Consider the following 72,089-nt stretch of genomic DNA (forward strand, 5'->3'; position numbering starts at 1 on the left):
AGTGCACACAAGAAAAGACTGAATGATTTCAAACTGTAATTATCAATGTATTTCCAGCAGTAACATCTTGACAACGCTTCTGGAGTCACTATTTAGGGTAAGCAGTACTACGTCACTACCTTTCCAAAGTGCCATTCGTAACCTACAGTCAGGCGTGCCAGAAGGCTGTCTAAAACGTTCCGCTGCAGGAGCTGGAAAGATACTGAGCTGAAAAGACGAATATCTTCATTCCGGCATTGATAATTTAGCGTAAGCCCTATCCTGACACATGCAGGTGGAACGTTTGCGAGGTGCCTGGGCTAGCAGTGTATTTAGCCCTAAATTCTTCTAGAATCTTCATATGGAAATGGTGCTCTAAGCCCCCCCTTTTCTAGCTCCGACTTTTGCTGTTGCATTTGGATTAAGAAGAAACGCGCACTGACTGTAATCGACCCTGCAAGTGGAGTAGGAAAGAGTTTGGCATCTGCAATAATTTAATTTGATAAAGGAAAGTTTCATTAACGTAGTGAGAAATGAAAGGGTTGCTCTACCAATCTACAGAATGAAAGTTCTGTCCAAAATAGCAATTTGATTAATACGCCTAAACTCAAAATAATAAACAAAACACATAAACATTTACAATAAGTCAACTTGGACACTCAAATAAATGCTGTGAAGGTGAAGTTGTCTATAAACTAGCTTGTGACATTTATGAGCAATTGGTATGTGGAGCCAATTCCTTGCAACTCAAATCTTCAGAGAAACACAAAGCTAACCCAACATTAATTGCTGCCTCAGTAGTGAGAACTCAGACAATGAACACCCAAGACAGAATCACGTTAGAAAAGACGGGAACAGGCGCGCTCTGCTGAGCTCTGATTATCACATAGCAAAATTCCCTAATCTGCCGGTGCTGCGGACACACGTTACCAAGCTGTCTTCTTAACTGCAAGGACACGATCTGGTGTACCGGAGGCGATGGCTGGTTGCTTCAACGTCCCGTCGTAGTGATGATAATGTCGCGAGTACATCCCAAAACAAATTATCCTAAGACGATTTTGCTACAACACGGAGCAATCCCTTGAGCAAGCAAGTCACAGTTATGATTTTGCAGGAAACGTGGGAATTTGACCGCCAAGACTGCCTGGGAACACTATCATTCCCCTGCCTCCCTGGTAGCCCGTCAGAAAGAGTTTTCACTAAGTTCCCGCGAAGTAACGGAATCACTAACTCCAGCCGCTCCTTCAGGCCCCTGTGGGCGTGTCGCCCCCGCTCTTACGACAATGTCGGCGCCTGGACAGCATCCACTCGACTCCCTCACACCTGTCGGCATAACACTTTCCAGATCAGCAGATCCCGCCTGTCACTGGACCACCTGGGTGACGAGAGACGATGCGAGGGGTCCGCGTGTGAAGGAATAGCAACTTTTGACCACATGAAATTAGAGAGGAAAATATTCATATCTTCTGAGTTCTCAAAACTAGCCTTGTAATGACAATACTAGACTATACTTCTCCAAATCGAATTACTCAGAGAAAGATATAAATATGAGAGGGGGCAAGTCACTGTGTGTATCGTAAAGGCATGCCACCTATCACGTTGTCGACGTAGTAAGTGGTGAGCGTTAGGGCAGCGCAGTGTTGACCTTACCTGAACCTGCCTAGACCTGGCGCTGCGCTTCTTCTGTAGTCTACATGGCCTTGACTCACGCCCTATCATAACACCACCGATCGAGTGGCCTATTAGTGGTCTATGATTCATACGTCATCCTGGTGCTGCTGGAAGCTGAGCTGGGACCTTCCAGTTGGAGGTCCTCTGTTACCAGATATCAAACATCTCCAGGGTGCCTTTCGGGGTCCTTGGTCCACACAGACCACGCCTAGATGGTTCCTACACCGCGTCCACTGCGAGCTGCAGGCTGGTTGCAGTATCTGTCCTCAGGGCGTGGCTCGCCCACAGTGGAATGTGCTGCCGCTGCGAGCTTGGCGTACACAGTGCTGACAAAGCTCCGCTGTAGTGCTGACTTCGCTCACACTGCCACTTAGAGAGAGGAGACAAAGGCGGACCTCCTTATCTCCGGCGCAGTGCCGCAACTCGACGTGGCATTCGCTGAACAATTTATTGAAAGTTCCCTGCAGTAAAATTGAACTACGCTGCCTCTATACACGTCCGTGCTATGGAAAGTGTTGGTGTTGCATTCAGTCTATGAATGTCCAACAGGATTCATGTCGGGAAATCCGCTCTAATTGTTCAGAATCTTCTTCAAACCAATCTCGAACAACTGTGGCCTGGTGACATGGTGCACTGCCTTCAATAAAAATTCCATCGTTGTATTCCATCCTGACGTCAAAGAAAGGCTGTAAATACCCATTTCCAGGCAATAATCGGTTCAGCTGGACCAGAGAACCCAGTCCACCCCGTGTAAATGTAGTCCACACCATTATGGAGCGACCACCAGCTTGCACACTGGCTTGTTGGCAACTTGGGATCATGGCTTCGCGGGGTCTGCGGCATTCTCGAACCGTACCATCAGCTCTTACCATCTGATATCGGACTCATCTGACCAAACCATGGTTTATCAGTCGTCTGTGGCTCTATGTTAAGTCCCATAAAGCTCAGAGCCATTTTCAACCATACAACCAAGAGCCCAGGAGGGTCTCTGCAAGCCATGCCCTGCTGTTAGCAAAGACACTCGCGTTGGTAGTCTACTGCCATAGCCCATAACGCCAAATTACGCCACATTATCGTATCGGATATGTTAATCGTACGTCCTAGTTTGATATCTGCAGTTGTTTCAGGCAACTTTGCTTGTCCATTAGCGCTGACAACTCTACGCAAACAGCGCTGCTCTGGGTCGATAAGTGAAGGCCGTCGGCCACTGGTTTCTCCGTGGTGAGAGGTACTGCCTCAAATTTGATATCCTCGGCACGCCATTGACACTGTGGATCTCGGAATATAAGATTCCCTACCGAGTTCCGAAATGGAATATCACATTTGTCTATTTCCAGCGATGCTTCCTACCTCAGAGTCTGTTAATTCCCGTCGTTCGACCATAATCGCAACTTAAACCTTTTCACATGAATCACCTGACTACAAATGACAGCTCCGCTTATGCACTGCACTTTATACCTCGTGTACATGATACTACTGCCATCTGGATATGTGTGTATCGCTATCCAATGAGTTGTCACCTCAGTGTCGAGCGTGAAGGTGTTCAACTGCCCAAGAAATGTAAGGTATTTGTCCTATTCTAAAAATAGGAGCCAATGCAATAAAACATGTATCACCAATCCAGCATGAGGCAGAAGGCAATGAATCAGTGACGGCATTAAGCCAGTGACCATACCGCCTTGTGGCCACATTGCGCTACCTGTTACGCAGTCAACACTGTGTACTACACTCTTTCTTTCGTTACAGTACCAGTAATACCAGTGCTGTAGTAGCATGGCCTGAACGACGCAAAATGGCGCGACATGCCAAATTCGTTTTTCGGAGATCTGCCTTTATACAACTCATTCACATGCTCATTGACCCGCTGCCGCGTCTGCGGAGCGTACTAGTGTACACTATTCTACACTTCGTCAAGTAACGATACATTCAGGTCATTCTATTTGTTCGATGGAATATTCACAAACGTTACTGCATTTGGTAATGCACTCTGGGCAGATATGATAGACAACAATTTCTGTTTTAAAACTTCTGTGACATTGTTATACTTTGTAACAAATATATTTTAACATTATATTAATTTTTAATTTTCTTGGTGTCTATGTCTGAGAGATTTTTACAACTTCCAATTTCATGAGAAAATAATGGAAGCTACACGATGCGAGAGAGGATACATGTAACCTGTGGTTCCGTCATTCCCTGCAATGCAGTGTGTCACACTGTTGTTCGGAGAATAGCAGCAGACGAACTATTGAATTACCGTGCCAATCTTAGGCTGCTATTAACGTCACAACACAGGCGTCTGTGACTGTAGTGCCTGTAGCAGGGAAGCCTGGAATTTCCTCGAAGTGCGCTCAATGGTGAATGGCGGTCCTGAGTGCCTAGGGTGTCCATCGTCAACAGGTATGGCGTCGAGCTGGTTAGAAGTTCCATTTTCCTAAGCTTTGGAGAGGAACAGCAGTGTTACGCCTGGTTTCGTGGTGTGGGAAGCCACTGGGTATGACTTCAGGTCATGGTCTGAATGAACAATGTTCACAGACACGCAGTATACTCATACGTTACTTCTCATATATGCGATGTGGCAAAGTGATATTTCAGAGAAATCAGTGCTTCAGCCTTCAAAGCCAACAAGAAAATAAGAAGACAAATCGGAAAAAACAATTCACGTGGAGACTGTGACCTACAGCTTCTAAATTGTATCAACTCCACACTTTCTAAGAGCAAAGCTTTCATAGTCAAAGATGATAAAAGTAACTGTGCAGTCATAATATGACTATGTTGCCAAAATGAAAAGACTGTGTTGGCAAAATCACGCAGATCTCCAGTAATAACATTACTGAATAAATTTTGACCCTTCTTTTGAATTTCAGGCCAAAATTAAGAAAGCACTTATGAACTTTAATTCCCTCCTAACTAAATAGAAAGTGCATATCTGCATTTCCATTCACCTTGCATTCGACCACGACCAAAGACCCTTACAGAAAATTGATCTATCAGGCCGATTGTCAACTCTCGGTACATCCCTTCGTATAGATTACGTAAGTAACTGGTTGCTCACCCTACCATCCACTATACTTCTGGAAACAAATTCTCCGTTACGAAAATGTACGAATTCGTTGACAAAACTAAAGATGTTCACATTCCACTGACAGCCATGTCTGCATCGCTAGACATAATATACCTTGATACTAACATCCTTGCTGCGCGGGTTAGCCGCGCGGTCGTGGGCGACTTGTCACGGTTCGCTCGGCTCCCCCCGTCGGAGGTTCGAGTCCTTCCCTCGGGCATGGGTGTGTGTGTTGTCCTTAGCGTAAGTTAGTTTAGGTTTCATTAAGTAGTGCGTAAGTCTAGGGATCGATGACCTCAACAGTTTCGTCCCATAGAAGCTTACCACAAAATTTTTCACACTTTTTACTTGCAACACCCCACCTGTTGCTCGTCCGATTTTTGCGTGTGCTCGCCCCTGACAAACAACTTACAGAGAAATTGGGAGTGGAAATGTACACAAAAGTGGATAACGCTAGATTTAAATGTGTCCCTGTCACCCCTAATTAATCTGCGGTGGTAGTGTTGATGATAAATGACACCTATTTTTACTTACAAACATGAACGATCACGAACACTTAGAGTGTTCAATGACACCAAACACATACACAAAAATAAAATAAAGCAAAAGGGTGAATTCAGGATCAACTACTGAAGGTAAAGGCTCTACTGAATCACAATAGTTTCATTATAACCTTCAGATCGATGCTGAATAAACCACAACGAACAATTTACAAATTATTCTCCTAACTGGCATTGGCAGTAACTTTGTTGAAATCGGTCCAAAACATGATCTCTTATAATATATATACGAAGAACCACTACATTCCAAAGTACTGTGAAACCTCTGTGGAAACAGCAATTGTAATTGATCCAACTTTTTAACGTTACTCCTAACACATACGAAGCGGGAGCTATCTCAGCGTAATATTTCTGTTGTAGCGGCGGTCTCCGACAGCGACGGTGCGGCCATACGGCCGGCCTGTGGCGTCTCGGAAAGTACAATCCTATAGTATTCGAACACCAGACTGCTGTCCGTAAACTTCTCTAATTGCGACAATGTTTCTGTCAGCAATGAGCTGGCGCGGCTAACGTCCTCTGAGATCGAGAGACCAAGAGGGGAGACGACTTGGGTAACGTCCTCTCAGTACGAGAGCAAAGAATGGAAGAGCTCTACTGAGAGTCCAGCAAGATCGCTCTTCACCTTTGTTTTCTCATCTCAACTTCTACCGAATGAATCACATCACTAGAAGTTCTCAAAATACCCAGTTTGCCAGTGGCGACCAATTCTTTTATTTCTACAAAATTTCACAAGTAAACTCCGCCTTCGCTAGCTGGGAAGAAGCACAGCTGTGGGCAATAACAAGTTTACTGGAAGTTTTCTCCCAAAAGACCACTCGAGATTTTCCTGGCAAGATTCCCCGTCGTAGCGAACACAGATTCTTGCATTGATAGTTTGTTATTCGGAGCTCTTGGCCTGCAACACTTGAGGTACTCGAAGGCGTAAAATTAGGGGGACATAGACGAGAGCACGCACAGGAAAGCCCATCCAGCTATCCACTGCTCTGTTTTGGTAAACACTTGAACACCTGCAGCCACGCGTCCCTCAGAGGTTGGCGGCCGCTGTGGCCTCTCTAAACGGATTACAGAACTTCCCAATTCAGCATTCATACCGTCAGGCTGTGGCCTTCAGCGGCTAGGCGGGGACGTAGTCGAGTTCTGTCTCGCGTACTGCCTTTCCGCAAAATGTTATAATTACAAAATCGCGGAATTCTCGTGTGCCGATGCGTTTCCACATAGATTTCCTGGACCGTAATTTAGAGTATTACTCCAAAAAACCTAAATTGTCACGTTAAATGGACTCATGTAAGGTGCAAGGCCGTTGCCACCTTACATACTGCCATCCTTATAGAGGCCACCACTAATAGAATCAGAAGTAATCTACTTAAACATAAAAAAGTAAGAATGGTGGTGATCTATGACCTCATTGAATTACTTACCTTGGCAGTGTCATGCAATTACTTCAGTTTCGATAGCAAAATATACAAAGAGAAGGGTGGATCTGCAATGGGTAGCAGCCTGGCTGGGATGTTAGCAGATATTTACATAATCCATTTTGAGGAAACACTTTCCAAAGCTAACAGTTACATCAACAGCTGAATCGTCCACTTCAAAAGGTTTGATAATGATACAGTTATACTTTTGACCGCACCAATGCGGAAATTGACACATTAGCAACTATTCTGACCAGCTGCCAATAAAACGTTACATTCACTGTTGAGCATGACACCAACAACAGCATCAATTTCTTACAAATGCAAATCGCCAACAGGATCCATAAACATCATCTTGAAAGGAAATCAAAATCCACTGATGTGTGTAGTAACAGCTATCTTGTCATCCAAACTAGCATAATATGGCATATTGAAGGTTCACATTGGGTTTAATACATAAAATTTCACTTGAACCAGTTCAGAAATAAAAAGAAATCAGTATCGTTAAAACCATAGCCTTCAACAATGGATACAGACGTCTCATGACAAACGAAGCATCACAAAATATCCAGAAACCCATAAGCAACAGAGTTGCACACCAGAAAACCATGCAGTTAACACAAGATATATGAGCAAACAGTAGAAAAAATGTTGCACTACCTTTCCTAGAGAGAGCCGGCCGAAGTGGCCGTGCGGTTAAAGGCGCTGCAGTCTGGAACCGCAAGACCGCTACGGTCGCAGGTTCGAATCCTGCCTCGGGCATGGATGTTTGTGATGTCCTTAGGTTAGTTAGGTTTAACTAGTTCTAAGTTCTAGGGGACTAATGACCTCAGCAGTTGAGTCCCATAGTGCTCAGAGCCATTTGAACCTTTCTTAGAGAGCATACACCATAAAGTAAGCAATCCATTTAAAAACACATACACTAAAATAAGCTTTCATAAATACAACAAACTTCAGCAGATAGCAATTCACAATTTAGAGCATAATAACCAATATGCATATACAAACTTAGCTGCCAAAGCTTCCCTTCCTACTATATATGACAGACTGGGAGAAGCTTTGAGACCTTATTCAAAGAGCATATAAGTGCCATGTATTTGAACAATATATCGAAATTCACATTTGCAATGCACACAATTAACAATAATCATAGGATAAAAAGCACTGAAGATCACATCAAGCTATTGCACCATGTTGAAGAAGATAGCTTTATCAAATTGCTTGAAGAGATTCGAATAAAAGTACATAATAGCATATCACCACAAAATCTCCTCAATAAACGGATCGTGTTAGCCAGTGGAGCCTCTCTTCAACACATCATCCACTTGTTTTCTCGGTTAAAATAAACACTGCTCCCTTTAACTACAACAACATGCAGACACTAACTCAACATGAAATTGTGCGTAAAATATAATGGCTTGCTTAGTCATACCTTCAACTAGCTATCAGACGTGAAAGTAATTTTTACTGATGTAATGTTAATTTATGTTCATCCTTCTCACATCATTTACTTTTTTCCAGTGTTTTTCTTCTTCTTCTTCTTCTTCTTCTTCTTCTTCTTTTGCTACTGCCTGTGTCCCACATCGTGAGTAGTGTCAGCAGGGTTAAGTACAGATTTGGCATGGTTAATTTGAAGTGGTGATCGGATGCCTTTTCTGCCGCCACCTACTACCCCCGAGGACAGAATTAGTGTACTCCAGCTGTCTGTGTCTAGTGTAAATCACGAAATAGTGTGAAAGTGTTTTAAATTTCGTGAGTCGTGTAACTGAGGCGGGACGTGGGGACTAGCCCGGTATTCACCTAGCAGGATGTGGAAAACCGCCTAAAAACCACATCCAGGCTGACTGGCACACCCGCCCTGCTCCTGGCAGGCACACCCGCCCTCGTCGTTAATCTGCCGAGCGCATTCGATCCAGGGCCGACGCGCCTACCCAAGTCCAGGAAGCAGCGCAATAGCGCTCTTGGCTAACCTGGCGGGTTTTCTTTTTTCCGGTGTATACCATAATAAGTACAAAATACCATCCCAGTAACACAATATAACAAATGTTTCAAAGTGGCTTCTTTGTTTATCTTAATTGTAATCAGTTCTCCCATAAAGTAAATCCTAAGTAATGGAAGGGCTGTAGTTTGTAAATTTCTGCTGTCGCATCAGTGTATATATCAAAATACTTTTGAGACATTAATTCTATGGCATTATTACGGTTGTGATATTGCCATCTTTGTATGCATCAATCCATGTGGCAAAGCTTCTTGGTGTATATGAGTGGTGCTTTACTTTATGTGTGAACATGTATACCAAGGTAGTGCATCATATATTCTTCGCTACTGCATGAACACAAGCAATATACTGTAATATTGTGAAATTTTAGACGTAAGTAACAAAGAAAAAATTTCACCCTTTGTTTACATCGCTTAAAATCGTCATGAGCACAATTACAGTTAGACTGTTTCTCACATTACGTTTTGGTTTAGGGCACCATCACCCCAAGGAATTTTCACCATATGGGGGAATAAAAAGTGAAAACTACTGTAAATTACAACAAAAATATATCTTAACATGAACAAGCTGTCTCATTATGAGACTTTCGGTTGGACGGCGCTATTTATATAAATAATTAACAATATAAAACGTGGCTGGTTGCTGTTATATTCTCTGTAAAGATCAGGTTGTATTTTGTCAGTTTTCGACAAAATGGCATCCATACCATATCTTGAATATCACACCTTACCTAATTACATGTTCTGGACGTTGTTTTATAACAAATGCATTATCAATCGGCTGCCTTCCGTCTTTCCAGGAAATCTTCAAATTTTTTAATTACTTTGGTGAAACTGGATTAGTTAATAGTCTAGAAGAGCTGATCGACTACCGGTCAACAAGAAAAAAAAGATGAAAATATTATAGAGCTATGAGACACGTATTAAATAATTATTTGTCGTAAAAATTCCAAAATGTGCTTTTCTGTAGGTGAAAGAATGACTCCATTTATTATATAGGAAGATATCAGATGTAAATCTGCATATGTGCTGAAGCAACAAAGAACAGGGAAGCCAAGATGAAGAAACTGCCTCTCAGGGTTCCTGAGGGTTCACACACAGTAGAAACAGAGAAGATGGGGGAGACGTGTGGGGAACGACAGTAGTATCAATGACGTGCACTGAGGTGACAAAGTCATGGGATACCTGCTCATATCGTGTCGAACTTCATTTTGCACGACGTGGTGCAGCAACTCAACTTGAATCGGAGTCATCAGGTGCATGAAAGTCCCTTGCAGATGACAGTGGCTATAAAACCCTCTGTAACTGCGAATGTTTCACTGGTTCTGGACATTGCGCATGAACTGACCTCTCGATTATGTCCCATAAATGTTCGATGGAATTCATGTTGGGTGAACTGGGTAGCCAAATCATTGGCTCGCATTGTCCAGTATATTCTTCAAACTAGCCACGAGCAACTGTGGCGCGGTTACATGACAACGTTGTTTGGGAACTTGATGTCCATGAAATAGTCTCCAAGTGCCCAAACATAAGCATTTCCAGTCACGATAGATTCAGTTGGACCAGACGACCCAGTCAGTCCATGTAAACACAGTCACACCATTTTAGAACCACCACCGGCTCGTTCAGTGCTTGACAACTCGTCCGCGTGGCCACGGGTTCTGCGTCTCATTAGAACCCTACCATCAGCTCTTACTAACTGAAATCGGGACTCATCTGGACATGCTACAGTATTCCAGTCTTCTAGGATCCAACCGACATTGTTACGATTTCGGGACAGGCGCAGCAGCCGAAGTTGTCCTGTTAGCGAAGGCACTGCCGTTGGTCGTGTGCCACCATAGCCCATTAATACCAACGTTCTCCGTACTGGGCTAACGGATACGTTCGTCTTACGACCCACATTGATTTCCGCGGTAATTTCAAGCAGTATTGCTTGTCTGTTACAACTGACAACTCTACGCACACTCCGCTGCTCTTGCTCGTTAAGTGAAGACTGCTGTCCAATGAAAAGTCCGTGGTGAGAGGTAATGCCTGAAATTTGGTGTTCTCGGCACACACTGGATACTGTGGCTCTCCGAATATTGGAGTCCCTAACGATTTCCTTGGGTAACAAAAGAAATACTGAATTTAATTGATGAAAGGAGAAAATATAAAAATGCAGTAAATGAAGCAGGCAGACAGGAATAAAAACCTCTCAAAAATGAGATAGACAATAAGTGCAAAATGGCTAAGTAGGGATGGCTAGACGACAAATGTGAGGATGTAGAGGCTTATCTCACTATGGGTAAGATAGATACTACCTACTGGAAAATTAATGATATCTTTGGAGTATAGAAAACCACTTGTATGAATATCAAGAGCTCAGATGGAAACCCAGTTCTAAGCAAAGAAGGGAAAGGAGAAAGGTGGAAGGAGTTTATAGAGGGGCTATACAAGGGCGATGTACTTGAGGACAATATTATGGAAATGGAAGAGTATGTAGATGAAGATGAAATGGGAGATACGATGATGCGTGAAGAGTTTGACAGCACTGAAAGACCTGAGTCGAAACAAGGAACCAGGAGTACACAACATTCCATTAGAACTACTGACGGCCTTGGGAGAGCCAGTCCTGACAAAACTCTACCATCTGGTGAGCAAAATGTATGAGACAGGCGAAATACCCTCAGACTTCAATAAGAATACAATAACTCCAATCCCAAAGAAAGCAGGTGTTTACACATGTGAAAATTACCGAACTATCAGTTTAATAACTCACAGCTGCAAAATACTAACGCGAATTCTTTACAGACGAATGGAAAAACCGGTAGAAGCCGACCTCGGAGAAGATCAGTTTGGATTCCGTAGAAATATTGGAACACGTGAGGCAATACTGGCCTTACGACTTATATTAGAAGAAAGATTAAGGAAAGGCAAACCTACGTTTCTAGCATTTGTAGACTTAGAGAAAGCTTTTGACAATGTTGACTGGAATACCCTCTTTCAAACTCTAAAAGTGGCAGGGGTAAAATACAGGGAGCGTAAAGCTATTTACAATTTGTACAGAAACCAGATGGCAGTTATAAGAGTCGAGGGGCATGAAAGGGAAGCAGTGGTTGGGAAGGGAGCGAGACAGGGTTTTAGCCTCTCCTCGATGTTATTCAATCTGTATATTGAGCAAGCAGTAAGGGAAACAAAAGAAAAATTCGGAGTAGGTATTAAAATCAATGGAGAAGAAATAAAAACTTTGAGGTTCGCCGATGACATGGTGATTCTATCAGAGACAGCGAAGGATTTGGAAGAGCAGTTGAACAGAACGGACAGTGTCTTGAAAGGAGGATATAAGATGAACATCAACAAAAGCAAAACGAGGATAATGAAATGTAGCCGAATTAAGTCGGGTGATGCTGAGGGTATCAGATGAGGAAATGAGACACTCAAAGTAGTAAAGGAGTTTTGCTATTTGGGGAGCAAAGTAACTGATGATGGTCGAGGTAGAGAACATATAAAATGTAGGTTGGCAATGGCAAGGAAAGCGTTTCTGAAGAAGAGAAATTTGTTAACATCGAGTGAAGATTTAAGTGTCAGGAAGTCGTTTCTGAAAGTATTTGTATGGAGTGTGTAACCTCCCCCTCACTTATAGACCTTAATGACAGTGAAAAATTAAACCGCGTGTACCTAATGGAAATTTGGGAAAAGCAATCGTCACCGAAGTTAATCTGTAGGTAAAGAGGGAGGAAAGGGTTACATCTGAATGAAAGGAAAAATGCAAATGAAATTGGCGGAAATTAATTTTGAAAGGGGGTAAAGTTAGTAAAGGAAGTAAATGTGCAGTCGTTACGTTAACAATTAATTGGTGTTAATTAGATATTTGAGATTCGGGGAAAATTACGGTCGCCAGTCCTATGGACAACTACTGTAATAACTGAAAATGATAGATTAATGCACATATAATTAGCACTAAAAGCGTGGCAACTGAAGGTTGACACGTGTTGTGTGAAAACTGAATGTTTGTCAGAAGTAATAAATTTCGCTACACTCTGACTTAATTTAGCGAAAGGATTAATAAAACCGGAAAATCGAAAATTAATTTAGTGACTGAAATTAATAGCGAACTTTGTTTCTGAAGCACTACGAAATTCAATAAAATAACGTTAGTCTTGGGCTACCTTAACAATCATTTCAAAAGCTACTTGAATCTACGCAATTTAGAAATAAGAGACCGACGACTTCCGGGATAAGAACTCATCCTCAGTCTGCTAAAATTATTGTCCAAGAGGTTAGAGGAGTGGACAGAGCATCACGGCACTCTCTTAAGCTACGGGTGGGAAACTGCCTCTAAGGGCGGAAGAATCAACAATGATCAATGGCATGTGGATGCAGAAGGCAATGGAAACCACGGCACTAAAGACACATAACGGGTATCCTTAGGACATGTGGCCTGTAATTGAAAAAGTATTATGATTGTCTCTCCACTGGCAGATGATCCAGGAAGAGTCCCCATTCGGTTCTATGGGATGGGACTGACAAGGGAGAGGTGACTGTGAGAAAAAGACTGAATAATCAACGAAAGGATAAAGTTCTACGAAACGGGGCGTGGAATGTCAGAAGTCTGAACGTAGTAGGGATACTAGAAAATCTGAAAAGGGAAATGCAGAGACTCAAACTAGATATAGTAGAATTCAGGGAAGTGAAATGGATAGAAGACAAGGATTTCTGGTCAGAGGAGTGTAGGGTAATATCAACAGCAGCAGAAAATGTATATTGGGAGTAGGATTCGTTACGAATGGGAAGGTAGAGCAGAGAGTGTGTTATTGTGAACAGTTTAGTGATGTAGTTGTTCTTATCACACTCGACATCAAACCAACGCCAACAACGATACTTCAGGTATACATGCCGATGTCGCAAGCTGAAGATTAAGAGATAAAGAAAGAATATGAGGAAATTTAAAACCAGTATAGTACATAAAGGGAGATAAGAATCTAATACTTGTGGGGGACTGAAATGCAGTTATAGGAAATGAAGTAGAAAAATAGGTTATAGGGGAATATGGGCTTGGGAAAAGGAATGAGGAGAAAATTGAGATCTCTAATAAATTTAAGCTGGTAATAGCAAATATTCTGTCCAAGAACAACAAGAGGAGCAGGTGTACATGGAAAAGGCCGGAATATACGGGAAGACTCCAGTTAGATAACATCATGGTCAGACAGAGATTTCGAAATCAGATATTGGATTGTGAGGAGTACTCAAGAGCAAATATAGACTTAGGACACAATGTAGTAGTGATGAAGAGTAGGCTGAAGTTTAAGAAATTAATGAGTAAGAGTCAATTAGCGAAGTAGTAGGACACGAAAGTATTAAGGAATGACAAGACACGCTTGAAGTTCTCTAAGGCTATAGCTATAGCAATAAGGAAGAGGTCAGTAGGCTGTCATCTCACAACCTCTTCCTTCTTCTCCAATAAACTGCACTCCTCTCAGTGCTAATGGTCTAGTTTTGACAGGTAGTTCTACGCCATTTATGAGATAGTGAAGTACTTCCGAGAAAACTTTGAAGGTCACGAGGTTACTACTTTTACAGACCACCGCCCTCTCATGGACGCATTATGTGACCCTGCTACTGCCCTCCTGTCCCCCCCCCCCCCCCCACCAATAGTTTTCGACGTATGTACCTAATTTCTCAGTACACTATGAAAGCTGATTATATCAGTGGTCCTGACGTTATAGCAATGGACTACACGTTGGGAAGTAACTCCAGTACTTCGCCACTTGACCTGGACGAGTTGCCTCACTTGCAGCAACAAGAGTCCGTTCTACAGAACTTGTTAAAAGACTTATATATGTCTCTTACAGATAAGTTCCAACTCCTAACTGGATCAGCTACTCCAATGTTGTGTGACAGTTCCGCTAGCACGCCACATCCCATGGCAGTTTTCAGTGGCATTCACGACCTGGCCCCTATGGGTATCAAAGCCACCACGACCCTCCTTATTGGGCGTTTTGATTTTCTAGACATCAAAATTGACTGCCATGCCTGGGCACGTGCATGCACCCCTGCCAACATAGCAAGGTATATCACATGCTCTAACTCGTGTTGGATTCTTAAACGTCCAATATACGTCTTGAACTGTTTGGTACCCTCCCTCCTTTGGAATGTTTCAAATACATTCTTTCTATGTTCAGATTCTGGCTGCCGTCATCTAGCACTACAGATCAGGTTTGGCAATTTTGATCGCTCCTTTCCGCTAACCTCTGTAACCTATGCTACGCTTCCAAGTTCCATGCCACAAAAAATTGACTTGTGGAGCGCCGGCACTGCACTATGGAAGTGACGCTAATGTATCCCACAAGTGGCTAGGTGGAACATGGGACCGCTTTGGCATATGTACCACCTTCGAGGAGGACCTTCCATCATCTTTAGCTAAGGTACTGTATGGCGAAACTTTGGTCCCCGCTGCGGAGTATGTTGCAGACTCTGATCCTCTTCGCCCCTCTGCTCAACTCACATTAGGCGAGCGCATCCACTCACACATTCGTATTTACATGTCCCCTCCCCACGCCTACACAACTCCATGTGTTTTCATTCACAGCGACCTCGCCACATGCGACTATGTCATGCTCCGTATCGACTTCGTTCGCAGGGCTTTGCAGCCCCTTATTCTTGCCCTCAGGAAGTACTATCACGCTATAACAACAGCTTTGTTATTCTTCTCAATGATAATTCACAAAGTGCATCCTTGCACAAGCCATTAACCGGACAATTGAAGACACCATGATGCACAACCCACTATCCAGTGAACCTACTCCAGTCTAACGTGGCGACTCATTGTTAGATCCAAATGCACCGATTCTTGCATCCCCTTCCGACCCCCCTCCCTCCAAGTTTAACAATTATTCTACCAGTGTTGTGCTCGGAACACGTGATTCTCGTGTGCGGTGGATTCTGACGACTCATCTCTCACCAGTACCATAGAGTTTCACAACGATCTCCGTAGACGTCTCATCGTTCACCACCGAAGATCTTTCGATTTAGATCCGTAATGATAGTCTCTTCCTTCTCCGTACCCCTCCCCAGTCCTTCAACAATCCCAATACAGCCCACATTAAACTTTGGAAGAATTACCGTTTATCTCCTATTGCAGATGAGGCCAACATTACTGCCTCCTATGACTCCACTGGCCAGCTTACCATTACTATTGCCCCTCTCTCCATGTCCTCAACCTATCCCCACTCTTCCACAGCTCATATTTCGTTATACCCGTTTTTTGGCATCGGGATTACCTGCTTTACTCACCTCCTTCCCTCCTGAAGAGCGACGCTCCAGCCTCGGCTTCCCCTCATGGCTGCTACGACGTGGCTGGTTACACTAAGCTCTCAGCACATCGGGAGTTCCTCTGTCCTACGACCTCCCCCGTGCTCTGCACTACTGGCAAAGGGGAGGGGGCTCTGGGGTGGCAATCGACTCAGTACGAGTCTACTCTGTGGGTTCTTTTCAGCCATGATTTGTGTGGTGTGCGTACTGTAAGAGCCTCAGTACACACACCATCAGATTATTTGACTTGTCGCTCTAACGAAGTAGGCGAGTGTCAGCAATATATCTCTTGGTCTTATCGTGGCGTGTTTATCTTCTGCCATTAGGTCAGACGATAGAAATGCTATTTGCACGCTTAGAGTAGCATATTGACGGTGACCGACTTTAAACAGAACTTGATTAATTTTCACAAACATTTATTAAAATAATAAGAAGCACAAAAATTACTTAACTTGGTTCTGGATGCTATTTACAAATGACAATCTGAAATTCCTTTGGTATTGGTACGTTAATCTTATTCTCACATATATTTCTGATACTTGGCAAAAGTGTCTATACATTTATCTTCATGGCTACGTACAGGAATATGGTAATCTTACTAGGCACAGACTGAAACTTGACTATAGACTGGTACAGACAAATGTAGACTGGTACAGACTGGTGCAAACAAATGCAGACTGACTAATCGGAGGTCTGTACACTCGTTATAATACCTCGCGCGTTCATGTATCACTGCGCGAGTGTGATCTGTGAGTGTGATCCGAGAGGAGAAAAGGTTCTATGTTAGTAGCAATCTCATTGGCTGCGTTACATATTAATACGCGGATCGGCGGAAGCCGAATTTGGTCCGTCTCTATGGCAGTGCCATCTCGTAGTGCGGAGACGGACGAGCGCTGCACCTGCGCTGTTGTGGTTAGCGGGGCGCGCTCTAGTGGGAAAGTTGTGCACACGCTGACTACGTGGAACAATGTACACAACATTTTGTATGTCGTTACTGTTCGCTATGAGCTTTGTGAAAAGGTCCTGTTAATAAAGTGCATATAACTGAAAAGTGTGTCTCTAGTACTTTCTACGATGACACAATACTGGAGTACCCACAAGGTGTTCCCAATAGCCGCATAACTATCTGAAGGTGTTTTCTTCGCAATTTCAAGTCAGTATAGATGCATCTTCATCAGTTTTATAATGGTTATATATCCATAATGTAGACGGAAAACTATTGAGTTCCAGTTTTCAAGAGGTTATCCATGTTAAGAGTCAAACCACACTGGTGGGTTGTCATAACAAAACTGAATACAACAAAAAGGTGCCAGTCAAAATGTACAGAGCCTGGCTTATTCAGCAATCGTGATCCCTAGAAAGTTTGTTGGTATAAAATGTATATTTTAGTGTATTTAGCAAAATCTAGTTTTGAATGAGTACAGACTTCACAGTACACAGTGGCAAGGACAAAGACAACGTGGTCCTTACCTTTCCTTTTACTACATACCATAGACAGTAGTTGTCCAACAGTTTCATTTTTTTTTAATTCGTCTGAGTGTTCGTTTTGTAGTTTAACTATACTGGGGAGTTAAACTGGTGATGAAATGAAAACCTTCAATTCGCACTTTGTTTCGGAAATAAAAATAAGACTTCGTTAAATTAAATAGCAATCGGCCCTGAGTATTTTCTATAGTTCTTAGTGATCTCAGTGAGATAGCAGCGATGGCGACTAAGCAATCGTCGACCAAGTCAGTTATTACCATTCATGCAATAAGACTCATAAAGGCAGTGTATGTTCCATTGGAGTTTGTATCAAATTATGATATCCAGTGTAAAGAAATATGTAATTTAGGTCGGATGAGCAGACGTTGGTACATATGACGATAGACATAGTGACTGAGACCATCCGTTATACGAGCTGTCTTGAAGAGTCTGTAGCAGGAATTTTTGCCTTCCGGACGCGTTCCCTGTGATTCCGTTGTCTCCGCTCTGCGGAGCCCTTCACATCTAAGCACCAGACTGCCGACTTCCGGAAGAAGTGATGGCTGGTGGCGCAGGCAGCCGTCAGCAATCGCCGCCTGCAGTTGCCGTTGCAAAATAGACAGAAAAAACACCCTCAGTATTTTTGACAGAAGAACATATTGCACACAAGCACCACCTGTTGTTTCAATGTTTTATCCACATGTAAGAGATTGTACTTTTCGCTTAATGCAAAACCATTACGAACTACAATGTGTATCAAGATTAAAGAGATGAGCCGTTGTGATAAAGTAACACAATGATCAGCTTTAGCAACTAAATTACTCCATAGCAAAAAATCTGAGCTTGGGTTCCTCGGGTAGGATTTCGCCGCCAGAGTTACTTCACCTGAAAATTTTCTGGGTACGATACCACATCACATAGTAAATAACTTTCACTGATGACGTCATCGCTTAGGCCACTGTCTAAAAATAGACCCATAAGAAGGTCACTATAACTGTGCAGTGCAGCGCGGGAGCATACCTAAAAAACTTTCATGATAACTATGTCTGCTTGATTGTCTAGAACTTGTGAGAATCTGGTACACGACAGTGCGTGCCCAGACAGTACCGCTGAGGTGTCGGACACACTGAAAAGTGAAGATACTGATCTTACGAAATGGCCTGCGGACTTCCCGGGCCTAAATCCTCTGGAGGATGTCTGGGATGCTCTTGACAGGAGTGTTTCTCAACGGAAGCTCACTCTCCGAACCGTGCAAGAACTGAAATCTGCCATTTAGAATGGTGTAATATACAATATCCCCCCCCCCCCCCCAAGCACTCCTCAACAGTTCTCTGGCCAGAAAGAATAACAAGTGCACAATGGCCGTTAGTTCGTGAGGTGGCATGTTCCTTTCTGAGAGCCCGATATCGACGTTTATGTTGGGAGCCTGATCTGTGTCAAACATTAACGTTATGTAAGTCTGTTATCCTCCTTTCAATGTGGTGAAATTTTTGCCAGTTTTTGTTATAATATTTACTGTTTCTCATGTCGTTCATCATTACCTGTGTTTATTCCTGTCCAACAATGTCTCTCTTCCTTAGCAATAAGTGTCGAGCAGTGTATGATGGTGGTAGGCTGCTCTCTTCCACGAGACGTTAAGGATGAATATTGCACCAGACAGCTCAATAAGCAACCAGGTAGAAAAACCAATATAGCTCTGACACTTCGTAGCACGGAAGTCGTATGTCAAATGCACGATAGTGAAACTTTCTAAAGTGGCTGTGAGCGACATACTACGTACATAAGAGAAAAATTTGAAACCTTTGATACCGTCGACATCGCGTAGTTAAACTATGTTTTGTTACAGGAGTATGCTGAAGATTACATCAACTAATAACATAAAAAATGAAGAAATTCTCCACAGAATCAGCAACGAGTCCAATGTGGATAAAATACAAACTAAATGACGGATCAGGATTGTAGGATTCATGATTTCCACAGTACTAGACAAAAATAATATAAAGAGACTATATATATATATATATATATATATATATATATATATATATGTGTGTGTGTGTGTGTGTGTGTGTGTGTGTGTGTGCATATATATATATATATTGTTTACTGGTAAATTTTGAGCTTGGGGTAGAGCACCTTCAATGCATAAGGCTGCCAGCTGTTGGCAGGGCTGTGGACGGAGTTTGGGGATCATGTCGAAGCGTTGTCAACTGATAGTGTCCTCAAAAATGTATATATATATATATATATATATATATATATATATATATATATATATATATATATCAAAATTCACCAGTAAACAATGAAATATCGAGCGGAAGTTACTTTTCAAGTACGAGTTCACATAATTCTAACATTTATATTCTACAGATAAATAAAATATAGGGTAACCTTTTCGGAATAAATTCTTCTCTCATTTGCAGTGGTCATACGCACGCAATGCGTACTCGCTTTCGTTCTGTCACCTTACCGAGCCATACAGTCAACCAGCTTTAATACAGCTTTGCATCTCAAAATTGCCGCATTCATTGCGAGACTCCCTGTTAACGGGACAACAAAATCTACATCTACATCTACATACATACTCCGAAATCCACCATACGGTGCGTGGCGGAGGGTACCTCGTACCACAACTAGCATCCTCTCTCCCTATTCCACTCCCAAACAGAACGAGGGAAAAATGACTGCCTATATGCCTCTGTACGAGCCCTAATCTCTCTTACCTTCTCTTTGTGGTCTTTCCGCGAAATGTAAGTTGGTGGAAATAACATTGTGCTGCAGTCAGCCTCAAATGCTGATTCTCTAAATTTCCTCAGTATCGATTCACGAAAAGAACGCCTCCTTTCCTCTAGAGACTCCCACCCGAGTTCCTGAAGCATTTCCGTAACACTCGCCTGATGCTCAAACCTACCAGTAACAAATCTAACAACCCGCCTCTGAATTGCTTCTATGTCCTCCCTCAATCCGACCTGAAGGGATCCCAAACGCTCGAGCAGTACTCAAGAGTAGGTCGCACTACTGTTTTATAAGCGGTCTCCTTTACAAATGTACCACATTTTCCCAAAATTCTACCAATGAACCGAAGACGACTATCCGCCTTCCCCACAACTGCCATTACATGCTTGTCCCACTTCATATAGCTCTGCAATGTTACGCCCAAATATTTAATCGAAGTGACTGTGTCAAGCGCTACACTGCTAATGGAGTATTCAAACATTACGGGATTCTTTTTCCTATTCATCTGCATTAATTTTGATTTATTTATATTTAGAGTTAGCTGCCATTCTTTACACCAGTCACAAATCCTGTCCAAGTCATCTTGTATCCTCCTACAGTCACTCAACGACGACACCTTCTCGTACGCCACCGCATCATCAGCAAACAGCCGCACATTGCTATCCAATCTATCCAAAAGATCATTTATGTAGATGGAAAACAACAGCGGACCAACCACACTTCCCTGGGGCACTCCAGATGATACCCTCACCTCCGATGAGCACTCACCATCGAGGACAACGTACTGGGTTCTTTTACTTAAGAAGTCTTCGAGCCACTCACATATTTGGCAACCAATCCAATATGATCGTACCTTAGTTAGGAGTCTGCAGTGGGGCACCGAGTCAAACGCTTTCCGGAAGTCAAGGAATATGGCATCCGTCTGATATCCTTCATCCATGGTTCGCAAGATATCATGTGAAAAAAGGGCGAGTTGCGTTTCGCAGGAGCGATGCTTTCTAAAGCCGTGCTGATGCATGGACAGCAACTTCCCTGTCTCAAGGAAATTCATTATATTCGAACTGAGAATATCTTCGAGAATCCTGCAACAAACCGAGGTCAATGATATTGGTCTGTAATTTTGAGGATCCGTCCTTCTACCCTTCTTATATACAGGCGTCACCTGCGCTTTTTTGCAGTAGCTCGGGACTTTACGTTGGCCAAGATATTCGCGATAAATGCAAGCTAAGTAAGGAGCCAATGCAGTAGAGTACTCTCTATAAAACCGAATTGGAATCCCATCAGGACCTGGCGATTTATTTATTCTCAACCCATTCAGCTGCTTCACAACCCCAGGGATGTTTGTCCCATACGGGAATCTGTACGAGACTCAAACGGCGGTATGTTTGTACTATCCCCCTGCGTGAAAGATTTCACAAATGCTAAATTTAAAATTTCAGCTTTCGTTTTGCTGTCTTCCGCTGCCAAGCCAGACTGATCAGTGAGTGACTGGATGGAAGCCTTCGACCTGTTTACCGATTTTACGTAAGACCAGAATTTTCTTGGGTTTTCAGCAAGATCTTTTGCTAAGGTATGTCGGTGGTAGTGGTTGAATGCTTCGCGCATCGCTCTTTTTACAGCAGCACGTACCTCTACTAACTTTTGCCTGTCCTCATTCTCCCGATCTTTCTTGTACCGCGAGTGCAACTGTCTTTGCTTCCTGAGCATTCTCCGAATTGCGCTGTTAAACCACGGTGGGTCTTTTCCGTCTCTAACCCACTTTTTCGGCACATATTTGTCCAATGCGTGATTTACAATGTGTTTAAAATTTGCCCATAATTCTTCCACGTCCATCGTACCGGAAGTAAATGAAGTCGATTCATTTACTAAGTGGGATGCTAACAACTGCTTATCTGCTCTTTCTAGTAAGAATGCTCTCCTAGCCTTCTTGACCGAATTTTTAACTTTCGTAACCATAGTCGTAATGACAACATCATGATCACTAATCCCTGTCTCAACACTGACACCGTCGATGAGGACTGGTCTGTTCGTGGCCACCAGATCTAAAATATTTCCATTACGCGTTGTATGTCGATTTAGCTGTTCAAGACAGTTTTCGGATAACGTGTTCAAAAGCAATTCACACGACGGCTTGTCTGTACCACCTGTAATGAATCCATAGACATCCCAGTCTATGCTAGGTAGGTTAAAGTCGCCTCTGACTAATATAGCATGATCCGGGTACTTCTGCGATACAGAGTGTAGACTACCTTTGAATGATTCTAGGAATGTCACAGTGGAACCTGGTGGCCGGTAATAACACCCAACAATTAACTTTATTTCTCCTAGCCCTGTTAAACGTGTCCAGATAACTTCACAATCACTCTCTACTTCGACCTCAGTAGACACAATATTTTTGTCAACTGCAATGAAGACACCACCTCCGACGGTGTCTAATCTGTCCTTCCGATACACGTTCCAACCCTCACTAAATGTTTCAGAACTTCCTATCTCAGGGTTCAGCCAGGTCTCAGTTCCGAGAATAATTTGCGCGCCACACGCTTGCTGGAGGGCATAAATTCAGGAACTTTATTCAGAACACACTGAAAATTTGCTGCTAAAATCTTGATGGCTGAAGTGTCTTTACACTGAGAGCGTCCTGATTTCCCAGCCTGCACGTCGACTAGTGAGTGTTCATCAGGACACCTAGCACAACTGCCTAGCCTAAAAAAAAACCATGTGCACGCCACAAGTACTCTGCTACCCGAGTAGCCGCTTCCTTTGTGTAGTGCAACCTAACCTATCTAGGGGCGTCCTACAATTCCCCACCCAATAACGCAAGTCTCGAAATCTGCAGCCAAGACCGTCACAGAGTCGACGAAGCCTCTGGTTGAGACGCTCCACTCGGCCCCAAACCAAAGGACCCTGATCCACTCTGGGAACGATTCTGCAAGTAGAGAGCTCTGCTTGCACCCCGCGTGCGAGGCCAGTGGTCTTCACCAAAGCCGCCAGCCGCTTGTACGAACTGAGGATCGCCTCAGAACCCAAGCCACAGGAATCATTGGTGCTGACGTGAGCAACTACTTGCAGACGACTGCACCCCTAACGGTCGATAGCCCCAGGCAAGGCCGCCTCCACATCTTGGATGAGGCCCCCCGGCAGACGAACCGAGTGCACGTTGGAATTCTTGACAGCATTACTGTATTTTGCGATCTTTTACTACTTTTAGAAGTGCAACATTCTGATTTTTGCTTTGTCAATAAAAAATTCTCCCAAACCAGTAACAGTAATAACACGTACGGATATCATAACTCATCAAGCCATTGTAATGACAAACGTAATAAGAGGTTTAGGAATGGCAACAACTTTCAGAATCATTTTCACAGACGTCAAAATTTTGATAATCAGGATTCACAATACCCTCAACAGAACCAACAGTTTGTTAGCAAACAACCAGAATTTTCAACGACGAAATCACCAAGTTTGAAATTCTGGACAGCACTACTCTCTACAATGTCAACCCAACTTCAATGGTTCGTCGCAAACTTTCATGAAGACGCAACCGCATAGCAATAATACTACACCACAAGGTAATAATCTCCTGTACAGAAACCAGACATTTCAATCGAAATGCCCCGTATCAGACTAATTATAGCAACAAACGAAGAAGTCATAACCAGGATTTTCAGCATAATTATGACAATAACAATTTCTTCCAGAACCATAGACATTTTCAACAACTATCTCCACTTATTCTGAATGTACCTGAATATGTTTACATCCGCCCCAAAATCCTAATGGACACAATAGCAGAGCTGTACAAATTATTGAGATGCCACAACTAACTTCGATACGCAATCAAATGACCAGAGGACAACACCGTTGCTTTAGCTTGCAATGACAATCAGCAATTAGAAATTCACGAAACAGTAATTGAAAATGTAATCACTTTCGACGACATTAGACAAACGCTTTTACAAGAAAAGAATCATACTAAGAAGACAGTTTTATCAAATCCATCTGAACGCATTATGAAAGAAATTGATAAGCTTTGTCGTCTATACTGTCATAAGAAAAACACCGATTGGGATAAATATATCCACACATTTCAGGAAATTATTAACTCCATCTCAAATGATTCTATATTTTTGTCTCAATAGTTGGTATTGAAGAATGTTGAACCGCCGAAGAAAATCGAGGAATTAGAAGCATTTCTTTCTTCACGACGACTACGTCACCATAAAGTCATTGATATTGCAATCAACAATATTAAGCGTGCAGCTGAACAAAGAAAGAAACAACAGAAACAGGTAAGTCATCTCCGCGAATTTAAAGTTGGTCAAAAAGTATTAGTACGTACTCATCATCTTTCGGACAAAGCTAAAAATAGGTCCCACAATTTCGAGCTGCTGCGGTGTAGTCCGTAAAGAATAAGACACATTCCACATCCAATATTGTTCTTCATGTGGAAACTCTGCGTACGAAAAAGTCACGAGAGAACCATTATATCAGTAATGTAAAAAAATTTAACGAATGAATCCAATTTTTTTTTCCTGATTGAGACGATACTTGATCCTACACTGTCATAACGTGACATAATAATTTCTTTTTGCATTTTTCTCTAGTTTTAGAAGTTTTATTTCCACTATGCCTTGTAACTTAGTAGCATTTAATGCACTACTATGGTTTTATAGATAGCACCTTTTAGGTACAGACAAGATTCCACATGCTTACTACATACTGTCAATACTATTTACTCATCGTGCTCATTTACTGTTTCAGAACAAGTAAAATAAAAAGAAATAATCAAATTTACATCCTGAAACATCGAGGATATGCAACACGTTAATGGAAAAAGAACGAAAGAAGTGCAACAAAGGTCAAGCTACGTCATATACTAACAAATTCTTTTCCTGCAGGTTTTGCAGGAAACAACAAAGTATAAACTTAAGGCTAATATCCGTATACTACAAACTCATTTATATGCTTTCACTAATCCATTCTCTGTAGCAATACTAAGAACGACATGTACTAACGACTTTCCCATGTATGCTAGATATAAGTTTCAGTTTACTATGGTAATATTTTATGAAATGATATTGATGAAGACACAGTGATGTTCTGCTAATGATAATAGTGATTAAATGTGAATGATGAGGTAAAGGAAAGAGATGACACGGAGGTCGCACTGTTATAATGAGAAATGATTATGACAATTTTAAATTAGTGGAAACACAACAGTGGATTAATGAAGACGCAGATACTATTTGTTTTAGCTATTGTAGAAGAACATGACATGTCATGGTACATAGATATATTGCTCCTTTTATTACAAAGAAAAGATATGCGTCTGAATGGCAGAGTAGTCATGGATATTCCATTCCTCTCAACTAATGATGCTTTTACGTAGTATGTACACTGACATTTAATACCAGCTGATACTTTTTTTGTTTGCATTAACTATGCCATTAACGACTCCAGCATAATAATTTCCTCATGCTTTACAAGAAATGAGCAATTTATCATCACCCATTTTTTCTTTTTGCATTATTTGCAATCTGTGCTTATACTATATGCTTCTAGTTGTTACGTCATTTTCATGTTTATGCTTATAACAGTCTTGTAACCTCAAAGTTTTATCCTGCTTTATTTTTGCGGAGCAGTTTGACGATTATGGAGGATAACGATTTTATGTTGCAGCAGAAGTGCACTTTCCTTTGCCTTATTCGTACTTTTTCCCAGTAGTTCTGTGGATTCCTTACATCTGCCATTGTTATTTTATTGCCACTTCTCGGCACTAGATATATATTAGTTTTGTATAGTCGATATTTGCAACAAATATTATTTTCAAATCTCATGTACTGTACAGATATTATACTACACTGATCTTTCTTATGAGCTCTGACAGGATATGAACTGGTTAATTATGAACTATGTATTTTATCATTTATTATTGTCAATCATCATGTACTATTTTTCTAGAGTTATTGCCTGTATACATCAAGTTTTCAAGTCTATTTACTGGCACAGTCACTGTTATTCTATATGTAACCAATACTGTTCTGCGGACAGTCACTACCAGTAAATGTACTTATCACTAGCTTACTACTAGAGTAGCTCAAGTATGAGTCTAAAAACATACTCTATGCACCATACTGTAGGATACTGAACTTTAAACACAATTTCTCACTTACATATTGATGGCGCTGCCATAAATAATGCAGTTGTTATCTGCATAACTTTAGGATCTTGTATTTATATTCACCACTGTCGAACTTCGCAATCTTAAAGGCATTTAATGCCTCTTAAAGTCCAATTTTCTCTTTATGCTACTATCCTTCTCTACGTTATCAACTGAGATGGTCATGAAACATACAGTTGTTTACTTGTCTGCAACAATATAAATTCATGCAAGCTTAACTGATGTCGACGATAATACACTACAAATGAGAGAACTTAAATGACACCATTCATTGCGCTCACGACTGTAATAGGCAGCACTTAAATTACCATTGACTGAGTTGTCATTGGTTTCTACATCTACTGCTGCCACCAATGAGCCTGATCAGTTCCAAATCTCACTACTCTGAAGTACCTAGTGATGTTAAAAAAATATTCAAGATAATATGACTTAAAAATAATATCCTCTGATGAAGAAATGTGAACCAGTATCTACGTATCCGCAATTTGCAGCTTATCCAGACTGTAACTTTACCTCAATCATGATTCTATCCTTACCTTTTTCACTCTTCATATTTTATGCTCATGATATGGCTACACTATTATTTGTACAACAACGCCTATGACTGGTCATAACTATGGAAATAAGCATTGTAAATGAACACTTAACCTCACATACTAGTGCACATAAGCACTACATTTCTTGGCAAGTTTGTAAATACCTAGTAATGTTTTTCTATAACTCTGTATTGTATAACTCAGATTGTTTTAATTTTCACGTACTTTGTTAAGAGCTAGTTGCTCATACTGTTGTATCCTTCTTAGGTATTTGGCTACATTTTAAATTTTCCTATTGCACATGAGCACTGTCATAACTGACTATTTGTATGCTCGTGATTCCTAACCACAGATGTTAGATGGTTAAGGAAATCGCTTCTCAAGTTAACCATGATACTTTTATGTTATTCAAAGAGCCAGAGGCTCATAAGAATTTGTATTTCTTTATTAATAATCTCTTTTATGCTGCGTTTCCGAATTTTCATCAGTCTATACTCATGTAATATTAGGAACCTGTTGTGTTAGTATGGCCAATTGCCGTAATAACGCTGCCAAATTCTTCAGAAGGAGGCAGCAGGGTTATGAAAGGTATATACACAGGGAAAAAGTTTTGTGAGAAAATTTTATATCGAACCAGAGGTGGTCAAATGCGATACCGATTGTGAAGTAGTGCCACCTCTCAACAGCTTTCGCTGGTTCAAGGTGTTATGGGTAATGTGTTAGAGTAATTTTAGATACAGAGATGTATGGAGATCTCTCATGTGTCAGGACGAGTTGTATCTGATGTGTGCTGAATGTATACTTACTTGCTGCGAGTAGCAATGATTTTTTATTTGCAAGATACCATACTGGTAATAATTAAGGTAAAGAAAGTTGTTTTGTTTCCAATGCAATACGCTTATTCATAATAATGATTAAGACAATGTATAGCACACACATCCAATGGTTTTGTGAAGCTAATTGTAAATGTATAATCAATTTATTGTGTGTTAATTGTGAGCATTATTAATTTTCAAAGAGTCAAAATACAAGTTTTAAAGTTAGTGCCATATTTTTAATTACCACAAGTCCACAACAGTTCCCAGATTCTTGTCATTTTTGATTAACTATTTTGCTCAAGAAGTTATTGTCTCAGTCATATTCGATTTAATTAAAATATATACCAAGCAACAACCTTGCACAATAGCTTGTAACCCCATACCTCTTCTGCTCTACAGATTTATTTTACTTTTGTTTTATTTAATGTTATAACATTGAGTATCTGTAAATGTGTTTGATTGAATAGATAACACAAAATTGTATACTCTTTTCTTTGTTAAAACTTTGATGTCGTGGTTTGTTTCAATGCAAAGTAGTGTGTCTGTACTGTAAATGCTTTGTCCCATTTGGAGGGAACAAAACTTACTGTATATAATTGTAATTTTGTGTGAATAATTTTTTGTAGAAGTGTCAATATGTGAAAATGTTCTGTTTTATTTAATGTGTTTGTTTGCTATTATGTAAACTGCTGACCTTCACTTAGGGCTCTTAGTTATTCTGTATGTAAAAGGTGTAGTGGTTCCCCTCGGGAACGGAACTGTGTAGCGCGCGCAAATTGTGGTTGGCCTAGGTGGAAAAGGTGGAACTGATAGTCAGTCGGGGACAAGCCACCGGTCGGAGATGAGCTACCAAACTGTGCACTGCTATGCAAAGTGTGCATATTGTACTGATTCCGAGAGAGGCTTCTCCTGCTTCTTTCCAAAGCTTTGGGTGGATGGATAAATAGCTCGAACTATTCTGGAGTTTGTATCTATCATCGCCACCAAGTCCAGCAATTCTGCCTGCAATTCCACCTATCGACACGCAGTTGCCACCACATTGCGCAATTATTGCAACGTAATACTATAATGATGTACAGTGAAGGATCAGCTTAATGGATGTGCTAATGTGCTCAAATATAAGGCAATCTGTATCTGAATTTATGTACCAACCTTGATTTTTCTCCTCATCATAACACCTCTCAGGTTCCTTTCCGTTTGAACTAAAGTAATCACCGAGTGTCCCTGCTGAAAGAACTTTTACGACCAATATTATGCTAATTAATGCCTCTTGAACTTGGTAAAAAGAAAGTTAAAGTTAATGTGGCAAGATAGTGAGTTAAAGTAAATGTTGTTTGCTGAAAATAATTTTCACATTAAAACTGTTTATTAAAGTGCTGTTGCCAACTGCAAAATTAAAAGTTCTTAAGACTGAGGTTTCTAAAGTTTTGCTTAGCTAATGATCTCCTTGATATCTGTAGTAAATTCTAAAAGGTGAGCCAGTTTCTTGCAATTTTGTTAGCATTGTGTTTCGATGTAGTAAAAGTGAGAAAGCTGCAGTGGTGAAACGTTATACACTCTTGTTTGCTAAGTGTTTGTCTCTCTTGTGTATTAGAAGGGCATATTAATAGTAATGTTATAAAGACCATTCACTGTGTGTAAGCCCTGAAAGTAATTGTGTGTTCCGGTAGCTGTTATAATTTTGCAAATAGTTTGTGCTGCTCCAACTGTCAGTTTCATTCTTACCGTAATCATATGAGTGTGCCAGAGTTCATTGCACTCACGTGTGGCCAAGTATAGGTTGTGTTTATCCGTTAAAATTACTAATAACAATTTTCTTCAACGAGAATGTTAATCATTCTTTTGCCTAGTTAGGCTGGCGACCGTTTTCCATTATCAGTTAAACAGTGCAGATAGGCAAAATTTTGTATGTTACTGTTCAAACATTTACGTAATTCTGACTTTCATTTCCGATAAGCCATCTCTGTTAGGTACAACACGGTCAACATAACAAAATTCCTCTCAGAGGGTAACACTACTCTGTCACTTTATACCATAGTTGCTTTAACAAGATAGTGTTATTTCACGACCAGCTTCCAACTTTAAGGTTATGGTATAACAGTAGCAGACGGAAGTGTTATACGTGGCGCCGCGTGACAGGACGTTGTTCAGTTTGCATCTACAGACGAAAAAAAAAAAATTATAAGTAGTTAGCATTTTACAAACACAGAGTGAACATAAAACGTCCAGCGGCACGAACCTGTACATTAGTTGACAAAACGGATAGTGAAAGTTCATCTTAAATTGAAAATTAAAGTTATCAGTATTTAGTAATAGCTAAAATGGACAGGAAATTAGAAATAAATCTAGACACGCGAGAACAGAAAGCAATCGAGAGCAGTTCAGGGAGCACACCAACAGATGGCATTACTCGCCAGTTAAATTACGTACGGTACCACGCCGATGTAAATAAACAGATAGAAGCTATAAATGTCGCTCGTACTAAGCAAGGCAATATGAGCGATGTTGTGGAAGACAGTGGCTATGTTAATGAATCGCGGGATATGTTCGAATCACCAGAAACTGAGAAGGGTGTAGAATCTGAACACGAAAATGCAATTGAAACCAAAAGTCAAAAGACACCAGATCTGACTGATTTACTTAGAATACTGTCTGTGCAATTTGCAGCGCAAAATGACAATATTAAGGCACAAATTACTGCACATAGTGACAATATTAATGCACAGATCGAAATGCAGGGTACCAGACTTAGTAAACAAATGGAAGAAGTTAACTCAAGGGTAGGAACAGCGAGTAATGAAATCAAAAGTATTAAAAGCGAAATTACTGTCATCAATGGTAATATTGCCAATGTACAAGGACAATTGATGACATTAACGAAAGATTTGATACTGAAGTAATTAAAATTCAAGATCAAATACAACCTTTAGTCTGTACTAAAGTGGACGAAAAAGTACTCGGTATTAAATCCGAAATACAAACAGAATGTAACGTGGAATTTGCACAGATCAAACAATCTGTAACAGAAAGAAGTAGAGAATTAACCAAACAGATTGTTACTTGCGAAAAGAAGTGTGAACATAACACTTCACAAATCCAAGGCAAAGTGTATGACTTGGAAAGAAAAATACAATCAGGACCTATACATTTTACTGAAAAAATTCCTTTCAGTAAAATATTAGAGGGCGTGGAAAAATTCGACCCTGCAAAGAGACATAAGAGTTGGCACCCCCTTGATTTTGTAAAGAATTGCGAAAGAAATTTTCCTGAATATTTGACCGACCAGGAAAAAATCAATGTTGTGATCAGTGCATTAACGGGAGAAGCAAAAAGGTGGGGGTTGAATCTGGATACTAACGAGATGTCTTTTGAAAACTTTAAACAAAAATTTATTGACGAGTACTGGTCAGAACAAAAACAAGGCCAGTTGTGGCGTGAGTTTTTAATGGCCAGGTTGTATGACATCAGGGGTAGGCAAACCATGAAAGAATTTTGCGAATCATGGTACAGAAAACTGATACATTTGAGGGCTAGATGGACTGAAGCTGAGATCGTTTGGGTTCTTTGGCAGAAGCTGCCCGAGGATTCTAAACGATATGTTGGGAGTACCCACAGAAGTTTTTCTGTGTTCTTGGAAAGGGTGGAGGATGAAGATCACTGGCGAAGAAATCGCGAGTCCCGTCCCCATCATAACAACAATTATTCGCGCGAAAACAATGACCAAAACGAACGACCTGAAAACGAAAGATATCGTGTAAACGCGATTCAAAGAGGTTGTGCGAGAGGTAGAGGAAATTATACGACACGCGGCAGAGGATACATGGCGCGGAATTTCCAAACTAGAGACGAAAGGGAAAACTGAAAACCGCGTGTGTTACGGGCCGGATTCACGCGGAAACTGGTTTTGGGCCCAAATATTAGATTCGAGAAAGAAAGATGTAAACTATGGGGCAGGAAGGTTAAGGACGCGCCTATAGCAGACGGGCGCGGAGTGATACATAGTGGCGTTTCCAGTGCGAAGTCACGTGACCGTTCGTGCTCGGGCCAGCGGTTGCCGGAGCAGCGTACATTGCACTTGGCAGCAGACACAAATGTCAGACGTCACAACAAGACGGCTGCCGTAGAGAGAAACAGGAGAAGTGGGATCGGACACTTCCGATGGCCGGTTTCAGTAGTAGATGAATGTAGAAATGAAAATAAAGTTAATATGTCATGTGATAAAGATAACTCAGTTTCGGAATCGTGCGAAAAGACTTTGTTAAAGAATGAAAGGGAGACAGAAAAGGCGAGTGAAAAGGGAAATATTGGCAGTGTTAATGATGTGTAAGAGGTAAAAGACGTAGATGTGGGGGAGGTTATGATGAATAAAGAGGAAAGGGAGGTAGAATATGCCACGCAAAAGACGTGTGCACAATTAAAAATAGGTGAAAATGATGTAAAGGAGGACGTTAGTGAACATGACATTATAACCAGTGCCGACAAAATTGTTGTTGATGGAAAGGTGTTTTATGGTTCTGATGCAGAAGGGTCTAGTAAGTATTTCGCACGATTACCTGAGAATGATAACAAAGGTGTAAATGAAATGAAAGTTATCGAAGTATATGACGATTATACTAAGTATGAAGTTAAGGCTGAAATCGTTCAAAGTGATATAACAGAAGTGCCTGACTGTCCAAACGATGTGCATTATGTAGAAAATGAGTCGAAATACGAAATGACTGAAACATCGAACGATAATCTGCCTCACTGTTTAAAAGTTGCCTTACTGCTCGAATCTGATAACGAAATAGAACCTAGTGATAGCTCAGACGAAGGAGATACGACAGATTCAGATACAGATGAGTTTTCGGAGGTAGACAAACATACTTATACCTTCACAGAAAGAGGTTACGAAAAAATTAACGACATCTTTTCGAAACAAAATCCGGAATGCGTAACTGAAACAAAACCGAAAGAGCCGCCGGATGACACTATATTAGGGCAGGCTTTACTTAATGTAATGACAGAAATAGATTTACAGAAAGCTAAAGAATGTCCAGAGATAAATATAGTAGAACGTGAACTGTTAAAGATCTGTAAAGATGTAGAGGTCCACAAACACAAAAAGCCACCTGATACACAACTCAAATCAGTAGGTAATATATCCTGGAAAGACATTATGGTTGAGCAAGATTTGTTATGGGAAGAACAGGAGGAAAAGGAACAGAGAATTATTAAACAAACTATAATACCTGTAAATGTTTGTAACACTGAACTGCAAGTACTTTTAGACACAGGATCCCAAATCAGTGCCATATCAGAATCATTCTTTGATCATATTTCATGTAAACCAGGGTTAGTAATAATGTCTGTTAGTGGAGTGAAAATTATAGGAGCTACTGGTAGGTCCAGCAAGCCCATTCAAAAACAAGTATTGATGGACTTTGAAATAGGAAACCAAAAATTTGAACATGATTTTTTAGTGGTCCCTGAACTAAGTGCTGAAATGATTCTAGGTATTGATTTGCTAGACAAGGAAAAAGTAATTTTAGATTGTGGTAATGGAACTGTTAAGATTAATAGGGAAACCAAAGCAATAGAAATTAAATTTGAAGGTGACAACCAGGTCCAAGCTGTGAATGTAGAACCCATTTTGTTAAAAATAGAATCTGAAAATGATGGTTTGTCCCAAATATATGAAATATACCATGTGAAAGGCCTATTGCAGGATGATCAAAAAACTGACGGTTTTAGGGAAATTGTTGATGTTATCCAAGAAATATCATGTGAACAGAAAGATGATTTATTTGATATCTTGAATAGTAATAAGAAAGTGTTCTCTGATAAACCAGGTGTCGTAAACAACTTTGAATACCGTATGGATATCCTGAAACATGACCCATTCTTTGTCAGACCATATCCAATACCTATAGCTAAGAAAGAAGCAGTACAAGCTGAAATTGATAAAATGTTGGAATGGGGGGTAATAGAGAGGAGCAATAGTGAATACAATAGTCCACTTATTATAGCCAATAAGAAGGATGGAGGCATAAGAGTAGTCATTGATGCACGGACACTGAATAAAATTGTCAGGAGAGAAGTAGACAGACCTGAAAATTTAGACGATTTATTACAGAAGTTCCATAATGTAAAATATTTAACTAGTTTAGACCTCACTGCTGGATATTGGCAAATCCCATTACACAAAGATTCTAGGAAATATACAGCTTTTTTGTTTGTGGGAAAATGTTACCAATACAAAGTTGTACCATTTGGTTTGAATACTTCTGTTTCCGTTTTCATTAGGGCTTTGGATTCTGTATTAGGAAAAGAACTTTGTGCTAGATTGACTGTATATGTAGATGACGTATTGATTGCTACTGATAACTGGGAGGAGCATTGTGACCTGTTAAACAAAACCCTTACTGCTCTTCAAGCAGGGGGCATGACTTTAAAGATAAAAAAGTGTGAATTTGTGAGACAAGAAATTAAGTTTTTAGGGTACATAATAACCACATCTGGGATTGGCAAGGACCCAGAAAAGCTTAATGCTATTGAAAAGTGCCCTCCTCCAAAGAACAGGAAACAGTTGAAAGCATTTTTAGGTCTTTGTGGATTTTACCGCAAATTTGTGAAGGGGCAAGCCTTTAACAGCCCACATTTGAATAGCTTGTTAAAGAAAAATAGTGTATATATTTGGACACCTGAATGTCAGAAAGATTTTGAAAATTTGAAAACTGAGTTAGTGAGGGAAAACATTTTACATCACCCAGTTTTAAGTAAGCCATTCCACATGATTACAGACAGTAGTGCTTATGGTATTGGTGTTGAAATATTTCAGGAAAACACAGAATTTGGGGAAACAGAACATAATACCATTGCTTTTGCTAGTAGGACTTTAACTAAGTATGAGAAAAACTATACTATTTCAGAGAAAGAGGCCTTAGCAATCATTTGGGGATTAAAGAAATTTAGGAATTATTTATGGGGACATAAAACTATAATTCATACAGACCACAAGGCATTAACCTTTTTAAAAAACTGTCGACTGTTTACTGGCAGATTGAGTCGATGGGCCCTGTACTTACAACAGTTTGATTATGAGATTTTATATATTAAAGGTAGTGACAATTATGTAGCTGACGCTTTATCACGATTGCCTGAGGGTATGAACAACTTACCAAGGGAATGTAATGAAGAAGGCAAATTTCATATAAGATATATTAAGGAGGTTCCAGGTAGGAAAAGAGTAGAGCAAATTTGTAAAAGCATGAGGTTCCACCAGAATGAGGATGAAATATGGAAGTCAGTGAAGGTTAATTTTAGTAACCCTAATTACCCACAAGTCTGCAGATTTTACAAGATATTTAATGGAATTTGATATAGAAGAAATAATACCAGCACTGAAGAATGGAAGGTGTGTTGGACTAGGCAATTTGAGACTGAAGTGATTGATTATTTTCATCTTGCTTTAGGGCATTGTGCTCCCAAGAAGTGTATTGAAAAGTTAACTGATGTGGTTGCGATTAATGTAGGTGCTACTAAGAAAATTACTGAGAGAATAAGATCTTGTGATGTATGTCAGAGGGCAAAAGTAACAAACAGAGTAAATCAAGGTTTCATGCAGAATACAGTACCAGAGGATACATTAGAATTACTGTCAGTGGATTTGTATGGTCCTTTACCTAAAACCTCAGGTAATTGGTCTTACATTGTTGTAGTGTTGGAAGTGTTCTCTAAATTTATTAAATTATATCCAATCAGGAAAGCCACTGCTAAAGCAGTCTTTAGCAAGATGACTGAGTATTTTCACACCATTGGTAAACCTAAAGCAGTTTTGTCTGATAATGGACCACAGTTTATCTCAAAAATCTGGAAGGAAGGCATGAAGCAACATGGTGTTCAAGTTAAATATATTTCAGCTTACCACCCAGCTAGTAACCCTGTCGAAAGATATATGCGTGAATTAGGAAGATTAGGTAGAACCTACTGTCACCATAACCATAAGGCTTGGGGCAGATTTGTGAATGACTTTGAAAAGACCATGAACACCCTATACCATGAAACCACCGGTTTTACCCCTGAAGAAATTCTGTTGGACCATAAAAGTAAAAGTATTATTGAAGAGATCTTGCAATTCCCCCCTATTGTAGGAATTAACCTGCATGAGAAAAAAGAGTTAGTTAAGAAAAGAACGAAAGAGAAAGCGGCCGCTAGATCCAAAAGGCATGATAATAACCTTAAAACAACTAAATTTAAGCTTGGAGATTATGTCTTAGTGAAGACCAATGAAAAATCAAGAGAAATTAATAATGAAATTTCTAAATTCAAATACATTTACAATGGGCCATTTGAAGTGCAAGGAACTCCACATGCAAATGCTTATTTTCTTGTGTACCCTAGGTCAAGGAAGCCTTTAGGAGTTAGAAATATAGTCGACCTGAAATTATATGTCCACAGAAACCAATGATGAATGAAATGTAGAACCCTCAGGGGACATGCAATCTTTGCATTGTCAGGTGCCTGACGAGCACCAGGGACCCGAGTCATTGCCAGCACTACTTCCATTTCTTTTCGTGTTGACAACCTTCCCCTTCTTCATTCGGAACTTTGACCATCTTCTTTCTTTCTTCCCTTTTTATATTGAATCGTGTTATACAAGATGTAAATTTTGCTTTAAAATAACTTTCAATTAGTGTGAATTCCAAGTTTGAAGTAATTTGTTAGAATTGTGGCGCAAACTCCCGAACTAAGTTATTTTAAAGTGTGGTTCCCAAACCATATATATGTTTATTTAATTTTTTTAGTTAATATGAATGATGATAAAAATTTTAATAATGCTAAATTTTCCTTGTGCAGTATGACTAAAGATAAATGTTTTGAGAAAAGTAAATGGATAAATAATATGGGTACACTAGAAAATGGCCAGGAATATTGAAAGTATAGTGGGTACAGTAAAAAGGAATAGGAACATGCAGTTAAAGTAAATGAATAAATGGTTCTATGCAGTAATATGCAAGTGTGAATAAAGGTAACATTTAAAGTGAATAATCTAATGTAATTAATGTCTAAAGATGGTTGTACAGAAATGGGTAAGAATGGTGACGAAAAATGTTCTGTGTCAAAACTGAGGAGAGAAACCTGATTAATATGCGTAAAGTAGATATGAGATATATGTGTCCAGTGCCACAAAGGTAGGCAGAAATCACTTGCAATAGGATTTAAAGTTATTGTTCTGATCTTGACATATCTGATGACCTAAATGTGTGAAAAAATAACTAAACTAAATACTGACTTTAAAAGAAAAATTACTGAGTAAGAAAGTGGGGAGAAAAACCACAAATCTGGGACGCTCAAATAAACCCTGAACATTGTCATTATGTCAAAAATGTCATTTAAAATTTTCTTGACTAATGTATATGTTTTCTGATGTTGTAATTTGAAAAGAAATGGTTTTGTTGCCAGTGTCTAATTACTGTTTCAAAGTTGCAGATTTTATGTTTTATACCATTAATGCAATTGGTAACAAAGATGTGACATAATGATGGAAAACTTGGAGATGATGACAATAAACTGCTCACAAATATGCTGTTGGGCAGAAAAACAAGACAAAACAACCAAAAATGCCGTGGTTCTGAAGTTGAGGGCTACCAAATATGCTGTGTTGAGAAGTAGCCAAAGGACTTGCCATTGTGGGGCAAGGAGCTGATAAGTGGGCATGAACTGCCAAACCCAGAGGATGGGGCAGTGTGTCAATTTAAAAATGTGTTTTCTTTAGTAGTTTTAATCTAAATTGCGTTTTGTGCCTAAATGTTTATAAAGACTGCCAAACCAATAGCGGGCAGAATGTGTAACATGGACTGCTGGTGCTGAGGCAAGCAATGAACTTAGTTAGGTTTATTGGTCAATGTGTTATGAACTGACTATTTTTTTCTGAAGTCAGTGAAAATTTATTAAAAAATATATACGCATTCTCATTCAGATAGATGTAGATGTTTTGACGCTAGATTTTTTGGAATAACTTAAAGTTTTGGACTGTCTGTTTTAAAACACAGCAGTGATGATTAAAGATAGGGTATGAATAGTATGTTTATGTGCAACAAATATTTTGGACTGCTATCAATGAGGGCAGCTTTAAAGTTAATTATTTTGAAAAACCTTGAAAAGTTAATTTTGTATGTAAAGAGTCAGTTGGAAAAGGTTCTCATAGCTGTTTTGTGTAAATATTTGTGCATATGTGGACGCAAACTGAAATTTTCAATATTTCATTGATTGCTGAACCTAGTGAAATACACTATAATCATTAACATGCTTGTATGTGTGTGGATATTTATTTTCTTTGAAAATAGTGAGAGTCTAATTTGTGTTTTGTTGATGTAGAATGTTACTGTGCTGTTGTGTATGTATATTTATTTTTTTTAGAAGGCTATACCTATTCTACTAATATGCAGATTACTTGTGTACTATTTGTCTGTTACTTGAACTGTATGTGTATGAAATGAACATGCTTAAAGATATCTTGTGTAAAGATGCAAAATTAGTCTCCTTAAACCAGTGTAGGCATGAAAATTACTGTAAATGCCATAACTTTGAAAAAAAAAATGTATGAAATTTCTTAGAGTGTATACTGTTTATTTGTAATATGCGTATTTTGTTTTTTTTCTTTTCCAACTGAAGTTGGATGGTACAATTTTTTTTTTGTAGCCAACACCACTTAGGTGTTATAGATGTTTCCTTGATGTGTCCCTTACGGGAACTTCAACGAAACATGGGGCATGTGTAACACCATACCTCTTCTGCTGTACAGATTTATTTTACTTTTGTTTTATTTAATGTTATAACATTGAGTATCTGTAAATGTGTTTGATTGAATAGATAACACAAAATTGTATACTCTTTTCTTTGTTAAAACTTTGATGTCGTGGTTTGTTTCAATGCAAAGTAGTGTGTCTGTACTGTAAATGCTTTGTCCCATTTGGAGGGAACAAAACTTACTGTATATAATTGTAATTTTGTGTGAATAATTTTTTGTAGAAGTGTCAATATGTGAAAATGTTCTGTTTTATTTAATGTGTTTGTTTGCTGTTATGTAAACTGCTGACCTTCACTTAGGGCTCTTAGTTACTCTGTATGTAAAAGGTGTAGTGGTTCCCCTCGGGAACGGAACTGTGTAGCGCACGCAAATTGTGGTTGGCCTAGGTGGAAAAGGTGGAACTGATAGTCAGTCGGGGACAAGCCACCGGTCGGAGATGAGCTACCAAACTGTGCACTGCTATGCAAAGTGTGCATATTGTACTGATTCCGAGAGAGGCTTTTCCTGCTTCTTTCCAAAGCTTCGGGTGGATGGATAAATAGCTCGAACTATTCTGGAGTTTGTATCTATCATCGCCACCAAGTCCAGCAATTCTGCCTGCAATTCCACCTATCGACATGCAGTTGCCACCACATTGCGCAATTATTGCAACGTAATACTATAATGATGTACAGTGAAGGATCAGCTTAATGGATGTGCTAATGTGCTCAAATATAAGGTAATCTGTATCTGAATTTATGTACCAACCTTGATTTTTCTCCTCATCATAACACCTCTCAGGTTCCTTTCCGTTTGAACTAAAGTAATCACCGAGTGTCCCTACTGAAAGAACTTTTATGACCAATATTATGCTAATTAATGCCTCTTGAACTTGGTAAAAAGAAAGTTAAAGTTAATGTGGCAAGAGAGTGAGTTAAAGTAAATGTTGTTTGCTGAAAATAATTTTCACATTAAAACTGTTTATTAAAGTGCTGTTGCCAACTGCAAAATTAAAAGTTCTTAAGACTGAGGTTTCTACAGTTTTGCTTAGCTAATGATCTTTTTGATATCTGTAGTAAATTCTAAAAGGTGAGCCAGTTTCTTGCAATTTTGTTAGCATTGTGTTTCGATGTAGTAAAAGTGAGAAAGCTGCAGTGGTGAAACGTTATACACTCTTGTTTGCTAAGTGTTTGTCTCTCTTGTGTATTAGAAGGGCATATTAATAGTAATGTTATAAAGACCATTCACTTTGTGTAAGCCCTGAAAGTAATAGTGTGTTTCGGTAGCTGTTATAATTTTGCAAATAGTTTGTGCTGCTCCAACTGTCAGTTTCATTCTTACCGTAATCATATGAGTGTGCCAGAGTTCATTGCACTCACGTGTGGCCAAGTATAGGTTGTGTTTATCCGTTAAAATTACTAATAACAATTTTCTTCAACGAGAATGTTAATCATTCTTTTGCCTAGTTAGGCTGGCGACCGTTTTCCATTATCAGTTAAACAGTGCAGATAGGCAAAATTTTGTATGTTACTGTTCAAACATTTACGTAATTCTGACTTTCATTTCCGATAAGCCATCTCTGTTAGGTACAACACGGTCAACATAACAAAATTCCTCTCAGAGGGTAACACTACTCTGTCACTTTATACCATAGTTGCTTTAACAAGATAGTGTTATTTCACGACCTGCTTCCAACTTTACGGTTATGGTATAACAGTAGCAGACGGAAGTGTTATAAGCTGTATGCTAAGTATACAATTTAAAGGACTAACAGAGAGCAGTGCGAAGAGCGCTACCTTTGCGCAGATGAAAGTGAGAAATTTTAATGTTTCAGGGATAGCATTGACTAAGCACAAGGATCATTATTTTCGAACTGAGCAAGTGTTGTTTTATTACCAAGGTCAGTTTCAAATCAATAGTGTTGCTTCATATTAAGTTTTTGTGTTACGTAAATTCATGCAGTTTTGGTTTGGTTTGATGTTATTGACAGTTTACGTTCTTGCAGTCAGAAAAGCTTAGTACAGGGCCAAACCCATAAGCGACGAGGTAATATATATGTACACATGCCATTCCCATTCTAACAGACGTGTTGCAGGCAACCTGTTTGCTACGTTACTTCAAACGTACATGTTTCAATTCCGGGAACGAGTGCGCAGTGCGACTTACACTACCAACTACAAAAAAAGGTCGCAGTTACACTACTGGCCATTAAAATTGCTACACCAAGAAGAAATGCAGATGATAATCGGGTATTCGTAGGACAAACATATTATACTAAAACTGACATGTGATTACATTACATGTAACGTCCACTGTTCAAAACGACGTCAATGCGAACAAGAGGTGACCAAGAAGTGTAACCAATGGCACACCATACCATCACGCCGGGTAACACGCCAGTAATTTGTGTGCATAGATCCTGAGAAATCAGTACCCAGAACAACCATCTCTGGCCGTAATAACGGCCTTGATACGCCAGGGCATTGAGTCAAACAGAGCTTGGATGGTGTGTATAGGTACAGCTGCAGAATGTTCAAATCTGTGTGAAATCTTATGGGATATAACTGCTTAGGTCATCAGTCCCTAAGCTTACACACTACTTAACCTAAATTATCCTAATGACAAACACGCACACCCATGCCCGAGGGAGGACTCGAACCTCCGCTAGGATCAACCGCACAGACCACGTTTGCAGCGCCTCAGACCGCTCGGCGGTATGGCTGCCCATGCAGGTTCCACACGATACCACAGTTTATCAAGAATAGTGACTGGCGTATTGTGACGAGTCACCTGCTCGGCCACCATTGACCAGACGTTTTCAATTGGTGAGAGATCTGGAGAATGTGCTGGCCAGGGCAGCAGTCGAACATTTTCTGTATCCAGAAAGGCCCGTACAGGACCTGCAACATGCGGTCTTGCATTATCCTGCTGAAATGTAGGGTTTCGCAGGGATCGAATGAAGGGTAGAGCCAAGGGTCGTAACACATCTGAAATGTAACGTCCACTGTCCAAAATGTCGTCAATGCGAACAAGAGTTGACCGAGACGTGTAACCAATGGCACACCATACCATCACGTCGGGTGACACACCAGTATGGCGATAACGAATACACGCTTCCTATGTGCGTTACCGCGATGTCACCAAACACGGATGCGACCATCATGGTGTTGTAAACAGAACCTGGATTCACGCGAAAAAATGACGTTTTGCCATTCGTGCACCCAGGTTCGTCGTTGAGTACACCATAGCAGGCGCTCCTGTCTGTGATGCAGCGTCAAGGGTAACCGCAGCCATGGTCTCCGAGCTGATAGTCCATGCTGCAACAAACGTCATCGAACTGTTCGTGCAGATGGTTCTTATCTTGCAACCGTCCTCATCTATTGACTCAGGGATCGAGACGTGACTGCACGATCCGTTACATCCATGCGGATAAGATGCCTGTCATCTCGACTGCTAGTGATACGAGGCCGTTGGGATCCAGCACGGCGTTTCGTATTAGCCTCCTGAACCCACCGATTCCATATTCTACTAACAGTAATTAGATCTCGACTAATGTGAGCAGCAATGTCGCGATACGATAATGCGCAATCGCGATAGGCTACAACCCGACCTTTATCAAATTCAGAAAGGTGATGGTACGCATTTCTCCTCCTTACACGAGGCATCACAACAACGTTTCACAGGCAACGCCGTTAAACTGCTGTTTGTGTGTGAGAAATCGGTTGGAAACTTTTTTCATGTCAGCACGTTGTAGGTGTCGCCACCGGTGCCAACCTTGTATGAATGCTCTGAAAAGCAAATCGTTTGCATATCACAGCATCTTCTTCCTGTCGGTTAAATTTCGTGTCTGTAGCACGTCATCTTCGTGGTGCAGCAATTTTAATGGCCAGTAGTGTAAATACATTAAAAAGAAATTAGGGAAACTTTATTTTTCAAAAAATTGCAATAATTAGGAACTGCCTTTAATGCATTGTTATTTCACAAAATTAAACTAGTTGACTAGCAGTGGTTACTGTGAGCAGCTGTGAGTACTCACATAACTGAAACGGACAGTGAAACAAAGTACACATTCCTCTTAAAGAACAACGGAAAGCAACAGATAATAGTCATGCTGTAATTAAAAGACTCCAACATTATAAAACAGGAATAGGGAAAGTGGAAAGATTAGAGGCTGCCTGTTCAAACCTATATTCTAACGTTAATTTGAGAAAATTTGTAAGCCGGACAGATCATCGGCAAAGATAATTGCATTCGCAAAGGTTTCAAAGCATTATAAAGACGAAACGGTTTTAATTTTTCAGCGGACTTTTACAAGTGCGAATTCTCCTGTCCTTATAACAGATCTGTCTTCTACATAAGCTTCGTCCTCTGAAAAATCTATCCCATGTCAGGGCTACTGCTAGGCAGAGATATCTTTGCCTCTCATTACGACGAAGGTGACGGAAGAGTTTGTTTCTTTGAAGGTTTATAGCGGTAGAAAATGTCAACTTCTTTCTACTGCGTTTAGCAAGCGTTTTCTTTTTCTTCTAGTCATTTAAACTCTTCTTTCTAGCAGATTCCGTCTCATGGCTTGCCTTATGAGGCCTCAAAGTTAATCGTTCTGATGAACACCCTTAACTACGTTTCTGCTTTATTTGAACTTTTGGAAGTGGAATTATTTTATGTGGTGATACCAAGGGTGCAAAAGATGTAGGATTGGCAGAAAAGGAGAATGTGTTGGGAAATGAGCTAGCACGGCAATTAGCCGATGGAGAGTTTGACGAAAGAAGATGTATAGACGACTAACTTATGATGGGTGTAACAGTTGAAGTTCCTGTTCAGAAGTAATTAACTGTGATATTACAATGAAATCTAGACCTTCAGCTGCTTACAGGCGTTGATTAATGCCAACAGGGACAGCTGAAAATGTGTGCCCCGACAGGGACACCAACCCAGGATCTCCTGCTTACATGGCACACGCTCTACCCGACAGAGCCACCGAGGGTACAGAGGATAGTGCGACTGCAGGGACTTATCTCTGGCACACTCCCCATGAGACCCACACATTCCAGCTTTCTGTCTACACACTATCTTTGCTGTGCCCCTGCCCACCATAATCATTACTCGCGGCAGTCAATCCACCGATTTCCGTAAGAGTTCGGGCAATATGAGTTCATCTGCACTGAAGAAGATCATTGGCCGGTCAGCTGCTGTCTGTACAGACACCACTGGTGATCTTGCAACTCTCGAAGAATGAAATTACAATGGTATCTGTGCAGATGGCAGCTTCATATAGATAAGGCTTACCGGCCAACGATCTTCTTCAGTGCGAATGCACTCAGATTGCCCGAATCGGTGGATTGACTGCCGCGAGTAACGAGTATGTTGGGCAGGGGCACTACAAACGTAGTGTGTGTACAGAAAGTTGGAAAGTGTGGGTGTCGCAGGAGCGTGCCAGAGACAAGTCGCTGCAGTGGCGCTGTCCTCTGTGTCCTCAGTGTCTCAGTAAGATAAAATGTCATGTCATGTCATGTAAGGACGAGGTCCCAGGTTGGAGTCCAGGTCGGGGGACACATTTTTCAAATGTCCTCGTTGATATTTATCAACGCCTGTAAGCAGCTAAAGTTCTATATTTCATTATAATTACATTCTTCTAGAGCTGCAAGATAAGCAATGATATCTGTAGAGATACCAGCTTCATGTAATAAACTGTGGGTCTTGCTCTTCATGATTCCCGCCATCTGGCTCCTTGTCTTCTGCAGTGATTTCCTCCTTTCTTGGAGAATTGACCTCTTCATTTCCACCGATTACTACGAAGTGTCGCTCATGGAACTCGTAAGAGACGTCATCAAAATCGGTCACTTCTGATGGCATAAAATCGGCATCTGAAGATATGTTTCAATTAAGAGGAAAAAGTAGCGGTCAGGTGGCTCTGTCTTATGGCTGCTATGGGGTGTCAAACTTAGCACATGTATATGGCTATCAATGGCAAAGGAAATAGCCTCCAGGCTTGTGTGGGAGATACGGCTACCCAGATTAATAAAATGTGTTTGTTCACCATGAGATTTGTAAACTTTTTGAAAGAATTAAGCTCCATAATAGACGTTATTGAAGTCATGTATCGAATTGTGGTCATCTGTCGGACATATTCATATCAAATACCGTTCGACCTCGATTTATCAGTAAGGGTTTACGTCGCTTCCATGCAAAAACGAAGAAGGGTGGGACAAGGTTTGCCCCTGGTTTGTAGCCACTGATTTCCCCACTTTTCTCTTTCCTGATGGAATGACATATTTAGGGACATATGGAATGACATATTTAGGGACCGTATTAGGGAAAGTCTAAATGCCATTTTCGACCATGTTGTAAATACGATCAGGAGGAAACCCATACTACTTGAAGACTGCTTCCAGCTTGCCAAAATATTTGTTTAATTGTGTCTTGTTAAACTCCAACATTTGCGCTAAGCTGGTTTTCTGCCCCGTTCGGAGAGACGATTTATTTCTTTTCTTAAGTTCACTGGAGAGCTCTCTATCAGCAAGTTGTTATTCATCTGAAAGTCTATGACTAGTACGGCTTTTTTCGGCGACTTCTAAGAGTAAATGTCTTAATCATCTGAGAGTAAGGCCACAAAATCATTTATCGAAGGAAAGTATAGGTGCACTATTGATTATACTTTCTCCAACGAAAACGGTTTTGTGAAATGATTTTATGGAAGATGTGATTTTATTAAAAGCGTGTTGGAGAGAAAGGTCTGATTGAAAAAACCAATAGCCAACAAAAGCAAAACCAGAACAAATAAAAATTAATTTCAGTCATCTAAGGTGAATAACGAAGTATCGGAGGTAAATGAACACGAATAAAATATGCTTGAGTACACTATAAGTGACAGCACAAATCAAAGTACAGGCTATAGGGTAAAAGTCTCAGATAGTTTCTTGATGGGATAAAAGTTCGAAAATAGTTTCTTGGTGGGGTAAAATTGCGCACTGCGAACTTCTACCCAATTCCGCTACTTTCTTTTTCAGCAATCTACAGATAACAAAATGGTTCAAATGGCTCTGAGCACTATGGGACTTACCTTCTAAGGTCATCAGTTTCCTAGAACTTAGAACTATTTAAACCTAACTAACCTAAGGACATCACACACATCCATGCCCGAGGCAGGATTCGAACCTGCGACCGTAGCGGTCGGGCGGTTCCAGACTGTAGCGCCTAGAACCGCTCGGCCATCCCGGCCAGCTAAAGATAACACACAACTGAAGATACGCAAATCAAGGTGGATATTGGAAGCTGATAATTACCAGTTTCGGTACCGAATTCATTTAATTTTTAAATAGATTTAGGTTCACTAAAACTCAATGAAAACTTTACAAATTTTACGTCGAAACCGTACAAAAGTCCGTGATGAGCTACTGCATTTTCTGTACGTGTAAGAGTCTGATTGCCACGAGGTCCCAGAGTACAAACGAGGAAAGGATGATACGTGTCCTGCCTGGTGGTAGGATGGTGAACATCTGCGTCACCGGCCTTAAAGCTTGATGCGTACTATTGCGCCACGAGTGCCTTTACACCCACACACCATACCTTGAATGGAAATTATAATTTCAGAGTCAAATCGCATCGCTGTCCTTGTCTATGAAGAGTATGGCTTGTAAAACCTTTTCACAATTCATTCTTGAACAAACTCGGTTTCGGTACCAGTAACCGTTTAATTTAATGGACATTTCTGGATGCGTAAAGGTGCTCTTTTAAAATTAGTCATAGATCTATTTACATTTAATTTACGGTTTTTATTTTCAAAATATTTTAGAACATAACTGCAACATGATACTGGCGTAAGAAGAAAACAATTATTAGAATAGTGCAACAATGCAAATGATTGGATAAACAAAATCTATTATATGTTTCTATCCTGCCGGTCTTTACTGGAACCCTTTTGTTCAGTTTTGGGTCACCAAGTATTTTAGTGTTCTTAGCACTTCAATTAACAGCAATAAAATGCGACAGAAGTAGTAGCGTTCGCAGAATAAAGGAATGTACGTACGTTTTTAGGCTCAAATTTTATAGCTACGTATTACAAGTCACCGTGCTCCTAATTTCAGTTCTCACAGGCACAGATCTCTTTTCTTTGCGCTGCCTGTACTGATATCTCATTTGCTCTTTCTCTTGTAAAACCAGAATGTGGCAAAAGTTGGATAGTACTCAGTAATTATGGTCCTGATTAACCAACGATTTTCCAATGTCTGGTATGATTTTTTTTCGTAATTTAATTGAAAGCTTTGTTGCTTTGGTAAAAGTAAAATTGGTTCTTTTTGTCGTGACACAATAAATTACTATTAATCACACCAGATTTGTCGGAGAACAGCAGCAACATGTGTAATTGATCCAGCTTTAAGAAATTCTATTACCTTTTAGCGGAAAATTCGTGCGGTACTCTCCGACGTTAGAAAAGTCGTGGTGTTCCCTTCGGAGCAGGAGGCGGCTGTCTTTTCGCATTCGCGATATCGAAAATTACTAAAAAATGAACAGAAATTTTTTTCGGAGGAAGATCGCGCGGAGAAAACAGACGGAAGTTACATGAAAGAAACCTAAGGGACCAACTAATTGGATTTGTACGAACATATAAACGGAACTGAAAGAACTTGGAATAAATACTATAACGATGTCATCACGACAGCCTCCTGTTCCGACAGAACACACGCTGGATCATAAGCTGCATAAATCTTTTAAACAGGAAAGATTATCACAAGTATAATTAATGAAAATAAGGTTGAGAGATTTGCTTTGAAATTAAATAAACTTCAAGGCTTCAAGTATTATATTATGAAACGGAAACTTGCATTAACATGGCCACCCATTGTGGCGGTGGAGCGAATTTTCATGATACACATTCTCGCTTGTTTGTGGCTACATATATTTTTAATCACTTAAACTCTTAAATTTACAATAAAATGATTATATCAGTATGGAGCACAATACTTTTGCGTCCGACTCGTAACACATTCACAGTAGAACAGCGCGGCTCCCTGCAGAAGTAAACATTGGCAATTGTTATTTTGAAACATAGGTGCATCGTTTTTTTTTACTGATCGATAGCAGCGTATAACAGTTTATAGCTATCGTGATATTCTGCGCTTTTCAGGAGCGCGGCAAAGATATCTGGTTACAACATTCATTGGTATATGTTAAAAGTTCGCACATACTGACGCGAATACAGAAAAAAAAAACTTTTACATGTTAAAAATCGCAGTGATAAAGGCTGTAATGTCACAATGCCTCCCATGTGAGGCATGATGATTCCAGAGGGATCATCAGGACTCACATGTAGTTTCAAGACATTACTGTGTTTTATCATCTGTTTACTTTCGTTCTAACATAAAATTGGAATGAGTTTGTCATCTAGTTATTTTATGCTTCCAGTACAGTTATGAAAACAAATAGTCTTTCAGTGTCTTTTGCGCACTGTGGCACTTCTCTCAGTTCATTGTAAGGTGTCCTTGCACTGTTATCTTAATTGCTGTTACTGTGAAACAAAATATGACAAAAAACAATCTTAAGTCTAACACACACAAAGATAAATGAATAATACTCTATATAGAAAACAAAACATGTCAGTAGACAAACATACACAGATACATTGAAATAATTACTTAAACAGTCCTCTAAAATTGTCTGTGACCTGTTTGGTCTCGTAATGTTTTTTATCCGTTTCATTAGATTCTTTTAGAATGTCGTTGTTAATCAGGACGTGTCACTTGACACTACACTGTACACTTTTATTTGTCACGCGCTCACTTAACCGGAGTCTGCAAGGTCTATTCTCGTTCGGTGAGCGGCGTCGTCCGAGAGGTCACGACCCTGGGTAGCGTTTTTTTTGTGTTCGCTCGTGTTGCCTCTAGTGTCTCGCATCAAGTGTCATTCGCTTAAATGAAAAAAAACAGAAAGAAACCTGTGTTAGGTTCGTGCTATAATGTAGACTTACAGGTAAAGGTTTTATAGGATTCTGGACAGGATTGATAACCTTCCCTTCCAGTTAACGTTTCAGTGTTCAGTAATGCCTTGTCTTTATTTAACTATCTATCGCAAAATATCCGACGTGACTGATTAAATGGAAATTAATTTGAAGCTAAGACTTCTCTTTTTACAGAATAAATAAAGTTCATAATTAAGTTTCACTGTGATAGCTTTAGCAATGTCTCTTGCGTAGTTGTGAGACGGAAAACATTCTAAAGTCAATGACACGTCTCCACAGCGCGCGCGTCGGTTCTGTTTCAAATGTTAATTGTTGAGTCCTATTGCAAGCAGCTCCGCGCTATTGCCGGTTACTAGTCCAGTGCAACACGCGCTCGTGTATGCTCGTATGAAGTTAAACGTGTGTCATTCGCGCTCTGCTAAAATGAGAACACGCGGAAAACACACGTCTAGTATCCTTTCTCCATCGTCGATCGGCGTATCGAAAACTTGGGTAGAAAATACCACCGTCTGTTTCGAGGATTTCACACGACAGTCCCTGCGACCTGCCATGCTGCTTACACACAGGTAAGTGAAGCCAAAGTTTTACATATAGTTTGCAAAATGCTTTGCTGTGATCACTGTCACTACCTGCACTTGCGCGTACACATGTCACTGCACACGTATTTTGTACACTTTATCACTCGCCTTTTGTTTAGAACGTCTTAGAGTGTCTGCAAATTCACATCTCCCATCTCACATTGTGATTTCAAAGTTCACAGTTCAAGTAACTCACAGGTAAATACATTACAAGATTAAACAATGTCCATAAATTACATACATACATACATACATTTCTTAAGTTTGCTTACAGTCACAAAATTCTGTTAACCTTTTCAGTCACGCCACACCGGATTAGCGTATTGAATACCACTACTCGTGCATCAAGGCACGATTATTTCGGTTATTCTCTCTCCCTTTTACAAAGGTAATTTTTTTTTTTAAAACAAATCTTTTAAGCAGCTTGTTATTTCGTTTCTCTTCAAAATTTAGTGTCACTGTTTACGTAGAGCACAGATTGAACAAATTCTGTCTCTACTGGTCGAGCATACTCATGCATTTCTCTCCGGAAGATTCATGCTTCATAAAGTTACTGGAGACTCGCGGAATGTATTATAATCTCTCAACATTGCTACTCGCTATACGCGATTAGAACAAAACTTTCGCTAACAGATCTCTCCCACAAATTTCGTTTCCACTTCAACCGTCTAAAGAGCACTCAGATGAGCCTGTCAAATTCTAATCCTCACTTTTTTTTAATGGGATAGGATGGGGAAGTGGAAGACGAGAGGATCGAATATGAACATAAATACACTATATACATATACAAATTCTAGCACAATTACACTAGGATATTTTTGTGACCTTAGATGCATGACATGCGTCACGTGTGCCTTCAAGTGGCTATTCTTTAATCTAATATCAGATCTTAGTTTTATTATTGTAATGTGAGTCATATCTGGTGACACCTTTCTAGTTTCTCACGCTTCCTTCTGGGCGATTGCCGGGCTTGGCTGTGAAATAGCTAATTACTTTAGTGCATCTTACATGTTTAAAGAAGAAACGTTTACCATCAGGAATACTTCAGACTTGTCAGTACGATGTATATGTTTCCATGTAGTGGCACTCTCGACTGCATGACCTAACAGCTGTTCAAAAACAGAATGAAGGAAATGCTTTGTTGCTTAGCTATTAAATCTTTATGAGGCTTACTGTTCGTAGATGATACTTTGAATCTCCTGAAAACTATCAAATACTACGTGATACTCTCTCTCTCTGTTATTTACTGCTTTTGACAGTTCAAACACTTGGCTACACAAATCTGTTTAATTCTGAAGATCGCGCTAACAAAAGGTATAGTTCATGGCGGTGTTACAATAACGCACAGTTAACACGCAATAGGCTGTACTCTGTACACTTAAAGACTAACATTCCATCTTGAGGGCTGAAAAAGAAATTGCTTAACCTAGTATTTCACATACATATATATTCATTGGAGTTGGAAGGTGGCAATCTGCTACTTCCTTCCGTATCTCCTTTCACCAATAACGGCATTCCTCAATGCCAACAGCCAACTTGGACTGCTTACACCTATGACTAACTTAAAACTAACTGAGAATCTGTCCTCTCAAATGGAATGTGCTTTCTTTTTCGTACGCCATAATAAATCAAATCTTCAATTACCTCCATAGTTTTTCGCCAAAGTGTGAGTACTCGTATTGGTGTGTTTGAATACCGAAGTGTTTCACAGGTTAAACCTTAGGCTAATGTTCCTTTGCTTGTTACTTTGCCTCGTTATACTTCTTGAGATCCTGGTGGTGATACAATCCTTTAATTCTGCCAGATGCTGGATCCGCTATTAGATAACATCCTGTATGTGGTTTTCTAATTACTACAAATGGTCCGTCGTACAATACCCTCCATTTCCGATTTCTTTTCAACAACTTCGATGGCTTAAAATGTGTCCGTAAAATCACCTTTTCATTAATATCATATGTAAGAGCCTTAGATACTTTCTTGTCATAAGACTTCTTGTGTAGATTCGCCTGTACAGCTAAGGATACCAATGCTTGCCTAAGTTTTGCATCTAAATCTAATTCTGGTTCTACAATTTTAGGTATGGGATCGAACCATTCATTTCTTTCCCGATGACTCGTCATCAATTCCGCAGGTGTAAATCCAGTTGAGAAGTGTGGAATCGCTGTACCAGTCTGCGTACCTTAACTTTGTGCTGTGTTGACTCTTTTGACCTTGCCGCGCAACAATTGCAGCGTTACCTCCTGTTCACCTACTCGGATTGTACAGATACCCTTTTCTATATCAATCACTGCCTTATTCTTCCTCAGGAACTCCATTCCTAATAAGCATGACACTGACAAATTCTTAACTACTAGAAATACAAACATGAAAGAAGTAGAATTAATCCTTATCGGTACCTGAGATTGCAAATTGACTCGCTGTGATAAAGATCCTACCGCTCCTGTTACTGAACAACCTTGTACTGGTAACGTTAAAATTTTCATCCCTGCAGAAACTTTCTTAAACATACATAGTGATAAAGCATTTACGTTTGCACCAGTATCAATAATAGCATCTATTGGTGTATTGGCTATGTAAATTTTAGTCATTGCTTGTACTTCGTCTTCCCATACGTCATTCAAGTCTGTCTCAATATTTTCCTGCAACAAATCGTCTCTCAAGTCAGTGTCGCGATCATAACGTATTACGTTAAGTCGTTCAAGGCCGAGTTTGCCCCCATTATGTCCCGCAGCATCCCCAAGGAGGCGAAAAGGTGCTGCCTTTAGTTTTCCGCTTTCTTGTGATGCGACTGATTTGATTCTTCTGTCACATCACTTGACCATTCTCGCTGGTTTTTTACCCATTGTGTGTGTTGATTTGTATCAAACCCTTGTTGGTACTGCACTTGGTTACCAGGCTGAAAAATCGGTACATTACTTGCCTGCGTAAAATATACCGGTGGATTGTATTGTTTTCTTGGTTTATTGTTATTGTATCTAAAGTCCTGTTGTGGTGGCGTGTACTGTTGTTGTTGCATGAATGGTTGTTGCTGAGGCGTGTATTGCTGTTGTTGCTGGTGTTGTGGCTGCCCATAGGGTTGTGGTGGAGGTAGCTGACCTCCGCAATTTTGATTGTTGCAACGTTTACCCTTGTATTTGTTCCCATTCTGGTAGAAGTTACTACCGTTATTGTTTGATTGGTATGGGGCATTCCCGTAATACTGTTGTTGCGTGTTGTATATTGGATTGTACCGTTGGTTGCCGTAATGCTTGTTTTTGTGTTTACCATTACGGTAACCATTGTTTCGGCCTCTATTGCGGTTATTGTACTGTTTGTTTCCGTATTGTGTTTCGTGTGAACCATTTCCATTACTACCGTTTCCATTCGAATACGTGCCTGCGTTGTTGTTCTTACGGTTAGCATTCGCACGCGCGTCTTCGTGTATAAGATCGAGCGAATCAAGGACGGATAAAAATGCGTCCTGATCTTCCTCTGACACGTTCACTAATTTTTCGCGTATGGAAATGGGTAGTTTTGACTTAAGAATCATAATAACATCTTTTGTTGTTATGGGAGTGTCCCAATATTGTATCTTTCTCAAGTACTTTTCAAAGTACCGGCGAAGTCCGCCACTGTTCGAATGGAAAGGTTCGGCGTTGCTGAACACCTGCGCTCCAAAATTTGCTTAAAAAGTTCTTCTCAAACTCGCTAAATCAACCATCTCGGTTCCCCATATAGCACTTTCTCCTTGTATGTATCTGGTAATGAATTGTATTCTCTGTTTGTCATTCCAGACAGCTGGAAAGACTCCTGAAAAGTTCTTTAGGAAAACGACTGGATGAATATATCGCTTTTCCGGTTGGAATGGTTGAAAAACTCTGTGTTTCAATACACTCTCCTCTTTCATGAGGGTTGTGAATGTCAATTGTTCAGTGTTGTTGTTGTGTGAATCGTTAAATTCATTTTTCGGTCGCGGAATGAACTGTGGTGTGTTGTGTTGTCTGGTATTGATGTTCATCTGGCTCAGAAGGTAGTGAGTGTTTCCCGTCACTCTGGTTATCATACTGTAGTGTTTGAATTTGCTGTTTCAGGTCGGATATCTCATCTGTTACTTGCTTCCGCCATTCCGGCAAATCCCGGGTAAACACTCGTCTAATTTGGCCTAGTTCAGTACAAACAGTGTCTCCTGAACTGCCGGGTGCAGATAATATGTCTAAGGTTGCAGATTTAACAACATCTTTCAAGTCACGTGTAACCTTCTCCTCAACAAGCTTCTCTTGTACATCAATCCATTCTTTGTAATGTTCGGTAAGTGCTTTAGTGTGCGAAGCAACACTACTGTTAACTCTTTCCTCAATAGTTCGGTCCGAAATGTCATTCGCCATTGCACTTACTTTTGATTCTACAGTGGCTACCGCTGTCGCTAACTCGTCTACCTGTCGTGCAACTGTTTTATACGCAACTTTTAGCAAATCGGTTTCTTTGCGACACGCTTCGATTTGAGTTGTGAGATTCTGACCAATGTTATCAATTTTGTTATTCAGAGTGCTTATCTGTGTTGTCAAAGTGGTTACTTGCGCCGTGACGTCACCCTTAACCGAATCTATCTGTGCTGTGAGAGAGCCTACTTGCGTAGTGAGGGTACCTACTTTCGCATCAATGGTGGTATTTACGTCATGAGTCAATCTGTGTTGTCATATCTGTTTTCAACTCTGATAAAAACTTGTGTCTGTCTTTCTCACGCTGTTCGCGATCACATTCGCGCTGTTCCCACTCCTGTCTGTCTAGGATCAATTCCTGTAACATTTTGACAATGTCAATTGATACCGTTATCGGGGAGGAGGGTGTTTCCTGCTGAGTGTCGTCCACGTTAGCTACCTCTTGTCTGTCGTCTGTCCTGGCCGTCGTTCCGCGTGAGCGGAGTCGGTAATGTTTGTTAACAGTACCGTCGCTTTCGTCTGCAGAGTTCGCGCTCGATTGTCCGTCCGCTATAATGAAATTCAACTATTGCCAACTTAAAATGGGTACTGCCAACTGAAATTCTGATTGTCAATTATTCTTGCCGCACAAGTTAAAGTCGCGGCGCGTTCGTCAAATGTCTAATGTTACGTGGGTAATAACTGACACACGTCTGTAGCAAAAAGACAAGATGGAGTCAACGCCGTTGAAACAATTGATTGCCAACGCTGTTACACAGAAAAGACTGAAATGGCATCCATCTTGAACTTACACGAGAATACTAACTACAGTATAAAACAAATAGTCAAGTAAAGGTTACAGAAAATGTCCAAATATTTACGTAGAAAAAAAAGTGGTTTTTTACGTTAAGCTACAGAAAGGATAGAGTGAGGTCGAATTTGAAGGTCAAATGAGCTACTCTTTAGACAGAACTATGGCAAACGAAAATTTGGTACTCACTCGGCGTTGTCTTCAAAACTGCAAATCTGCGTCTTATTAAATCCCAAGATATTTGTGTAAATACCTCGTCCTTCAATATTGCGTATATTTATTGCTCATCCGTAATTTTATGCAGCATTGGGTTCCAAAGAGCGATACATGAAATAAGACAATCATATATTAGTACCGTGATACTTTCAATATTTTAGTCAAGTCCCTGTTCGGGCGCCAGATCTGGTATGATTTTTTTTTTTTTCGAAATTTAATTGAAAGCTTTGTTGCTTTGGTAAAAATAAAATTGGTTCTTTTTGTCGTGACACAATAAATTACTATTAATCACACCAGATTTGTCGGAGAACAGCAGCAACATGTGTAATTGATCCAGCTTTAAGAAATTCTATTACCTTTTAGCGGAAAATTCGTGCGGTACTCTCCGACGTTAGAAAAGTCGTGGTGTTCCCTTCGGAGCAGGAGGCGGCTGTCTTTTCGCATTCGCAATATCGAAAATTACTAAAAAATGAACAGAATTTTTTTTCGGAGGAAGATCGCGCGGAGAAAACAGACGGAAGTTACATGAAAGAAACCTAAGGGACCAACTAATTGGATTTGTACGAACATATAAACGGAACTGAAAGAACTTGGAATAAATACTATAACGATGTCATCACGACAGCCTCCTGTTCCGACAGAACACACGCTGGATCATAAGCTGCATAAATCTTTTAAACAGGAAAGATTATCACAAGTATAATTAATGAAAATAAGGTTGAGAGATTTGCTTTGAAATTAAATAAACTTCAAGGCTTCAAGTATTATATTATGAAACGGAAACTTGCATTAACATGGCCACCCATTGTGGCGGTGGAGCGAATTTTCATGATACACATTCTCACTTGTTTGTGGCTACATATATTTTTAATCACTTAAACTCTTAAATTTACAATAAAATGATTATATCAGTATGGAGCACAATACTTCTGCGTCCGACTCGCAACACATTCACAGAAGAACAGCTAGAGAGCGGCGCGGCTCCCTGCAGAAGTAAACATTGGCAATTGTTATTTTGAAACATAGGTGCATCGTTTTATTTTTACTGATCGATAGCAGCGTATTACAGTTTATAGCTATCGTGATATTCTGCGCTTTTCAGGAGCGCGGCAAAGATATCTGGTTACAACATTCATTGGTATATGTTAAAAGTTCGCACATACTGACGCGAATACAGAAAAGAAACTTTTACATGTTAAAAATCGCAGTGATAAAGGCTGTAATGTCACAAATGCCATCTTCCACTTCAAGGACCGTAGGCTTCTATGAGGAAAATTTTTAATTACTAGAGATCATTTTTATGAGAAGTCGTTTTTTTTGTCGTATTCAAAAGTGTGATTATTTATTTGTTACATTACAGAAACTCGTTATCTATCGAATAGATACTGATGAACAAATTTCTATAGCTTCCTTTACTTTTTGCGAAACATGTATCGATGTAATCATGAGCTCCACTTGTCTTTTTATTTTGTTCCGACAACGAACGATGGTAATTCATATATTTTCTTAACAGTGAGGAATGTCGTTTCAATTTACTGGAAACCATAGCAGCATTACTGACTTCTTCACCACACACATCACACTCTGGGAATGGCAATGTTTTTTCATCACGCCGAAAGAACTCGTAAGATAAATAATTATCAGTATATTGCCTTTGAATTACTTTCTTTCTTTCGGGCTCGCTGGTTTCACTACTTGCACTTACAGAGAGACCATTCCGACTAAAGAAATTACCTGTCGCGAAAAAAAATATTTTTATAACATCGTAGTCAACATGTATTATAAAAGTGTACAAAGTGCGTGCCGTTAAAACTCAGAAACGAGTCCCTGTACGATAAAGGAAGTTATATGTTGTGGTAGCCCTCTGCTTCCCATCCATGACGAAGGTACCCGTTTTCACCTGCAGCTAACGTCAGCATTAGCCCTCGTGTACAGCGTAGCTGAATATTGTTCACCAGTCTGGGCGAAAACTGCGCATGTAAATAAAGTAGACACCCAATTGAAAGAGACAATGAGAATTATCTCAGGCACACTTAGGGCTACCCCATGTGACTGGCTCCCAGTCCTTGCCAACATAGAACCCCCTGATATAAGGCGCTCCATGGCGACCTCAAGAATATATAGGAAGATCGTACACAATCCAGAACTCCCTATACACCAAGACTTATCACCCATCAACAGGCTAAAATCTAGGTCCCACTTTTCGAATATTGGCAGAGAATTACAGGACTTCGACCCAAAGCTAGCCTGGGGGGAATCATGGCGCAAAGGGACACACAAGAACCAAAAGCTTATCGACGACTCCAGCAAGAAGATAAATGGTTTGATCTCCCTCGGAAGCTCTGGGTTGCCTTAAATCACCTTAGAACAAGCGTGGGAAGATGCAAACATCTAATGAATAAGTGGGGACTTGCGAAGAGTCCCGTGCGTGAATGTGGTGAAATCCAGACAATGGACCACCTACTGGTGTGTGAGGTGGTAGAATATAGTGGTGAACTGAAGGACATGTATTACTTGCCTGACCTAGCCATAGATTGGCTCAAAACTATAAGTAGCATTGTGTAGTGTTGTAATTTCCTGGTGGATTGTAATGACACTGTAATATTTGCCTTGTATATGCCGAACGAATAAAAAAGAAACGTTTCTGAACATTCGAGAGGTTTCTAAAACATTCCTGAACTTTCGACAGTATTCTAGAGCGTTTCACAACATTCTAGAATGTTATGGAATGTTCCACAACGACCCGGGGTGTTCTGGAATCTTCGGGAAAAGTCTGAACATTCCGGAGGATTCCAGAATGTTCTGGAACATCCCGGAACATCCCATGTCATTCTGTAACATTCCATAACACTCTCAAACGTTGTGGAATGTTCTGAAACAATGTGCACCGTTCTAAGCCTTTTTGTTATGTTCTTGAATTCGCCACAGGTGCGGTTATCCATTATTAGGGGTATATAAAGCAAGATCCATCGTTGGGTCGAACGTCAGTTTCCTATCAGTGACAAGGGGAGGAAAATGAATGCAGTTAGTAAATAAAAACAATCAGTGAAGTCTGAGAAGTCAATGTAATACAATGACTGAATATAAACTGAAATTATAGTTCGAAAAGTATGTGAGCTGTACTTAGTGTATTTGATAGTAAAAAGTTGAGTTTATTTATTCACTATGTGATCAAAGGTATCCGGACACCTGGCTGAAAATTACTTACAAGTTCGTGGCGCCCTTGATCGATAATGCTGAAATTCAATGTGGCATTGGCCAACCATTACAGTTGATGACAGCTTTCACTCTCGCAGATACACATTCAGTCAGGTGCTGGAAGATTTCTTTGGGAATGGCAGCCCACTGAGGAGAGGTATCGATGTTGGTCAGTGAGGCCTGGCATGACGCCGGCGTTCCGAAACATCCCACAGGTGTTCTATAGGATTCAAGTCGGGACTCCTGTGCAAGCCAGTCCATTACACGGATGTTATTGTCATGTAATCATTCCGACACAGGCTGTGCATTAGGAATAGGTGCTCGATCATGTTGAAAGATGCAACCGCCATCCGCGAATTGCTCTTCAGCAATGGCAAGCAACAAGGTGCTTAAAACGTCAATGAAAGTCTGTCCTGTGATAGTACCACGCAAAACAACAAGGGGTGCAATGCCCCTCCATAAAGAACACTACCGCACCATAACACCATCTCCTCCGAATTTTACTGTTGACACTACACAAGCTGGCGGATGACATTCATCGGACATTCGCCATCCCACAGCCTACCGTCGGATCGCCACATTGTGTACCGTGATTCGTCACTTCACACAACGTTTTTTCCACTGTTCAATCGTCCAATGTTTACGCTCCATACACCAAGCGAGGCGTCTTTTGTCATTTACGGCGTGATGTGTGGCTTATGAGTAGCCGCTGGACCATGAAATCCAAGTTTTCTCACCTCCGTCTAAATGTCATAATACTTGCAGTGGATCCTGATGCAGTTTTGAATTCCGAAAATGGTCGGGATAGATGCGTGCCTATTCACATTAAGACTATTTTCAACTGTCGGAGGTCTCTTGTCAGTCAACAGTCGGGGTCGGCCTGTACGCTTTTGTGCTGTACGTGTCGCTTCACGTTTCCACTTTACTATCACATAGGAAACGGTGGATCTATGGATGTCTAGGAGTGTGGGAATCTCGCATACAGACGTATGACACAAGTGACACCCAATCACCTGACCACGTTCGAAGTCCATGAGTTCCGTGAAGCGCCCCATTCCGCTCCCTCACGATGTCTTAACGACTACTGAGGCAGTAATTGGTAGCACAATGCACCTAATTTGAAAAATGTATGTTTTTGGTGGTGTCCGGATACTTTTGATCACATAGTGTATTTTAGGCAATGTCCAAACATAAAAGAGGATTTGCTCTTGCCAGTTCTGAATCTAAACGGCAAAAACTAGAAGAACAGCGAAAAAACTAAACAGACGAAGAGCGAGAAGCACGTTTGTTCCCAACGAACAATGAGCACCGTTGGAAGCAGAGAAACCGAAGAGTAACGAAATGAACGGACTGAAGAATCAAGAACTGCGACACAATCTCGTAATAAAGGACTGCGAACTGAAGCCAGCCATGAAAATATCATCCCACTAGAAATACGGACAAGGACAAGTAAACAGTGCAAATTATCATATGAAGTATTCCACTACAACCTGACGAAAGAATATAACAATAGCAAACATTTCCTAATCGTAAAAATGTATAACATCTGTCATTTCTGCAAAGCGAAAAAACTCAGCGAAGGAACACCAGGATTCTGTTGTATTAATGAAAAAACTCGATTACCACCACTGGAACCACCTCTGCAGAAATTTTTACATTACATCACCGGGGAAATTCCAGAATCAAAAGACTTTCAAATAGTTCAAATGGCTCTGAGCCCTATGGGACTAAACATCTGAGGGCATCAGTCCCCTAGAACTTAAACTACTTACACCTAACTAACCTAAGGACATCACACACATCCGTGCCCGAGGCAGGATTCGAACCTGCGACCGTAGCGGTCGTTCGGTTCCAGACTGAAGCGCCTAGAACCGCTCGGCCACACTGGCCAGCCATTCTCAATACTCGACATTTATTCCAACAATTCGTGGTAGATATGTGTGCAAAAACAAAAGAGGAACGAATGCCTTAAGTAAGACTGAATGTGAAGAAACTAAGCGCGAAAGAATACGTCCACCAGCGAGACGCAATCGAAAATGATGGAAACGTTGACGATACTGGAACAATGGTAATCTTACCCTCTTAATATTAAGTCTACAACTTAGCTTCCTCCGTTTTGCAACAGACATCAGTAGTGGAAAGTAGTGGTGCAAGTCGTTCATCGTGTCATACACTAAGCTTAGGTATTTGAGAACATAACGCCATCAAAACATCAGTCGATTTTTGATTGCATCATAAAGTTACTCTTGACTGAATAAGTCAACTTATGAGCCCAATTCTTGTCATCGGCAGGAGGTTTTAATTTTCTGCTTTGATATGAAGAAATCTGCGGCTGAGGCTCATAAAAAGCTGGGTAAGACCTATGAGGAGACGCCTGTTAGTGACAGAAATTCACAGAAAATAGTTTCCATGCTTCAAGAATGGTGATTTTGACGTTGAAGACCGGCATGGTTGTGGAAGAGAGAAAGCTTTCAATGCTACTTTAACCGACGGGAACAATCACAGATCATTATCGAAAGCAATTGATGTGTTTGAGCCGACCAATGGAAGACAACGGCCACACTACAGCGATAGACACGAAAAAATGATTTTGCAGCGTGACAATGTTTTGTATCCTGGCTGGGAGGCGGCGTGTGGGTAGGAACAGGAAAAGGAAAAGGTACTAATCTCTCGGTACTGCAGATACACTTTAAGCACCTTTGCTAGTGGATAAACATATGCAGACATATTACATAACTTGCAAGGTGGTGCGAAGTTGAAGCGAAGTGTCCTGGCTGTCTGCACCTGATGAAAATGGGGTGAGACTGTAGCGATGCTCGTAGATCTCTCCAGCGCCGGTTAGAGGGCGCTGTCGTCGGTGTCTGTCGTAGTGCCAACCTAAGCAGTGGCATCGTAGCTATCGATACCACACAGTGCACGACCCCGTCGAAAATCCCCTCAAAACACACTTGGAAACGTTGAAATGGAAAGTTCTACCCCAGCCGCAGTATTCTCCACATATTTCTCCCTCTGACTGCCACCTTTCTCGATGTATGACACACGACCTAGCTGGACCGATTCATGGCTCCCCTCAAAAGATGCCCAGACGGGGCGAGGAGAGTTTTAACAGATGTTGAAACAGATCTGATATTTTATACAAATGATTTCGAATCATTCAAGGGCAAAGCCAGTGAAACTGCAGAACAATATAACGTCGATCCCAGCTTTCAAGAAAAACGGCAAAAGAAAGTTAAAAAAAACTTTTTGATGAATTAGCTTCTGGCTATAGATTTACAAACAGTGAAGAAATATTTAAAGTTACTATTTTCAAAAATGTACTGGACACAATATTGGCTCAATTAAATATACCTTTTAGTGGCAAAGAGTGCAGTCTGACAAAAATTTAATTTCCTAAAATACTCAATTTTGCTCGCTGTACATGAAGCAACTTTATTATAAGAATTTAATAGATTCTAAAGTTAATATTTTGATATAACAGGCCCTAGTTTTTCACTCATCATATTGTTCTACCTAAATTGACCAAGGCGAAGTGATAATATGGGTCAAACTCGACTCCGACATTTGGTACTCATAGCAATCGAAAACAAAGCCGCATCAAGTCTAGATTTAACGGTACTTATTGATGATTTAGGAAAAACTAAGGCCAGAAAAAGAGCGTAAAATAAATTGTTAAAACAAAATTGCTGCTTCGTTTTATTGTCTACCTGTATTATTAACTGTAACCTACTACAGCCACAAAAGGGTGGACCAGCCTCCGACGCTTACGGACAATTACCGATCGGAAATCGTAGCTCCAAACTAAATCAGTCTGATCGGTACGGCGCACTGAGCCCGCAGCGCAGTATTTTAGCGAGCTTCAGTGGCCGTCAGTGACAATAGACAGACAGCCAGCACCTATGTGCCATCACGGGAGCTGACTATTCCCAGTGTGCTTCTCGGCAAGGGCCATATTTTCATTGTCTATTTTTACTAGCTTCTGCCCGAGACTTCGTTCACCTAATATGGACCAACACTGAAACTTATCCCAAGGGGTCCTTTCATAGGTGTGAAAGACTCTTGTGTCCTAACCAGATCGAATTGTATACGGTATAAAATTTCATGCAAATCCAGCCAGTAGTTTCTGCGTGAACCAGTAACAAACAAATTTTCACATTTATATTATTATTAGGAAGTACGATTAAATATTTATGCTACGTTACACATAATAATTTACTTTGTAGAAAGCGTATTTGTCTCATTATGCCATGCAGTGGGCGGTAAGGAGATGATGAAAAAGTAGTTTTGCATCTTTACAGTGATCAGCTTAGTTTAAACAGGGTCACAATTTCGTTTTTGCCCTGGGGCCACGCCACTGGATGCAAGTCAGTGGGGGCAGCATTGTGCTACGAGAGGCAAGTCACCTGGACTTCAATGGGACCTGATGTGGTAATGAAAGGCCCCGTGACAGCTGCAGTCTTCGTAAGTGTTACTGAGAACCTCTTGGATCCTTTGGCACTTTTAGTGTGTTGCATTTTATCACAAATGCAGATGAAAGCATGATACATCTTCACGACCTTCATCACACGAACAATATCAAGTAGAAACAGGTGCTAGGAGATCTATACAGGGTGTTACAAAAAGGTACCGCCAAACTTTCAGGAAACATTCCTCATACACAAAGAAAGAAAATATGTTATGTGGACATGTGTCCGGAAATGCTTACTTTCCATGTTACAGCTCATTTTATTACTTCTCTTCAAATCACATTAATCATGGAATGGAAACACACAGCAACAGAACGTACCAGCGTGACTTCAAACACTTTGTTACAGGAAATGTTCAGAATGTCCTCCGTTAGCGAGGATAGGCCTACATGCATCCACCCTCCGTCGCATGGAATCCCTGATGCGCTGATGCAGCCCTGGAGAATGGCGTATTGTATCACAGCCGTCCACAATACGAGCACGAAGAGTCTCTACATTTGGTACCGGGGTTGCGTAGACAAGGGCTTTCAAATGCCCCCATAAATGAAAGTCAAGAGGTTTGAGGTCAGGAGAGCGTGGAGGCCATGGAATTGGTCCGCCTCTACCAATCCATCGGTCACCGAATCTCTTGTTGAGACGCGTACGAAAACTTCGAGTGAAATGTGCAGGAGATCCATCGTGCATGAACCACATGTTGTGCCGTACTTGTAAAGGCACATGTTCTAGCAGCACAGGTAGAGTATCCCGTATGAAATCATGGCGGTGAACCCAGGAAGTACAGTACATACTGACGAAACTAAAATGAGCTCTAACATGGAAATTAAGCGTTTCCGGACACATGTCCACGTAACATCTTTTCTTTATTTGTGTGTGAGGAATGTTTCCTGAAAGTTTGGCCGTACCTTTTTGTAACACCCTGTATAGTATTTGCCTGTTTACGAAATTACAAGTGGTAGGTTTGTAAGTTCATTTTGGTAATTTTCAAAACTCTTTTGTTATGAAACTGGATATTTTTCCGGGATACTAAATACTTGATGATGTAATTTTTTATGGAGGCGGGACGTAGCGAACACGCTAATCCTACACGTAATGCCTGAAGATGACGGCAAGGGCCCTGTCGAAATATCGTGTTACGAAGACGACAGCACGCGCCTGGACACCCACAACTGTACAAACGGTACAACAATGTTTCCAATAGGTTAATATCTTTGTAATAAAAGAAACAAAGGAGCAATCCTCATGGTGCAGATTTTGGAAGACTGACAGGGCTGTACTGCTAATGTTCACACGTCTACCCATAGGCTTAGAGGCGACGGACACGGACAGTGGTGGCTTTCTGATGCAGCTAGCTCCCATTCCTCTTCGGCCGCGGCGTGTTAATATTTTTTGGGCGAGTGCCAGCAAGTGAAGGTGCCCCATTCATCTAGAATGGCTGCTGCTTCTCGGCGAGACCGCTGCGATACGGCAGTGGCTGCCGAGCATAACTCTCTCGCCGCGTTTTCGCAGCGAGTTCGCAACGTCACTTCGACATAGGGCGCGACTCCATTCCCTTTCATGCACTGCTGAAACGCGTGACAACTTGTGTTGCAAACAAACGATGGTCGTGTGAGCATCGGGCCTGAGGGATGTCGTGAAAACTTTGTGTAAGGTGACTGACTCAAGTGGCACTGCATCATCTTGCCTCCCTCTTCTATCTGAAGTCGTGACACAGATAGGCCCTACATACTGCTATATTAACGTCACTTATGCAAACTTATCACCATCTGCTGCTCTAAGTAACAGTTAGTTACTTGCTCTGACAGAAAGCATTGGGCTTAATGTATCAAAAGTGGCCATTACCAACATGCCTGCGAGAGAGCTCTACACTTACTGGATTTCGGCGTTTACTTTTAGAAATGAAGGTTTTACCAAGAGGAAAGTCATGTAGACATACTTATGTCTCAGAATTGGAAATAGTCGGTGGATGTGCCTGGCTAGGTTCTTTCGAGTGATAGAGCATGTTTAGCAATCGCCATTACGGAAATTTTATTTCATGTTAATCCTGAGTAATTGTGGCAATTCAATTATCATAGAAATTGCGTTGCACATACATGAGAAACGTGTACTGCTCACTCGAGAATATAATTTGTTTCATATTCAACGGACGGATTGCGAGCGGGCTGTGAGGATTCATTAATACATGCTTTTAGCATACAATTTCCGAATGAAGTTGCATAACCAGCAAATCTTCAGAAAAGCTCTACGGCAACACTAGTGAGCTTAAAGTGTAGTTACAAAAGAACTTACTACAAAGTGAAATGTAAGGACGCCGTATCTTTCTCTCTCGTGTGCAATAAATTAGTAAAATACCGCCTCACTTATCACTTCCAACTTTATACAACAATTTAACTTTTTTATTAGCCTATATAGTGAAGTGGTCAGGGATTTTTTGAGGTTTCGGCGTCTACGCATGCTCGAATTACCCAGTGCACACAGTTCCGCGAAAGTCCGACAGATGTCAATACATCCGCCTTGGACACGGGGAGAAATTTTACCTTCCTTTGAGCTCCTTCGAGCGTCTGAAGCTCGAATGGCCCGTATCGGCGCTCTGTCGCCGGCTCCACGATCATGGCACGTGAAATTTAGACGACGGACTGTGTGAAAATGAAACTTCATTCTAAAGTAGATATTCTTGAGTGCGAAAGACCGTTACCGTAACAGAATTGCATTACTGAGTGATAAGGATACACTGGTGACCTGAATTTGATACAGACAATCTAGAAGCAAGAAACAAGTATTCGGTGGAACGGCTTGTTTGGAATGCTACCGTCTGTAGTTAAACTTTACAACGAAGTCATGGACATGGTTGCGGAGAAGGGCGTCTTTGAAAAAATCATTGTTTCGAAAGCAGTACTGGAAAACAACGCGTCACGTTTTAAGAACCATTAAAAAATGCTTCAGAAGTGCTCGAAAGCGAAAAGCATCCCACAGTTCAGGTTCTTTTATTAGAGGTGCATAAACTGAAAAGTCACATCAACATAGTGTCTGAAAATATTAGAGGCACGTTTAAATTACTGTAGACCTAGTTATCCCGTCTAATACACGCTACGTGTCCAGAAAACCAAAACGTTATTTTCAGTGTCAGTATTTTGGCAGTGCAGTAGAACTGTCGTATTGTCGTCTATTAACTGTAGAAATTACGGAAGCTGAAACTGTGTTGTCGAAATTCGGACGATGCACAAAAAGTAACAATTCTTTGGCTGCCGTTCAGACTATTAAAACTGATGTCCGTTTCTAATAGGCGTGAGACGTTAAAGACTGTGCTTCAGATTTCTGTCCTAGTTTGAATAAAACCATAACGTAACAGAATAACTTCATCTGTTCCTGTGACGCCTGTAACTATTTATTTAGCACGCCAAGAGAATTTAGCCACACTCACCACCCAAAAAAAAGTCTTCCTTCAGTTCGTCGTTCTTTCTTGTCTCTTGCAAGCCTTCAACGTATTTCCACTTCCATCCACCTACCAGTCAGTCACGTGGTACCATGACCTTTCCACTCACATTCCGTTTTACATACGATCTTAAATACGTCATACACTCCTGTTTGTTTAATAATACATTTGTTTATTTTTCTGCCTCTCTCTCTTAGTAATTACCATCATATATCCCTCCTTTTCTCACTGAAAATCACCCAGTGTTTGAACGGTTTTCACATGAAAAATTCATGTCAGAAATACAAATACAGAATGAAGTGTAGTCGTATGAGAAGCTTAGTACTCAGAACATTATAATTTTTATAGTTGTACCCCAAGAACGTTTTGCTTTTCTGATTATTTCCTTCACTGTCCGAGTCTTTGTCTTTTGTTGTTGTAGATTCCAAATTTCATCAACTGGCTCTATGTGAACTGATTGTTAATTTATACAACATTCTGTTGATTCGTTACTTATGAATATATTTTACGGTTTATTGCTCTAAAGACTTCTCTGTCGCTGCGAAAAATCGTTTTTAAGATACTGAATTTTCTTGCCCGACATACCTTTCCATTCTGAATTTTCCATTACCGCAAGTTGCGGCATTAATATATATATATATTCCTTAGTACGCCAACACAGGTCGAATAAGTGCCTTCGTTCTCAGTATTCTGGATGTCCATAATTAAAGTGACAGTTCGAAACCGCTGTAGAAAGAGAATCACTGCTCAGAATGACGTCAGGTTTCAGAAGCATATTATTGATGCCTGGGGAAACGTCATGGAACAAAACACAAAAATTTACGAATTTTTGAGCGTTAGATGACGCTATAAGCGCGGCATAGTGCTATTCCTCAGTTCGAGACGCTAAACATGACTTTCTGTTTGAAGGACTCCGTGATGATGGTAAAGCTGATTTTCAAGAACGGTGACTGTGCGTCAGTATCCCTATAAAAGCTCCGAACACTCGAGAATACAAAAAAGGGTACTGATACAATGTTTGCGATGTATCTGCAGAAAATGATTACAGAATTCGAAAAGACACATTCTTTTGACGTGCATTGTGGCAGAGGGATGAATCAACTGATCCGACATCTATCGGAGATGTGGCTACTCCATTCTATGAGGAGTCGAACGCTGGTGTGCAAACATGCAGCGCTCGGGAAATTGCCTGAATGGCGGACATGACTGTGAGCACGGTGTACAAAATTTATGAAACATCCTTAATCGCTATCCACACAAAATCACCCATGTTCAGGAGTTGCTTCCTACTGACGTGCCAGCAAGACAAACCTTCATACTGGAATTTCTTGCTTGCACGGAGGTGTACAACGAATGGCCATGAAACGATATGTGGACAAACGAAGCCAGTTTCCATTTCCAAGGTCACATCAATACTGCAGGATGTGGGCAACGAAAATCCACATCAAATGGTACTAATTCCATCTAGATGACTGTGTGGGTTAACGGTATCGTTTATCGTAACGCCGTATTTTTTCGTACCGTCGCTGGTAAACTCTATGAGAGTCTTTCACGCGCCAACGTCATTTGAACCCTTCAATATAATGGATGTGTGGTTGGATCATTTTTATGCAAGATGACGCTCCTTCGCACATTGCACGGCCAGTGAAGTGGCTGCTTCACGGGCGTTTCGGAAATGGTAGAATTATCAGGCGTCATTTCAATACAGCCTGGCCGTCTTAATCCGTGTGACCCCGATACATTCCGATCCGCTGAGCAACATACTTTTTCCCGATTTCTACTCGTGGCAGAAAATGATGGACAGCATGCTGAACATGTCTTACGATACTTAGAAACAGATGTCATTTGGTTTTTTACGCTGTTTCAGGCCTCAAGAAAAATAAAAACAAATTTCTCCAAGCGATGTGTTACGGCTGTGTGAATGGGCTTACCTAAATAACGTTGCCACATCTGTTCACTGACGAGCTTGTACATTTATGCACATTGAACAGTATGGATGGTGTAATATGCGACAAAAACCATAGCCGTCGCGTTGAGATTCATCTGTCAATTGTAGCCGACCCCATTTACGTTAAGCCACTTACACCGTTATTGTGGTTAAAGGATTAGTTAACTTTTGTTTGTTCCATGACATTTTCCCTTGTATCAATAACATTCTGCTCAAATTGGACGTCATGCTGAGCAGTGGTTCTCTTTCTACAGCGTTTTGAAACTGGAACTTTGATTATGTACCCCCTGTATATTAGCATATTTTTAACTGGAGTTTAGTTAAAGCCTTCTAAAAACTGGAAACTCTAGGATAAATTATTATTCATACTCATTGTTGTTTTCTATAATTTCTTTGATGACTTCATATGGTCGATTGCGTGATATATATTTCAGACGTCGGCCTGTTTTTTTGCTGGACTAGAACCCAATGTTTCATTGTACAGTTTGCAATTTCGTACTTACCGAGACTCGGTGGGGCACACAGTTTTAATCTGCCAGGAAGTTTCACATCAGCGCACACTCCGCTGCAGAGTGAAAATCTCATTCCGGAAACAACCCCCAGGCTGTGGCTAAGCCATGTCTCCGCTATATCCTTTCTTTCAGGAGTGCTAGTTCTGCAAGGTTCGCAGGAGAGCTTCTGTAAAGTTTGGAAGGTAGGAGACGAGATACTGGCAGAAGTACAGCTGTGAGTAGCGGGCATGAGTCGTGCTTCGGTAGCTCAGATGGTAGAGCACTTGCCCGCGAAAGGCAAAGGTCCCGAGTTCGAGTCTCGGTCGGGCACACAGTTTTAATCTGCCAGGAAGTTTCATATCAGCGCACACTCCGCTGTAGAGTGAAAATCTCATTCTGGGAACAGAACTTCAGTTTTTTACTTTGCATATCTGAGTGAAGAGGTATTACCGACGATTCACAGCTGTATTAAATATTACGAAACCTACTCAACTGTACTAGGTATAGATGTACACTCTGTCAGTGCCACCTGAAAATTTGTTCGAGTCCACGTGTAACTAAGAGATTGTATTCTAGCACACCTAACGCCAAATGAATTCGCAATCTGTGAATAAGTTTCGTAGTAAAACAGTTCTTAACAATGTAGAGGAAATAAAAGAAAATAGGAACTAGGAGTAAGTTTCGTAGTAAGTCAGTTCGTTATAATGTAAGGGAAATAAAAGGAAACAGGAACTTTCTTTTAGAAAAGCAAAAAGTTCATACATACTTCATACTCATTTCATATCTTTTTTAGATTAGCACTTTGCTACATTTTCCCTTTTCTCTATTCTGAAGTATACGAATATTCAACCACAATGAGACTACAAAGCAACGACGCGTGCAACAATTGAATATAAGGGATTTAGATGCAGCCACTAAATATTGTCGGTAGATTACTTGTGGTACAACACCCAATTATTTCCGAAATTCCACATTCATTACTTTATCTTGCTTATCTGCGAAAAACAGCTAGCACATTGGTTGAAAATTCTGGTCTGTGAACTGCCTCGAAAGGCAAGGCGTCATAATGATGTAAAAATTCTTCATGAAACACATGACCTTATTGCAACCAGTGATGACAAAACCATGGGAGACTGGTGTGAATTTAGATATCTCTGAAATTCGCCCGGCTTCCGTACCGTCACGGACAAACTCAAGGAAGGTATGGAAATCAAACTACAGAAACTCGTTCTCGTCCTAACATTGATCTTTCCGCAGTAGCTACAGAACATTCATACCATCTCTTAAGTGGACGATGTGTGACGGAACTAAACAGCATTCATTTCTAATTCGCTCGCTTCTCAACTCCCGCGTGTTGTTAACCAAAATCCAGTGGCATCGTTTTGATATTCTACACCGGTTCCATCACGTCTATTTCACTGGGGTAAAAAATTTAAATTTGTGGAGTACAAATGTTTGCCAAAACTTTACGCTTATTTCATTGTGTGACTAGTAACTTCCTAACGCTTGCCTAGGACATGTCTTATTTTCACTCGATCTCTTCCTAAACCTCTGCCAAACAAGGTTTGATGTTCGCAGACTTTTAAATGATTGGTGAAGGTTTGTTACATTGATACTCTATACTATAGAAAAGCATTCTTGACGTTTAGTAGGAAGTCCTGTCTCTTTGTACTGAATAATGCAAAGCTGAGCTGCGATGTCTCGGAATTAATTCAAGAATCGACCATTAGAATTTATTGCCAAAACAATAGTGTCGTTTTACAAAATAATGCGAAGTAACAGTAAGTAAATGTTGTTCAATAAAAGAAATTCCTTTATTGTAGTACTAAGAACACAAACCAAGCTCTTAGTCTGATTGTTATAAACAATGATAGATTTTGTGACAAATATGGGAAAGAAAATCGCCCATATCGTTTTCAAATGAAACCGTCACTACATTCGTCTGAAATAATTCATGGAAACCACGATGCGCCTACTTTTGGGTGGTCACAATCAAATCAAGTCGAGCCTTGACCTCACGTAATCACCACAACCATAACTTTGACTTATTTTTGTTTAGAATATAGCGCTTTTTCCATTTATTATCAAACATCAGCACTTTCTCATAGAAGAAAAAAGTGTCATTGAGAAAATAAACTGGTTTTATAAACGTTTCATACGTCGCGCCTTGCAGCTCTCAGATGTTGAAGGAAAGACATGTTAACATCATGTCAGTTTGCTGTTAAAATGCCTTTCCTTCAGACTGGTTGTTGTTCCGAATATTTAAAGTTTCTCGTAGTTATTATGGCATAGAGCTACTAAGTTGACAAGAACGTAACGAATTACGATAGTTGATCTGGTACTATGGCCAGACTGTCTTTGGCTCTCACACAGTTAACGCACAATCGTTTGTTCGTACGAGGGTAAGTTAATTTTTATCCGCAATTTAGTTATATTTTTGTTTATTTTGGAAGTACTGTCGTTTTACGTTGGTGACGCATGCTTTGTTTATTTGTAGTCATATCTTTGCTATTTTCAAGCTGCTAGATCAGTTTCGTTAACGCTGCCGTGTTGTTAATCATGGTACTCCGCTGTCTATTTGCACCAAAGAAGAGCAACGTTCAGTGATCCGTTTTTTGTGGTTGGACGGTGTATCAGGGGCCGAAATTCATCGAAGACTTTCGGTACAGTACGGGAACAGTGTTATTCCACAACGGAGTGTCTACGAATGGATTGAAAAATTCCGAAATGGTCGCACAAGTGTTACGCACGATGAACGAGCCGGGCGACCGTTTACCGCCACGAATGAAGAAACTATTTAGCGTTCACGTGAGATGATTCTCTTAGTCAGACGATTAACTATTGACGAAGCGGCACATCGTCTACAAATTAGTTAAGGTTCTGTCTAAGAAATCATCCACAACAGACTTGGATTTCATAAAGTTTGTGCAGATAGGTTCCAAAACAATACACAGTTGCATAAACAAACGTGCTTGGAGATATGTATAAAACATTTGGATCGCTATGGTAACGAAGGGGACAACTTCTTAGACGCTACCATTACTGGTGACGAAACATGGATCCGTCACTGCGAGTCGGAGAGTAAACGGCAGAGTATGGAATGGAAACATCCAAATTCGCCATGCAAGAAAAAGTTTATGACCCCAGCGTCCGCAGAAAAACTGATGCTTACGGTTTTTTGGGACGTACACGGCCCAGTACTGGAACATTGTGGGGAAAGGGGCTCAACAACAAACAGTGTGCGTTACAGTGAGATGCTTACTGCCAGCCTACAGCTTGCAATTCTAAGCAAACGGTGCTGATTTGCTGTCAAAAGGTATTGTGTTGTTGCACGGCAATGCCTTACTGCTGCCCACACTGCTGAAACGCCCCAGAAACTCAAACGTGAAGTACTGGATCATCTTCAGTATTGTCCCGATCATGCCCCTTCTGACTATCACTTGTCTGGTCCACTAAAACAGGCATTAAGGAGCCGTCGATTTGCCTCGGACGAAGCAGTGAAAGAAGCGGTGCCTTCCTGTCTCGCAGCTCAACCGAGGACCTTCTTTCGTGTGGGTATCAGGAAGCTTGTACAACGATGGACCAAGTGCGTTGAAACGCAAGGAGACAATGTCGAAAAATGATGTTCTTTTAAGTTTCCTATTTGATTACAATAAAATTTTATAACTACTTTGCGAATAATAATTGACTTACCCTCGTATTTCTGTCGGGTGTGTGCCATCTCCATTTAAAAATGCTCAACACACAGCTCCAGCTGGAAATCAGGTCACAATCAGCACGATTCTCTTACACATGCAGTTATCGTCATAGCGTCAGCAGGGCAGCCTGCCACAACGCAAATGTTCACGACAAGGAAAAATTCATCAGATGCGGTCGATACTGCTGTCACAGCAGTGAACCAGTGACATCACCACGACAGAAGATACTAAAGTTAAACTAACGTTTCTCTTTTATGTTGAAATTGTTCTTGTCTGTTGCTTGTGTTATATGCCTCGAATTAAGAACGTCGTCAGCGAAAATGTTTGTTCTGCAAAGAAATTCTTTATTCCCACTGTCATTGTTCAAAATAAATTAAGATAAACAGTATGCAGACGTCGCGAGCAGGATAAACCAATTTTC

Source organism: Schistocerca piceifrons, chromosome 1 (assembly GCF_021461385.2).
Source record: "Schistocerca piceifrons isolate TAMUIC-IGC-003096 chromosome 1, iqSchPice1.1, whole genome shotgun sequence".
NCBI classification, from domain to species: domain Eukaryota; kingdom Metazoa; phylum Arthropoda; class Insecta; order Orthoptera; family Acrididae; genus Schistocerca; species Schistocerca piceifrons.